At 44.8% G+C, this 60,948-nt stretch overlaps 1 protein-coding gene across 4 annotated transcripts; it reads right to left on the bottom strand.

Annotated features, from left to right (window-relative positions):
- Positions 1–3,222: 3,222 nt before the first annotated feature.
- ZYX (zyxin) lies at positions 3,223–26,459 on the bottom strand. Of its 4 annotated transcripts, none has more exons than XM_069979828.1 (9): positions 21,412–21,755; positions 20,734–20,988; positions 15,553–15,785; positions 13,579–14,388; positions 11,024–11,135; positions 6,799–6,968; positions 4,854–5,032; positions 4,546–4,666; positions 3,223–4,396 (listed from the first exon to the last, which is right to left on the bottom strand). In XM_069979828.1, the coding sequence occupies exons 1-9, from the start codon at positions 21,563–21,565 to the stop codon at positions 4,286–4,288; spliced, it is 2,145 nt and encodes a 714-aa protein (XP_069835929.1). In that variant the 5' UTR covers positions 21,566–21,755; the 3' UTR covers positions 3,223–4,285. The 4 variants fall into 4 exon arrangements, with proteins under 4 accessions (XP_069835929.1, XP_069835930.1, XP_069835932.1 ...); XM_069979829.1 differs by lacking the exon at positions 21,412–21,755 and adding an exon at positions 23,966–24,129 and having other exon boundaries at positions 3,224–4,396; XM_069979830.1 differs by lacking the exon at positions 21,412–21,755 and adding an exon at positions 26,365–26,459 and having other exon boundaries at positions 3,225–4,396.
- Positions 26,460–60,948: the final 34,489 nt, after the last annotated feature.

Here is a 60,948-nt window from a genome sequence, read left to right as displayed (position 1 = left end):
TATACTCCACATGCTGCTATACTGTACAGTAACTTATATATCACATATCCAGCTGCTGCTGTGTTATCAGGGTTATACAGTTACTATACATTATACACCACATGCTGCTATACTGTACAGTAACTTATATATCACATATCCAGCTGCTATGTTATCAGGGTTATACAGTTACTATACATTATACACCACATGCTGCTATACTGTACAGTAACATATATATCACATATCCAGCTGCTGCCGTGTTATCAGGGTTATACAGTTACTATACATTATACACCACATGCTGATTGCTATACTGTACAGTAACTTATAATATCACAGATTCAGCTGCTTATAAATGTTTGTTTCACATGTTGTTCAGAATATGAAATTATTATTTTTGGAGTGTGGAACCAATTGTCTGCATATCAGTAATTCCTTATGGGAAAATTTGCTTTGGTTTAAGAGTGATTTAAGAGTGGTTTGAGTGGATTACAAGCACCGTCCCGGAACGGATTATGCTCGTAATCCAAGGCACCACTATACATGTTTTAGGAGCTATGGCTGGAGGTTTTTCTTTTAGGGGGTCTGGTCTAGGGTCTGTATTTGTTTAGGGCAGGGAGGAGGAATAGCGATGAGTGAGTTGGGCCAAGGTTCAAACCTTCGACATTCGAGTCCCGCTGTCTTTTTCATGGGGAATTGGAGACAGTCCGAGTCCCACCTGGAAAGCATGGATACAGCCTAGGTCATAGGCCGTACCCCTGATTCCTAGGCAGGACTCGGGCTGTCTCCACCTTCCCTATAGACTGGGAAGAAAGTCGGATTCAAATGACGATTGTTCGGGTACGTACTAACCTGAACCTCGGCCCGGGTCGCTCATTTCTAGTAAAGAACCTGTTTCTCCAGGTGCTGAAAAACTAGAACTGTAGTCCTGTAACTGCTGTGGGGCTGCAGGTTCCCCATCCCTGGTTTAGTGTCCAGTCTAGGGTCAGTTTAGTGTCCAGTCTAGGGTCCGTTTAGTGTCCAGTCTAGGGTCCGTTTAGTGTCCAGTCTAGGGTCCGTTTAGTGTCCAGTCTAGGGTCCGTTTAGTGTCCAGTCTAGGGTCCGTTTAGTGTCCAGTCTAGGGTCCGTTTAGTGTCCAGTCTAGGGTCCGTTTAGTGTCCAGTCTAGGGTCCGTTTAGTGTCCAGTCCAGGGTTGCTATCACTTTGTGTTGTAATGAATGAGGCCATATGCACCAAGGGTTAGAAGCATGCCCTATACATTAGGGTTCTGGACCGATAAGTATAGTGCTACCCCTATACTCCTCTACCACACTGCTACATATTTTTTGGGTCTCCCTAAATAGGGGCATCTCCAGTTTTCTCAGCATAGCGGGGATATCTTACAGATACGGCTACTAGTAGCCACCACTAGGGGACGCTATCTACATGTGTATTACTATTGCTGTATAAATATCTGTGTTACTACTTATGTTAGCAATGTTTATTGGTGGGCACTCAGCTGGCGGTCATGGCAAGGGGCATCGTAGCTCATTTTCTGCAAGTACAGATACATCCTTTGCTTACACAAAACAAATCATTTAATTTAGCCTTTTTGCCACTTTATGGGCTTATAAGGTGGATGCAAAAACCTCCAAACTCGCCAGAAGTTTGGAGTCGGCAACATTCATCCAAACCCGAATGCCTGGCATCTGACTCTTAGCATCTGGAGAAGTTGGATGTCACCATAGGGCAGCCAGGAAGACATAGATACAGCCTGTGGCCTATGGCTGCATCCATGTTTTCCTCGACTCCCTAGGGCTGCATCAAACTTCTCCAGCCGCCAGGAGTCAAATTTCGGATGTTCAGATGAATCTAAACTTTCGGCAAGTTCGCTCAACGCTATTGATTATCGTTAGGACATGACATAATGTGATCTATTCTTATATAGTGACCAAAGAACAGTCACTAAGGCTGGATTCATATTGTGCATTTTTCTGTTTTGCATAAATGATCAGTGTGAACACAGCTGTAAGGAGTATTCCCATACACATTACAAAAGTCAACTGTTTTACATAATGTATTCGACTTCCATAGAGGTTAATGGGTATTTTGTATACAGCCACTTCAGCAATTGCGGAGATAGTGAGACTGCGGAGCTTGAGGTGTTACTCTCATGAGCAACTCACATTAACCTCTAGGGAAGTCAAGTAAATTCTATATAACAGCTGACTCTTGTTTTCGACCACCTATGCACCTCCGACAGTCCCAAGCAGGCTGGAGGGGGTTAGGGTGCCCAAGATCTTGATATAGGTGGGGGTCCCAGATGGGAAATGTGGAGATGCCAGGCATGACCCAGGTGAGAATAGCCCTTTAAAAGAGTTATCCAATATGAGAAGAAACACGGCTGCCTTTAGCCACCCCCATGGTCTCTGCTATTCCCATGCTTGCTGGGTACCCTGCAGGTTTCTATTTCCGACTCGCTCTTAGGTACGTAACTACTCGCATGAACAGAATCAGCAGCCACAAACAAGTGCCGAATAGCAAGATCAGCACATGTTTGCAGTGTCTTTACATGGTACAACAAATCAAGCAGCCAGGCTCCACAAATGATCAATGTATCATTAGTGCAGCCAAGCAAATGACAGCACAGATATACATATATCTAAGCTATCAGTTCCCAGATCACAGAGCAGTGCATACTTACCTAGTGCACTTCTGCTGTGATCCAGCATTCTGTACCTCCCACTCGCCTGTCCAGCTCCTCTATCATTCTGTATCTTTCCTTAGGTGAGGCCTAAAGACAGTGGCTGGATAAGAGAGCTGAAGAATAGGGTGCTGGATCACAGCAGCAGCACAGTAGGTAAGTATGTACTGCTGTGTGATCTGGAAACTGACAGCTCAGATATATGTATATCCATGCTGCCAGTTAGGCCTTATCGTTTTTAGGCCTCACATCCTCTGTTTACACAGGAAGATGTTCAGTCGATGAAAATAAAATTTAGAGGCATTTTCTAAATAAATGATCAGCTGAGGACCAGGCGTTTTCCAGCTCCTCAGCTGATCGCTGTCACTTTTACACAGCCCAATAATGGGCACATGTAAAAGGTCCTTTACTGCTGGGGCTTCTGTGGCCAGTCATTGGTTCCAGTAGCCACTTGTCCCATGTTGAGATTGAGTAGGAAGTGGGGAAAGACAGCAGCGGGAGACTGGTAAGGAGAGTGGGACTTTATTTAATTTTTTTTTTTTTTAAAGGTCTTGACTTTTACTTATTCTGCCCGAAAGGAAAATAAAAAAAGAATTGCAAATTTTTTTTTTCCATTTCATTTTAATGAGTAATTTTATCGTTAACAAAAACAATGTCACTTAAAAAAATATGGTCCTATATATGGTCCTCTCTATGAACAGGGGTTCACGGGACACTACAGCCTGTAAGTTCCTGTAAACTCTGTGCCGTTATTCTCAGGTTACCTGATAATTGTTCTATAAAATGGCTTTTTTTTTTCTGCGTTTTTTTCTTCTTTTTTTTAAGCCTCATTAAATCTATTTTTGGTAAGAAATGTGCAAAAAAGGAAAGAAAGAAACTCAGCGACAATCAGCAGAGATAGCCTATGGGGCTAGCGGAGGCAAGACATGAGCTTAAGACCCTCGTGACTGAAGAAGCATTTCCCCCTAAAAATGTAAAAATTTCCAAAAACATTGAGTTGTCCTCTTCCACCATATCTGGAGGGGCAGAAGCCAATAAAACAGCATGTACGACCTCCGCAGGGGGCTAAGCAGACTGGCAGTTCTATCATTCAAGGCTATAGGAAACTTTTTGGAATTTTTTTAAAAAATTTCCTTTTGCTCACAGGGGGGAATGCTCTTTGGGGTAACCTTATACCAATGTCAAAATTTCAGATTTCTGGCTGAATCAACCGTTGCTGACCAGGGTCTCATTTTAGAAAAAAAAAAAGTTCAGTCCATAGAGATTTCCACTCCAGTCACAAGATGAAAAAAGTAAAAAATAAAAATAATGAAGAAAATATGAAAAATATAATAACAAAAATTGCAACTCGGCACTAACACGTAAAAAGACGTTTTTGTGGCAGGCGGGCGATCGGGCAGACAAGCGAGAACTACTAACTAGTGGTTAGCAGCGAAGTGACGGCCGACCGGAAGTTATCTAGACGTCTCCGCGGCAGAAGCTGTAAACCGGTTAATAAACCGTAACACTGAACTACGTCGGAAGCAGCAGCAGAGAGGAGGACGGAGTGGTCAGTCGGTCCAAGAGTCTTTGGTGGACAAAGCTGGAGCTTGTATCTAGAAGTGACCTACATAGGCGATGTTACATAGCAGCCCGTGCCCTCACCGTGTGGCATTTTTTGCACAGAACATGGCCGTCCAATGGGAAGCAACCGGAGTCGTCAGCTTCGATGGAGAGGGGGCAACCGCAATCCTGGAGGGGAAGAAAAGGCATCAGTTCTAAGAGTGCTCAATGCCAAGAGGCAGCCACAAAAGCAAGTAAAGGCTCAACGTAAAAACTTTTTACCACTTTGTTGGTGGATTCTACCCAAATGGAACATTATAAAGTAGAACAGGCCTCACCTCACACTTGTAACACATCATATGGAAATTCTTCTCCAGTGCCACCACCCTGACTGTCTCGTCCCGTCCAGGTTCTGGGGCAATCGGTTCTCCGCAGACTGAGCAGCGAGGAGCATACTTCCTAAACACAGCCAAATCCGGCAATGTCAGCAAACACCACTTCTGGCATAGCAATGCGTAACAATGACAACAACATAATAATATATTACATAGCTATAAACGGTATGAGCGACGCCATAATGTCACGTAACATGGAAAGATGAGCAATGTGGTCAAAGGGATTCCAGCCATAAATAATAGTACGTCACCTGTGGTAATCGGCGACACAGTGGGGCAGGTTATTCTGATCCACGATGAAGGGCTCTCCCTGAAGAGGGCGACTGCAGACAGCACAGGTGAAACATTCCGGGTGATAGGCTTTGCCCATGGCTTTCAGCAAACGTTCTGTTATCTTCTTCTCACACACCGCACAGCACTCTAATGTGTCCTGGAAGAGAGGCACTATATATTACACACACAGCACTCTAATGTGTCCTGGAAGAGAGGCACTATATATTACACACAGCACTCTAATGTGTCCTGAAAGAGAGGCACTATATATTACACACAGCACTCTAATGTGTCCTAGAAGAGAGGCACTATATATTACACACAGCACTCTAATACGTCCTGGAAGAGAGACACTATACATTACACACAGCACTATAATGTGTCATAGAAGAGAGGCACTATACATTACACACACAGCACTCTAATGTGGCCCGGAAGAGAGGCACTATATATTACACACAGCACTCTAATGTGTCCTGGAAGAGAGGCACTATATATTACACACAGCATTCTAATGTGTCCCGGAAGAGAGGCACTATACATTACACACAGCACTCTAATGTGTCCTGGAAGAGAGGCACTATATATTACACACAGCATTCTAATGTGTCCTGGAAGAGAGGCACTATATATTACACACAGCACTCTAATACGTCCTGGAAGAGAGGTACTGTACATTACATACACAGCACTCTAATGTGTCCTGGAAGAGAGGCACTATATATTGCACACAGCATTCTAATGTGTCCCGGAAGAGAGGTATTATATATTACACACAGCACTCTAATGTGTCCTGAAGGGGAAGCACTATATATTATAAACAGCACACTATTGTAAGGGTCCTATTTCACGGGCCAATGGGGGCCCGATCAACGATGTAAACGAGCGGCGATCTGCTAGATCGGCGCTCGTTTACTGGGCCTATTCCACGGCCCAATGATCGTTGAGCGAGGGCTGCAGGGACATCGTTACCGATGTCCTTGCAGCCCTAGCACCATACATTACCTGGCAGGGCTTCTCCTCCGCTCCGTCTTCCTCCCCGGGTCCTGCTGCGCAGCATCAGCAGCTCCGGAGCGGCCTGACTGAGCTGTCAAACTGCTCAGGCAATCACTGGCCTCGGCGGTCCTGGCCTGTGAATGGCTGAGCGGTCTGACTGCTCAGTCAGGCCGCTCCGGAGCTGCTGATGCTGCGCAGCAGGACCCGGGGAGGAAGACGGAGCGGAGGAGAAGCCCTGCCAGGTAATGTATGGTGCTTCTCAAATTGTCGGTCGCCCGCCGCGCACTGCTATTCCACCGTAGAGTGGAATCCAGGGGAACTTATCCGGAGGAAGAGAAGAGATGAGCAGCTCACCCTCTCCTCCCTCCCACCTCTTCCCGCTCTCAGGTTAATATGTGACCAGTTTCACAGAAGCAAAAATCAGAAACACAACACCTGAATCCATACGTTATTTATTAACTCCTAACTTCCCCTTAAATGTGTCAAACAATACATCACCAGCCACGAAAACTACAAAGTCCATGTAATTGATGTTCCTAACTATCCACAGGTCTATTGTGCACATACGTGTAAATTACTACAGACGGGTTTCCCTGATTTGTCTCGTTACCAAGATAAGTTATGTAACTGGTATACAGATAGCCCAACAAGGTGACCGCATCCGTCATACCACCGGTAAAAAAGTTAATTCTGACAATAATTAATGATTGATTGTACTCACAACCCTTTAGTTAACGGCCCAACGTGTTTCCTGTACCTTTAAGTACTATCATCAGGGGCAGTTATGAATATCCATACGGTGATGGTGCTTCATGTCACAAAACATGTCAGGCTAATCACGAGTCTTGTACAGAAGAGGTGGCAAATTTTTTTGGACACCATGACTACGTCACACTCAGCCAGTCAGACACCATTCTGTAGACTCACCTGGTAACAATCTTCGCAGAGGGGCCGCCCCTCACACTCATAGTACTGCTGTCCTTGTAGCTGCTGGTCACACTTGGAACAGGTGAAGCAGTGGACATGGTACAAGTGCTCTCCAGCCCTGACCACCGTCTCCGTCCTGGACAATCCATGGCCACATAACTTACAGCGATCTACAAAAAGGAGCGAAAGCCGTAACACAATGAGTCCATGCACAGGGGGTCCTCTGGCTGGCTGGGCTGATGTTAGGAAGTCAGAGACCCGGAAAGTGCCCAAAAACTTTGATTCCAAGGAAATCCCCAATTCTGGCAAATAAGAGTGTATTCATAAAAATAAAAGGGTCATTTTTGTAACTTTGATTTTTTTTTCTTGCCATTTAGCAGCTAAGGCGGGTCACTGATGTGGCCAATGATTGGCTGAGCAGTCTCTACCTTGTGTCATATGTCACCAGGGATTGGTAAGCAGCAGGGAGCAGGCACTGAGGGAATGACAGACAGGGAACCATGGCAAGTGAGAATTTTTTTTAACCCATTTTTACAAAGCCTGGTGAAAATTTTTTTTTTTTTTTTTCTAAGGAGAAGTCCGGTGACATTTTTTTATTAAAGCATTGTATTGCCCCCCAAAAGTTATACAAATCACCAATGTACACTTACTACGGGAAATGCTTATAAAGTGCTTTTTTTCCTGCACTTACTGCTGCATCAAGGCTTCACTTCCTGGATAACATGGGGATGTCACTTCCTGGATAACATAGTGATGTCACTTCCTGGATAACATAGTGATGTCACTTCCTGGATAACATAGTGATGTCACTTCCTGGATAACATAGTGATGTCACTTCCTGGATAACATAGTGATGTCACTTCCTGGATAACATAGTGATGTCACTTCCTGGATAACATGGTGATGCAACTTCCTGGATAACATGGTGATGTCATGTCCCAACTCCCAGAGCTGTGTGGGCTGTGGCTGCTGGAGAGGATGATGGCAGAGGGACACTGAGGGACACTGAGCATCCCCCTGCCATCATCCTCTCCAGCAGCTACAGCCCGCACAGCTCTGGGAGTCGGGTCGTGACTTTACCATGTTATCCAGGAAGTGACATCACCATGTTATCCAGGAAGTGAAGCCTTGATGCAGTAGTAAGTGCAGGGAAAAAAGCACTTTATGTACATTTCCCGTAATAAGTGTATGTTGGTGATTTGTATAACTTTTGGGGGACAATACAATATCGTTATAAAAATGTTAGCCGGACTTCTCCTTTAATCTTTTTTAGTCATCAGGCAACCCCTTTACTTTCACAGTATTAACAAGCTGTTTTTAAATTGACTGCAATGAAATTTCATATTTCAAAAATATTTTTTAGAATGTTTTGGGGCCTTGAAAAATGACCATTTGATGCCTCAAAAAATTGCCCAAAGTTGTATGGCTGAACATAGCCAAGCGGTAATATATCCCGGTCTGGTTTACACTTGCTTTAATACAAGACAACGTCCTGCCGGCCTTAGAAGCCGATGATTAACGTTGAAGGCTCTTCCTATATTTTACGTGTGCCAATCTCATATTAATGAATTAAAATAATTTAGAAAATTTTATGCAATTTTTGGCAAAATGGTTTTTGGAACTTTGTTCTATTTTATATAGTATTTGTCTGCGGATGACTTGGGGGGGGGGGGGTGCATCCTGATCCTGCTGCACACCAGTTCTCCTACGGGTTTTGACCGGTTTGTATTAATATCATCATCGTCAGTCCAGGTAAGTGGCTCAGATTCTTTATACGACTAATTTGTTGCAAACATGTAAGAATTATTTCTACAGCAGCTAATCTGTGTGTGACCAGGAACAACTAAAATGATTAGAAGATTACGTCAGGACAACGCTAATCCCTGGGTTAATTAACCCTATCAACAAAATTTATAATATAGCTACATCACCACTGTACATATATCAGCAGCAGTTCTAAAATCTGATACCATTGTATAGCTCCAGATCAGCAGATTTTACGTTAAAAAAAAAAAAAAAAAAAAAAAAAAAAAAAAAGGAGTGAGATTTTACATTTAAGGGGTATAAGGCCAATATATGTCCAAGCTGAACTCTACAGGAATTTGCTGCTGCTCTGGACAGTTCCTGACATGGACAGGGGTGGCAGCAGAGAGCACTACGTCAGACTGGAGAGAATAAACCACTTCCTGTAGAACATACAGCAGCTAATAAGTACTGGAAGACTGAAGATTTTCTAATATAAGTAATTTAAAGTAAAGTAAATAACAAATCTATAACTTTCTGACAACAGTTGAAAAACATTTTAAAACATTTTTCTCAAGAATACCCCTTGCAAGAAAACTAAACAATTTACAGTGTTTGGGAAACGGATGAATATAAAAAAAAATAAAAAAAAAATAAAAAATCTAACTTGGATTAGGAAGAATTAGCAGGATCAGCACAAATATTAGTCTGAGAAGTAAAAATAAAAATTAAAAATCTAAATGAGAATAATTGAAATAATCTATAGGGGTAAAAAAAAAAAATTACATATAAATAATGTATATATTATATATTAACTCTCTCTCTCTATATATATATATATATATATATATATATATATATATATATATATATATATATATATATATTTATTTCTAACTTGGATTAGGAAGAATTAGCAGGATCAGCACAAATATTAGTCTGAGAAGTAAAAATAAAAATTAAAAATCTAAATGAGAATAATTGAAATAATCTATAGGGGTAAAAAAAAAAAATTACATATAAATAATGTATATATTATATATTAACTCTCTCTCTCTCTCTCTATATATATATATATATATATATATATATATATATATATATTTCTAACTTGGATTAGGAAAAATTAGCAGGATCAGCACAGAGTGGAAATATATTAGTCTGAGAGGTAAAAAGAAAAAAAAAAAAAAATATTCAGAGGGTTTGAGCCTATAGATTATATATAAAAGCTTGAAACACCATCCGATTATCAGCACAAACCCTTGTAGGAAGGTCCCTTCCCAAATAAAAGTACAAAGGTCATGTGATTAGTCATCGGTGCTTGTAACACAACAAGTAGGATGTCAAATCCAAACATTTAGTTTCTTGTGTCTGGCATGAAGCACTTCCACCTCCACTTCACTCTTCCACCTAATAGTTTACATCATGGAGATCGACTGCCATAAACCGTGAGTGGGAGAGAGCGAAGAATCCGGGTAAACAGCGTGTGGGTGATGTATCGAATGCAGAAAGAGTGATATATGAAAAGTGTCTCTACCTGTATAAACAGCTAGATGGAAACCAGTGTAGTAAATATGGAGTGGGTGCAATCTGCACAATATGGATGACTCCCCTCCCTGACATGCTAAAAGTCTTGTCTTAAAGGGAATATATCACCTACTTTTTTAAATTGCAGATATTGAAAACACGTTCATACAATCTAATCAGTTGCCATTTTCTATTTTTATTTAATTTTCTTATTTTGATTATCTTTGTATATTATAGGGGGCAGCCATATTGCCTGAGATTTTGTTCTGCTCCATTGACAGCATTTAGAGATATGCTTTACAGCAGCTGCAATGACATAGGAGACTATAGCCTGGAGAGGACTCATTGACATCTTTGGGAGAGTTTACTAGGCATTCTCTGTGTCCTGTGCAGGAAGGAAAGGAGAAGAGCTGTGATCATCAACTATAGAGAATGGCCAGATCTCATCTGTATTTCTGTGTTGCCCTGTGTTGTAATCATGTCTGTGATAAAGAGGAGACTGCTGGAAGGTTTTCTCTACAGAATAGGAAATGTCAGCTTATTATTATAAGGCTTAGTAGCCAGAATGAAAATTGCAAGACTTTAGGAGTATTTTATAAAATAGATAGATGGATGGATGGACTGACATATTCCCTTCAATTAGAAACCACACAATCTACAGTTGATTTGCCGCCATCTTGGTCTTCGAGGCCAAGTAATGATGGCAACAAAATACTCAACTATTCCAATCAGTAAGGCTTCATAAAACGTAAAAAGATCCAGTCAACTCCAAAAGTCGGAACCATTCATTGTGGTCTTAACTCAATTCTGCCTTACTCGTGTATAATAATACCTACAATAAGCCACTAATATGGTGAGTGAAAGTGGGCAAAATGGAGTTTGGCATAAGTGACGTCTGCAGTATCTTTATCGGCGCACATACAGAACATATACTATACTTAGGAAGTTAACTCACCCATGGTATGTGAATCTGCTGTGGGCTGTTTGTCCATCTCTCGCATCAGCTGCTGAGTCAACATTTCCAGCTCCTCCACTTCTTTCATGTTCAATCCATGAGTGGTCCTATCCTACAAGAAAGATGATAGATGTGGACACCTCCCATCAGTTTTGGGAGAACCATTTGGCATTGGTCAACCCATCTTACTACTCTTTGGGTTTCTACAGTCCAGTGTCCCCCAGGAGTACTTGGCCACCTTAATGTTGATGGTATAGGAATGTACCACAGTGAACGTGGTGCCCTTTGGACAAGATGAAAGCCATGAGTACTGAGGTCCCTCACAATCTACTAGCTTCAGCAACAACACTTTTGGCCAACCATCCATTTTCTGACCATTGATGGACTTTGTCAGATATAAACCACCCATACACATTAATGCTGGAATCTAACGTGTATGGGGGTAGCCCCATATAATTAATTTTAACCTTGTACCTCCAGGGCATAAGCTAGGGTAGGTATGGATTTCATCGTGACTGATCCATGTCCTAAGAGCTAAACTACATGTATCCCTTTGAAAATAGATATGCATGCATAGCCAGGCCATGTGTGCATGGGTATACGAAGGATTGGCCAACAGCTATCTTCTGTATATGGCTAGTAAGGCAATAGCAATGGATGGGTTGGCTCAGTTTACAAGCAATGGCTCACAAGCAAACTTTAGAACTGATGTGGCAACAAAACAATGGAGGGATGAGGGGGTGCAGGTAAGGGAGACATTTATGATGGGCTGATACACTCAGACATTGGTGACAAGAGTCCGACTCTGTACGAGTCTTAGGCTGTTGAGTGGACTTAGTCTTGAGTTGGGTTACGATGGGTCTTCGGAAGATGCCTCCATAGTTTTTGGATATATCCAAACCTCAGAGTCTTAGGCCATTCCAAAGTGGACATAGCTGACCATGATACCAGTCGTCGGGAAGGAGGAGTGTGAAAGTAAGGGGAAGTTTTCAAAAGGTTGGAGGAGGACACACAAACCCATGAGGGTGAAGACAAGGCTTCAGTAAGTAGATCATGTAGTAGAAGCAGCGCCCTCGCGCAACTTGTTCCTGAAGGTGCCAATGTTTAGAGACTCAATAAATCACATTTCTATTTTTGGTTCTATATCCATGGTAGCCACTATTAAACCCTTTCCTACATGCAGGGGATAGGCAGCAATATCGGAACAAGCAAGAGGAGTCCAGTGATGACCGCTAATCCCTCCACCATTTTGCAGACACATGGCTTCCTGCGAACAAGCAACAGTCACGCTGCAAAAGCATAACCGTGGCTGCATAAAATAAAAAAGAAAAAGCCTGCAGCAAGCCAGGGGGAAAGCTGTATAACGGAGGTTAGTGTTTTCTTTAAATGGCAAGGTCACAATAGCAAACTCTGCTCCATCAGCCTCGGCTTAGAAAAACAACGCCCACGCATCAAATACTCTTCATCCCTAAATTGTATCCAGCCATGCAACACAATCATTACATCATCGCGCCAGCCTCATTACCCATTCCACTCCCCGGGCCTCTGGCTGCGTCAAAGATTGACAGTCATTGCAGATCAAAAATTCCCAGTAAATATAAGTCCTTGAGTTGTCCTCCTCTGGGAAGTTGTGAAAAAATCCCTTGAAGTCCATTCTTAGCTATATCTGTTTCAAGCAAAGCTGGAAGACAACCAATATGGCCACCATTACAGTTCGTAAAGATACAGAAATCCTAGACTTGTATCATACCACATGACCCCTTACCCAATACTCTAAAATCAAAGATAGAACCGATTGCACCAAGACACGTTTTACCTTTTTTATACCGCTTTAACAATGCCAGATAATGGGTTACATGGTGCCAACATAACAGTACCAATCAGTGACCCCAAAAACAGCTCTTATAACCAAAAGAGGGTCCACAAAGCCCTTTAAGTTTTAGACACTAGCCATTTCAAGTTTAGGCTTTTTCATAAGTGTATTCATTTGCCAATACATGGTGCACTGATGTAATGGACTCTCTATAAGCCACATTGGTTGAATTAGATGGAACAGACCAAGGAACAATGACCGCCTGCTCAAATTTGCCAAATGACAATCCCTAGAGAAGTCATAATGGTGGCCCTATTGGTCATGCCAAGCTATAGGTATATAAATATAACATAAAAACCATGAAAAAGACTACAGACTTCATACACTAGGAAGACTCAAGGATTTACATGCACAAGTTTTTTTGTTTGTTTGTTTTTGGGGGTTTTTAGGGAAGGGTGCCCATTAACCTAAAGAATCCACAAGCCAATCAAATCCAACAACCATTACAACACTACACATGATTTACAGTATAGTCCTATATAAAAGTATACAACTAGCAGAGCTGAATTTGTCATTTGTTTTTCTGCATGGTATGTGGAACAGGGATCAGTCATAGCGTCACCTAAAGTCCTACAGAAGTTTACCAAATATTAAACTGACCTCTGCTGCATTTGTACACTGGTTAGTCCATTAGGAAAACCCAACACCAATAGGAATTTCACCAATACAAAATAACACTTACAGGCTCGGGAGGTCTTTGCAAGTTGGGTTGTGGAGATTTTCTCTGCATTGCGTCCAATTGTGGTTTCAAAGGCTGATAGCTTTCCGTTGGTGCTCCATTGGATTTTATTCCCTGGTGGTTCCTAAGGTTCTCCATCAGTGTCCCCGAATTCCTGTTGACCTCAGCCTGGGGCAAAAGAATTCTTCCATTCTCTTTCTGTAGCCCTTCAGGGTCAGGCCTAGCTTTTTCAAGCACTTGAGGCTTTTCACGTTGTTGTGCAAAGCTAAATCCTGAAGGTCGTGTAGATGAAGGTGCAGAAGGAGCAGGAGGTTCAACCCTGGTGTTGCTGGGCTGAGGTGTGGGAAACTTCTGCTGTGGACGTGAAGGTTCTGTCGCTGGTTCTATCTGTTTGGGGGTGAATGTGTGTGGGGCAGAAGGTTTTGGGGTGAATGTGTGAGATGGAGCAGGTTTGGGGGAGAAACTAGGTGCACTGACTGGCTTAGGAGAAAAAGAAGCAGCAGGTGGTGGGTTAGAAGGCGGCTGTGAAGGGGAAAATGTGTTGGGGGCAGAAACCTTTGGGGCAAATGTGCTAGGTGCAGAAGGTTTAGGTGACACAGTCACTGGGGCTGCAGGTTTTGGTGCAACTGGAATAGGGTTGTTAGGTTTAGGACTAACTGAGGGAGGGGCAACAGGCTTTGGGGTAAATGTGGTTGGTTGGGTTTTAGGGGTAAATGTTGCAGGCACATTTGGCTTAGGAGAAAAAGATGATGGGGCAGGAGGTTTTGGAGTAGACAAGGAAGGAACTGGAGGAGGTGGTGGTGGTGGTGTGACCTGTGAAGGCAAAAAGTTGAATAAGACCAACTATAAAAATAATAATGTACGGCAGATAGGCAAAGAAGAAAGAACTCGTATTGGCCCACATAATGCATGTGAATTTAATGTAAGGCCTTGACTCATTTTAAGGCTTCATGTTCCACATTGTCTTCTGTTTATTGTGGTCTAAAACATGACCTAGTTAGGAGGATCTCATTGGGGCTTCAACCCTGGACACTGGTTGTCAGGTAGAGGGGTTATTGGGGATTCTAGGGTATTAGTAAACCTAATTATTTTTTGGGCTATTATTTATTTATTTACTTTTTCTTTTTGTCTCCACAAAATTGCCAGAAAAGACATTTGTGGGGGAGACACCAATGTAAAAAGTGATCCCTCTCTAAGATGATCACTAAAAAGTGGAGTGAAAATGTTCTTCTTTGTCAAGACCAAGGATAGCCTTTTTGGAAAGATCTTAACGGTAAAAATAAAAATGTATGTTTATTTGGAGACAAGATGTTTGGATGTCCCATTTGGGTTGCATGCTCTTCATTTCTTTCATATCACATGAAGATTGAAGAAAGCAGTGGTGTTCCTCAATGAAGACCTTCACCAGCTAGACAATAGAAGCACCAAGAGAGAAGTATTGACTGATGCCATTAAACTTCATCGTTGGCCATTGCTGCTGAGTTTGGTGAAGGTCACGATAGATAGCAGGAAAAAATTTCTTCAGGACCTTCAATGTGACATCGATTGACCAGTGGAGTTTTTCTTCTTCTGGATATACAACTACAAGATCCAGCTCATTGTAAAAGATCAGTTTGATCAGAGGAAAAAGGGAAGAACGACCAGCAACAAGATGGATGGAGACAAGCAAGGAATTATGAACATGATATTAAGAAGTACAAAGACCTAAACACAAGATTCTGGAGAAAGTTATTCATATGGTCAACCCAGAGTCTACATTAGGTTAAAGACACGTCATAACAATAAAAATTGTTCCCCATATCACATTGTTGAAGAGTCACCATGTGAACAATAAAATTCTCAATTTCTATCTAATGTGACACAATAATATCAGAAGAAAATTCAAAAACAGAATAAAAGTCAAGACTACAAGAGTACAAGAACCAAAGAAGACATCATAATGGAACCCAAGTATATGTTTTTAGCGTGTCTTTTTACCTGGATGTCGCCAGTTCCTGTAAGGCTGGAATCCTCAAAGGGAGGTGGGGAAGGGAATGACTCTTCAATAGGAGGAGGAAACGGCTCAGCAAATTCAGGTGGTGGAGGTGGAGGGAAGCTGGAGGTGGGGGAACCAAGGTTGTCATCTCCGAAAGAAGGTGGAGGAGGTGGGAAAGACATGGTGGGGCTCATAACAGAGTCATCATTGGGTGGAGGAGGTGGCAGGATGAATTCTGAAGAGAGATACATGATATTTAAGGGATAACAATGAAAAATAATCACATGTCTTAGGAGGCTGAAGCTTTATTGGGCATTTCTAGTTGCAAGAAATCACCCATGATCAATAGTGTTTTCTGGTAACTTAATCATACTCAATAACTCACCAAAGATTTCTTGGATGTACAAGTAAGCTCCACAAAGTGCCATGCAGGAAAACAGATGACAACTCAAGTGGAAGCTGCTGTGGTGGCCATGTTGGTTGGTACTCAACCGATTAAAACTTCAAAAAACAGGCTTAAGCTGAGGTCACACGTATTTTGGTTGGTATTTTTAGCCAAAAACAGGAGTGGATTTGCCAAAAACACTAGACCACAATGACTCGCTTTTTTTTGTGTTTTGGGCCCACTCCTAGTTTTGGTCCAAAATAGTGTAGTATTCTTATCTCAGATATGTATGGCATATCCACAGAAAATGCCACAAAAGAAAAGATGTATGCCAGCTCTACTATGGGCGCACGCTGAGGTGCGGGGCGACACAAAGTAACACCGGAAATATAGGAACCCCCAGCGCATCCAATATAAAAGGCAACATCAGTACCGCAGGTTAAAAACACCGAGCCAAAGAGCCAATGAGTTTCAGGCTATATCATTGGTCATCTGACATATATATATATATTTTATTTATTTATTTTTTTTTTTATTTTTTTAAACCCATCTTCAAATTTGTATCCATCTCTGCAAGCACAGCTGCTGATTCTACATTTAAAAAAAAGCAAAAAAAAAAGCTGCAATCTCTTGGGGCCAGGAAGAACCTTTACCATAAAGAGAACAGGTTGCCGATTCATCTTTGTGCAAATAGAAAAAAATGGCCTAAATTCCCAGTTTAATGGTCCTTTAAATTCTCTCTCGAGCGTCTTGTGTGCGATAATGAATCTTAATTATGGGATTCTACGGCTCCCCGAGCCCCTGACTACAGTCACGCGGTCATAGTTCGCAAACACAGGGCCGAACCCATATTTACGTGGCCGGCCAGCTGTCAGCCAAGAGGAGCAGCTTAATTCAGAAGAGATATACATAGTAAATCCCATATAAAGTCAAAGCCTTAAACAAACAGCTGTCTAAAGTCCAAGGAAAGAAAGATATATAAGTACAATATACTGCAAAGGAAGTCCTACAAATGCATTATACCTAAAGCCACACACAGCTCCAGTGTGGCATGCGAGGATCCAAGAAAAATTGTGAAATTCTCCAAGGCTTGTAACTATTATTTGCTAGAAAGAACCATATGGTGATGAGAAGTCCCTATGGATCCATAATTAAGGTCTATCGAGATATCGCGTACTGCCAGGTACCATGTCCAGGATAACCAATACTAATAACAACTAATCTACAACATTTGATCATCTGGTTCTATGGTGATGTCTATGCCATATTTTAGAACTGTGTTTTTTTTATCAAGATGGCTACCGCTGAGACAAGAGGACAGTAGCAAATATACAGTAGACCTATATGGTAAACTATAGTTTAAAATTGGTTTGACACCAAGGTGATCTAATGGCCCCTATGCCTATTATCGCCCCTCTACAGATGGAAGATGCATTAGTGGTGAAAATGGGTACATCAGCACTCCCGTCACCTGTATGGACAAGGCAATGTGGTCTGGCAGTGGTTTTGTCACCCCATTGAAAACAAATGACGACCCGGCCAAGCATTCATGTATATGGAGGATCAGTGGGGATTAGAAATGAGCGAACCTCAATCATGCTCAGACTCACTCTAGAACCCAAGCATGCAGCATGATTACCGGCGGCTGAAGAAGTTGGATGCAGCCCTTGGGAAAACAGGGCTACAACCTATGGCTGTATCCATGTTTTCAAGGCAACCTTAGGGCTGCATCCAACGCCTTCAGCCGCTGGTAATAAAATGCTGCATGCTCGGATTCAGACGAGTGTGCTCGAAGTTCCCTGATCTCTAATGGGGATATATTAGCACACTGGAATTAAAAGGTGTATTCCGAGAAATATCTACTTTTCCCCTATCTACAGGATTGGAAAAAAGTAAGATGGCGGTGGGTTCGACCTATGTACCCACCGCGGATCTCCGTATCGGGCCCCGGCCTCTGCGTAATGAATAGAGCCACGGGTGCAGCATGTGACCCGCAGCTCTATTATATTCTAAGGAGCAATGGAAAGAGCTGAGTACGCCAGAAGAGCGCTGTGGGTCTATGCAATATACAGAAGGCATGGCCCAATATGGAGATCAACGGGGGGGGGGGGATGGAGTAGAGAGGTCGGACCCCCCCCCCCCCCCCCACAATCTCCTACTTTTGCCCTATTCTGTTAATTTTTCCTAGAATACCTCTATAAGACAAGACAAAATAATAATAATAATAATTTTTTTCAAAAAACATTGAGGTCAAAACCGGCGCCAAAACAGCAATCTCACTTCTGATAGATAAAAAGGTGGTGAACATTTTTGAGAAATTCAACATATCCCAAAAGTTTGGGGTTTCCTAAAATACTCATTTTATGGAAAATTTTTAATTAATTCAATTTGTTTCAAATTAGTCCGTCTATCCTACTGGCCAAACAAAAAGTTCAGCCAACAGTTATTGAAGATGTAAGACCCCGCTTAGCCAGATCGTATCCCCCCCCACCCCAACTAAAAATGTATCCATCGCCTTCTGTTGAATAGTTACAATTTTATTCTTTTTATGTTCAATTCCGTGAACATTAGGTGACCACTAGAGATGAGCGAACTGGGTTCGGGTTCGAGTCGATCCGAACCCGAACATTCGGTATTTGATTAGCGGGGGCTGCTGAACTTGGATAAAGCTCTAAGGTTGTCTGGAAAACATGGATACCGCCAATGACTATATCCATGTTTTCCACATAGCCTTAGGGCTTTATCCAACTTCAGCAGCCACCGCTTATCAAATGCCGAAAGTTCGGGTTCGGGCTCGAGGTTCGCTCATCTCTAGTGACCACCAGTATTTGCTATTATATGTGTAGCTATATAGGGGACTTATCACTGTATAGGTAACTGGGGAAGCTGAATGTGATGTTCGTCAGATTCTCAGTCACAGAGAGAAATATCACTGACACTGGGTGAATGGAAACGTCACTGGATTTTCTTGTTCTTTGCCTTCCTGTCGTTGTGAATAGTCCCAGGTGCCCGGCCCCACCCCGGGGTTGGTATGAGAAGAATTTATTTAGAAGGTGAGAAATTCTGGGGCTTTTTCTAACTCCAGGGACTCAAGCAAAAAGACCCACAATACAAAGAACACCTTGTGATGCAACTGGGTCAAATAATAGAACAAAGCAATGAGAACAAGTCATATTATAACCATTTAAAATGAGGACGTTACATAGACATCTAATAAAAAAGCATTTCCACCATATGGGTGACACATATATATACGACCGCCATTACAGCTCCCACACGGGTTGTCACCTTTCCAAAGAAATCCCTAGTTATACAGTGCAGGCAATGAAGGCATCAATGTCCGACACCTTCAACAGCTGTTGTTCACCCAATCCCTACACATTTGGAGAGAGGGGGTAGAAGCTGCTGCCAGACTCCTACTGCAGCAGCTCATCCCACCAAGAACAAACAGCATGGGGCAGTTAGAACCCCCCCCCCCCCCCCCCCCGAATTCATCTATCAGGGGAACCACTACACACACTAAACCGCCAGGATCAGCCAATTATTCTCTATAAGAACCTTAGGGATGACTAGTGGCCCCATATCAAAGATAAGGCTTGGTCCCCCATTATGGTGCCAACCAGAACAGAAGGGTCTGTTTTTTTTTTATGTTTCTACCATCCTTATGACTCTTGGCCCAAAAGAGTTAAAGGGGGTATCCAGAGAGTAGAAAAGTCACTACTAGAGATGAGCGGAACTCGAGCGGGCTTGAGTCCGATTGGTTGGCATTTGAAGCCTTAGGGAGTCCATTGGCTGTATCCATGTTTTCCAGGACTCCTTAGGGCTGCATCCAACTTCTTCAGCTGCCATTCATCAAATCGTTTGGACTTAGGCATGCTAGAATTACACTTATCTCTAGCCCTCTCCTGTTCTGCTCCCAGGTTCTTACTCCAGGTTCTTACTTGTTTTGGAAAAATACCTTCCAAGACGCGGAGGAGGGGACGTGTGCATGTCACAATGGATCGCGCGCAGACAAATACCGCTTTCTAAGATGCCTGTGGTCCCTAACCGAATGTATGAAGCGGCCTTGTTCCTCTTAAAGGGTATTTGCACACTGTGGAATACCCGCTGCAGATTCCACAGCTCACCCCTGCGTGCATCTCCGCTGGTCCCATGGGCTTTATTCTATGGTTTGCCAGATTCAGTCCTCTGCCAGAAGAATGAGCGGGTTCATTCTTCAGGCAGACGGCGGAATCTGGCAAACCATAGAATAAAGCCCATGGGACCAGCGGAGATGCATGTGGCCGCCAGCATGTGCGAGCGCGGGCAACCTGTGGAATCCACGGCAGGTGATCTGCCAGGATTTCATAGTGTGCACATACCCTAAAAGGGGTACTCTGGTGAAACTCTTTTTACTTTAAAACAACTTGTTTCAGAAAGTTGTATAGATTTGTAATTTACTTCTATTTAAAAATCTCCAGTCATCCAGTACTTATCAACTGCTGTATGTCCTGCAGGAAGTGGTCTGACACAGTGCTCTCTGCTGTCACCTCTGTCGTGTCAGGAATTGTCTAGAGAAAGAGAGGTTTTCTATGGGTATTTGGACAGTTCCTGACATGGACAGAGGTGGCAGCAGAGAGCACTGTGTCAGACTGGAAAAAATACACCACTTCCTGCAGGACATACATCAGCTGATAAGTACTGGAAGACTGGAGGTTTTAAAATATAATTAAATTACAAATCTATATAACTATATAACCCATTTAATGCAAAACACCAAAAATTCAACTGTACAAAAATGACAAAACATTCTCATTACCCTCTGGCTCTCCACCAGGTGGCGCTACAGGTGGGAATTCTCCAACTTTCCCCAAAAATGCCCGTATGCCGGGGGCTGTGGCATTATCGTACTTGGGGTCTCCTTCTTCAGACGATTTAAACGGGTTGACCTTCGGCTTAGGGGGCACCACCGGAGCAAACTTTTTGGGCTGGTTGTAAAAAGAAGGGGTAGAAATGTTGATGGTGAAAGAGGAGGTCATCCGGGTGGCGGGGGCGGCCGGGTCCATCTTGAAGTCTGTGATGAGAAAAAGAAAAAAAGAGGGGAGTGATGTAAACAATATATATGATGGGTCACCGATACACATAGATACAGGTACAGATGTAGCAGAGCAGAGTCCTCGCACTTCTGTGTAACGTTACAGACAACTCATTGTGACAAACTCATCTCTGCCGCATCTGTGCGGGATTTTTCCATAGAGGAGACTGTTTTGCATGGAACAAAATACGGTTTTACAGAACAGGCAGCTCTCCTGGTCCCCATAGACATTCATCATCTGCAGCTTACGCTTCACTTGTAATAACCCTTAAGCTGCCGGAGTGAAGGCCACAAAAGGAATTCCGCCCTATATGCACCACCACAGACAATATGGCCGCCGCTCGCACATAAAGCAAAGCAAAGGTTAAAAGAAATAGCAGTTAAGTGTAATCTAACTCTCACTATGATCAAATCCTGCAGAACAGATCCCTGCCAGCTCAAGGTTGAACGCCTTCCTCCGCCTGTCTCTCTCTCTGCGTCTGTCTCTCTTTGTTTCCATGGAAATATTCCCGGGGGTTCCCGCACGGCTCAGCATATAAAGTATGGCTCCTATCATGGAGGGACTACATGGGGCTGGCGAGAGGGAAGAAAGATTCGGGCCTGGAAGAGAAATGGCCTATGCCTGTAGTAGTGGGTGCAGGGGCAGTTGATATAGGGTGCTGGTTCATGAGTATGGGGTGAGGGAGGACAATGGCGCAATGGCGGCTGGCGATAGGGTGGGCACTATGAGGAGGCAATGCCTTAGCATGAGATAGAAGGAGAGTAAGAGGAGGGTGAAGTGAGGCGCACTGGCTGAGCAATGAGCACCGGGTGATGTGCACTGACTGACAGGATGCAGAATGAGCGTTCCCTGAGAAGAGGTCGAGTAAGGTGAAGGTTCATTGTACGGAGTCATATGAGGCGGCTGCAATGAGGGTGGTGCCAGGTCATGTATAATGTGGGTCCAGTGACCAGGAGTAGAGGGTAAGGGCCCTATTACACCAACAGATTATCAGACAGATTTGTTTGAGCCAAAGCCAGGAACAGACTATAAACAGGGAACAGGTCACAATGGAAAGACTGAGATTTCTCCTCATTTCAAATTCATTCCTGGCTTTGGCTTAAAAAAATCTGACAGATCATCTGTTGTAATAGGGACCTAAGGTGGGTGTAATGACCAGCAGAGGGTAAGGTGGGTGTAATGACCAGCAGAGGGTAAGGTGGCTGTAATGATCAGCAGAGGGTAAGGTGGCTGTAATGATCAGCAGAGGGTAAGGTGGGTGTAATGACCAGCAGAGGGTAAGGAGGGTGTAATGACCAGCAGAGGGTAAGGAGGGTGTAATAATCAGCAGAGGGTAAGGTGGGTGTAATGACCAGCAGAGGGTAATGTGGGTGTAATGACCAGCAGAGGGTAAGGTGGGTGTAATGACCAGCAGAGGGTAAGGTGGGTGTAATGACCAGCAGAGGGTAAGGTGGGTGTAATGATCAGCAGAGGGTAAGGTGGGTGTAATGATCAGCAGAGGGTAAGGTGGGTGTAATGATCAGCAGAGGGTAAGGTGGGTGTAATGACCAGCAGAGGGTAAGGTGGGTGTAATGACCAGCAGAGGGTAAGGTGGGTGTAATGACCAGCAGAGGGTAAGGTGGGTGTAATGACCAGCAGAGGGCAAGGGGAGGGGGTAATGACCAACAGAGGGTATGGGGGTAATGACCAGCAGAGGATAAGGGGGGGGGTACTAACCAGCAGAGGTAAGGGGGGTGTAATAATCAGCAGAGGGTAAGGTGTGGGGGGTGTAATGACCAGTGGGCCAGTGGGGGCATTGGTGTGACCAGTAGAGGGTAAGATTGGGGGGTGGGGGTAATTACCAGCAGAGGGTAAGGTGGGGGGCATTGTGAGTAGTAGAGGGTAAGGTTGGGGATGTGATAACCAGAAGAGTAGAGTTTTGAACAGAAGAGGTTAAGATGGTGTAATTACTATTTTTAGAGGGTAACATGGAACGTAAACTGACTTGAAATGTAGAGGAAGATGCAGATGCATTTACTATAAGTAGAGGATCATGTGGGTGCTATGTCTATTATTAGCGGGCACGATGTGGATGAATTTACTATGAGCAAAGAGGAAGCTGTGGATACATTGCCCATACATAGAAGATAAGAAACCAACGCACTGAGCATGAGCAGAAGGAAGATGTGGATGCAGAGGAAGAGATAAAAATGCAAGCACAAAAAGAATAGACATGAGGTCGCTCATGGATAAGATGAGATGGATAAGATAAGGTGGGATAAGATGTGAGCCCACTACGGGCAGAGGGTACGACGCAGGCCCACTACGGGCAAAGGGTACGAGGCGGGCACACTACGGGCAGAGGGTACGACGCGAGCCCCCTACGGGCAGAGAGTACGACACAGGCCCACTACGGGCAGAGGGTACAACGCAGGCCCACTACGGGCAAAGGGTACGACGCGAGCACACTACGGGCAGAGGGTACGACGCGAGCCCACTACGGGCAGAGGGGACGACGCGAGCCCACTACGGGCAGAGGGGACGACGCGAGCCCACTACGGGCAGAGGGGACAACGCGAGCCCACTACGGGCAGAGGGGACGACGCGAGCCCACTACGGGCAGAGGATACGATGTGAGTGTGCTATGGCAAGAGGGCACAACGTGAGCGCACTATGGGCAGAGGGGACGATGTGAGCGCACTACGGGCACAAGGTGGCATGGGAGTGCAGTATTACATCTGTTTCTTGTGGTTTATGGTAAAGAAATGGAATACAGACGCTTCCCTATGTTCTCTGTCCGTATGAGTATTTACTTCTTTTTAATATAATCTAATTCCCTGTCTTGGCCTTACCCCCTCAGTATTTTCTGTACAATATACAGATACAATACTGACAAATTACTGATGTCATCCATAATACATCCATATTCCACATCTGTAGTACAGACATATTCCCTCCAACACATGTGTGACCGACCTAAGAGTAGGGGGTACAATGCGAGCACCGACAGCTTTGGCTGTCCAGGCATGATGAGAATAGTAGTTCTGCCACGGCTGGAGGGATGAGGGTTCCCCATGTTAGTCTAGGAGTAGTGTTAAGCAGTTCTGTCACAATGTTCGGGTTCGGCAACATTATTCAAACCCGAACACTCAAGGGGGAGATTTAACAAACATGGTGTAAAGTGAAACTGTCTCAGTCGCCCCTAGCAACCAATCAGATTCCATCTTTCATTCCTCACAGACTCTTTGGAAAATGTAAGGTGGAATCTGATTGGTTGCTAGGGGCAACTGAGCCAGTTTCACTTTACACCATGTTTGATAAATCTCTCCCTCAGCGTTTGATTCCCCATGACTGCAGAGGTCGGAGGCTGCCCTAGGGCTGCTAGGAAAACATGGATACAGGCTATACCCTATGGATGATTCCATGTTTTCTAGGACTCTCTAGGGCGACATCCAACCTCTGCAGCCGCAGGGAATCAAAGACCGAGCGTTCAGGTTACGATAATGTTGCCAAACCCAAACATTTTGACAGATCCGCTCAACACTATCTGGGAGTAACCAGTGAGCTCAGACCGAAGATAAAGATTCCATTACACAACCCTGCAGCTAGGAACCAATCAGATTCCACCTTTCATTTTCCAAAGAGTCTGTGAGGAATGAAAGGTGGAATCTGATTGGTTGCTAGGCAAGACTGAGCCAGTTTCACTTTACACCATGTATAATTCTCCCCCATTGTCCCCTAGGATGCTCAGCCATCACTGACAATGGGGACTATTAGTTTATTGGCGCCATACACAACTTCACCAGTCTGTGGCGCTCTCTATGACCTCCTGCTCTACCATTAGGGGGCTCCACTTAAAAAAAATAATTACATAGGCTGGTATATAGTATGGGCAATAGCGGGTGACAACTAAGTGACATGCCACGTACATTGTGATACACCCTGCAGAAAGGGGCGACACTTGGATTTCGGTATAGTGATATAGAAACTGGGGTGACTGGGGGGGGGGGGGGCAGGGACTGATAGTAGAGATTAGGGGTCAAGTGATGACCTCTCAAACAAGAGTGGTATCCGATATGGATACAGAACATGGGGATGGGTAAAGAAGCCCTACCCGGACTATGGGGTGTTAGAAGCTGAGTGTAATGAGGTACCCTGGAAAGCAGGGGGAGCTATAGGAGGATGGTAACTGCAGGAGAACAATAGGCCAGAAAGTGTCTAAACATTTGGGAGCGATTACTGTAGCGGCACAATAGCTGAGGTTTTATAACAGGAATGAGGCCATAAAGTGGAGCAGGAATGTCCCGGACACGTCCCTGGGCCCCAGCAATGCTGGATGGAGCAGGGCACAGGCAGCTGGGCTGGAGGAGGAGGAGAAGGTTACACAGATTGTGGCCCTCAGGTCAGGAATGAGGTAACCAGCAGAGCTGATGTCTGCAGGGCAGGAATGAGGTAACTGTGAGGGGGAGGCCTTGTCCTCTCAGGATATGGAAGGATGAGAGGTGAGTGAGCAATGTCTCAGGATTGCAAGGAGGGGGGGAGGTTAGGGGGGAGTGGAGCTACCCCCTGCACCCCCCATCCCCCTTCCCCAGCTGGGAGTCATTAACTTACATTATACTGCTGAGCAGGGGGTAAGAGACAGCCCAAAACACAGCATGAACTCTGATAAGCCTAAAAAGAGACAGCTGACACTAAATTGCAAGACAGTCCAATGCATGCGAATACTCTGAAGAGACTGCCATGCACACAGAAGGAGAGACATATGTTGACACTGTACATAATGATCAACAGAAAAAAAAGAGACAGTCCATGACAATATCCAAGAGAAAAGAGACCTCTACAATAGAGCATCAGAGTGGGGAGAGTCCATTATAGGGTGGGGATCCATAGGGGACAGGACAGGAGGTCCACTCTGATTGTATGATTGCAGAGGTGAGAAGAGACATGGAAAGAGACAGCTCTCACTGAGACAACTTCCTTCCATAGGATCCAGGAGACAATACAGCAACATCGAGGGAAACAATGTATCAATATTTATCAAAGTAACAATAACAGCTGCGGAGACTGTAACAATGGAGCTGGAGAGACAGGCAGGGGAAGAAGAGACAGGCAGGGGAGGAAGAGACAGGGACAGCAGCAGCACAAAGGCTGGGAGAGAACAGACTGCAGAGAGACATCCCCGGGAGGAGGCAGCTGTGACAAGACTGCAGCAGAGTCCTCCTCTCCAGCCTGGGGCCCCAGCTGTGGCCCCCACACACCCAGCAGCCCCCTACATATCCCAGGAGCCCAGAGACAGTCACACACAGGAGACAGCTGGCAGCACACAGAGACAGACTGGGGGTCCATAGCCACAACACACACTGAATGCCTCTTACCTCTGAATAGCAGAGACTGACTGCCAGCACAGAGTGAGAGACAGCCAGAGACCGCCTGAGACTGCCCAGGGGGAGTGGAGAGGGCGAGGCCAGCAGATGACTGAGAGTGTGTCACACTATCGGTATGTGCAATGTGCTCACTCTCTAGGTGTCTGTGCTCTCTGATCAGAGAGTGCCTGGCTGTCTACCTGACGCATGACTGTCTCTTGGTGCATGCATGTTTGGGGGATGTCACTGGATGCATGTTTATGGCTGCAGAGCCTACCGAAATGTGACTGTCCCTTCATATAAGCCTCTTTATACCTGAGTGAGGATGTCTCTTGGTGCATATATGTTCGACTGCATACCTGAGTGTGACTGTCTCTTAATGCATGCATGTTTATGACTGCCTACCTGAGTTTGATTGTCTCTTAGTGCATGCATGTTTATGACTGCCTACCTGAGTGTGACTGTCTCTTACTGCATGCATTTTTATGACTGCCTACCTGAGTGTGACTCTCTTAGTGCATGCATGTTTGTGACTGCCTACCTGAGTGTGACTGTCTCTTAGTGCATGCATGTTTATGACTGCCTACCTGAGTGTGACTGTCTCTTACTGCATGCATTTTTATGACTGCCTACCTGAGTGTGACTCTCTTAGTGCATGCATGTTTATGACTGCCTACATGAGTGTGACTGTCTCTTAGTGCATGCATGTTTGTGACTGCCTACCTGAGTGTGACTGTCTCTTAGTGCATGCATGTTTATGACTGCCTACCTGAGTGTGACTGTCTCTTACTGCATGCATGTTTTTGACTGCCTACCTGAGTGTGACTGTCTCTTACTGCATGCATGTTTTTGACTGCCTACCTGAGTGTGACTGTCTCTTACTGCATGAATGTTTGACTGCCTACCTGAGTGTGACTGTCTCTTACTGCATGAATGTTTATGACTGCCTTCCTGAGTGTGACTGTCTCTTACTGCATGAATGGTTATGACTGCCTACCTGAGTGTGACTGTCTCTTACTGCATGCATGTTTATGACTGCCTACCTGAGTGTGACTCTCTTACTGCATGCATGTTTTTGACTGCCTGAGTATGACTGTCTCTTGGTGCATGCATGTTTGTGACTGTCTCTTGGTGGTGCATGTTTATGGCTGACCATCATTTGGTGCATATATGTACGTCTGTCTGTCTTGATGTCTCTTGCATGCATATTTATAATTGCCTACCTGACTGTGACTGTCTCTTGGTGTTAAATATTCAGAGCTGTCTATCCGAGTGTGACCATACTAGAGAGGAGTGCAGCCTGAGTTTTGATTCATCAGCATTTGATTACCATTGGCTGGAGAAGTTGGATGCAGCCCCTGGGAGTCCTGGGCACCATGTATACAGCCATAGGCATGCTTGAGTTGCGCTCATCTCTAGTGCATGCTCTAGTGTCTACCCTAGTGTAGCTGTCTTGTGGGGCATGCATGTTTATGTGTGACTGTCTCCTGGTGCACATATATGTATAGTTATTATTGTGTCGCTGTCTCTTGGTGCATGCTTGTCTACAGCAAGACTGTCTCTTTTTGTATGCATGTATATGGCTGCCTACCTGAGTGTGACTGTCTCTTACTGCATGCATGGCAATGCTGTGTGTTTATGGCTGTCTACCTGAGTGAATGTTTCCTCGCGCATGTGTTTTATAGCAGTCTTCCTAAGTATAGCTGTCTCTTGGTGCAACCTTGCTTATTACAGTCTTTCTGGGCTGTTTTCCTTTATGCATGTGTATGAGTAGGACTGTCTCCTGTAACATGCATGTCTACTAACTGAATGTAACTGTCTCTCAATGCATGACCTCTCTTTGGACAGTCTGTCTACTTACACTGTACACGTGATGCTGTGACTATCTCTCTTAGTGCCACATGGGCCCATCCACTGTGTGACTTCTAGTATGTCATGGACGTGGGGGGAGACTCTGCCCACCAGCTCCAGCCTGCCCACCCACCATCAATGGCTTCATCACAGTGATCCATACCAGCCCCATGGTAGAACACTAACACCAGAGGGCAAAACCTGTGTGTAAATGAATCCCATAAATATAACAGAAGTCTATGGTAAAACTCAAAGAAGTAACACGTTTCTGGAACTATCCCCCTGAAATGTAAAGTAGGGGTCAAGTAAGCCCCAAAAGAAATACCTTATTACAGGAGGTTATAAAGGGGTTGTTCACCAAAAAAATGTTTCTTTCAAATCAACTGGTGCCAGAGATTTGTAATTGACTTCTATTAAAAAATCTCCAGTCTTCCAGTACTTATCAGCTGCTGTATGTCCTGCAGGAAGTGGTGTATTCACCCCAGTGCTCTCTGCTGCCACCTCTGTCAGGAACTGTGCAGAGCAGGAGAGTTTTTTTTTTTAAAGATATTTTTTTTTGTCATAACTGTTTTTATGGGGATTTACTGCTGCTCTGGACAGTTCCTGACATGGACAGAGGTGGCAGCAGAGAGAACTCTGCAGACTGGGGAGAATACACCACTTCCTGCAGGACATACAGCAGCTCATAAGTACTGGAAGAGTTGATATTTTTACGTAGAAGCAATTTACAAATTAGTGGCACTTTCTTGTACCAGTTGATTTGAAAGAAAAACATTTTTGGTGAACATCCCCGATCTTTCAATTTTATTACATTGTAATCTTAAGAAAAAAACTATTCTGGCCCCAAAACGCGTCATTATTTAACATAAGACTAATTTTACCATCTCTTAATCTAATGCAATATAAGCTTTTTTCTGACATTATATTCTCTCTTCATGAGGCCCAAAAAGCCTCATTCCACCTCCTAATGTGAAGGGACCAGTCCCGTCCTGAAACGCATTGCCCTTTCCTTTCCTTTTTGCTTCCTTAGATTCTATAGCCGGGAGCCAGTCTAGTCCCAAAACGCGCCGCAACTCCAGATATTAAACCTTTTTCTGTCAATTTTACTTTTTTTTTCTATCTGAAAAGGATTTGTTCAGTCCCAAAACGCGTCATTGGAGATAAACTGTCTCTTGTGGTTGTACTTTCCATTTATCTAAAGAAAGAGCCAGTCGTAGCCCAAAACTTGTTATTAACCGCAATATAAACTTTTTCTCTCAATTTTATTCCGTAGAAGGTGCCGATCCTGAAATGCGTTAAATAATGAACCATTCACTTACATTTTATCAGTCGGATAATCCCAGTTCCTGAAATGCGAGATAATATCCACAGTTTTCTCCCAGTCTTATGGTGCTTTTACACAGAGAGATTTAGCTGACAGATTTTTGAAGCCAAAGCCAGGAACAGACTATAAATTACCAATCTATATAACTTTCTGATATCAGTTGATTTAAAAGAAAAAGATTTTCGCTGGACAATCCCTATAATGTTTAATGGTCAACCACGTATATGTGTACACCAAAAAAAAAAGCATTTGATCCTTATAATGGAAGAGATCCAAAGGGATTGCACACAATTGCATCCATTTTTTTTCCCATATAAAGTATACGTTAAACAGATTGCAAGAACGCAGTGTGAACGCAGCCTTCTATTCCTTCTCGTTGGATTCTGCCTTCTTCTTCCTATATGATATTACTGTATAAATTCCCCCCTACATTGTGTATGCACTTGTTTTAGTTATTATTCCTTTTGCCTTTTCTTCCTTCCTTCCTAGTAGATGACTCCCTTCCCCCTACAGACTCGGCTAGAATTCTCTATATAAGTTCAGAAGTAGGAACTTCTAGAACTCTAGAATGTTGAGCATTCCGCCATAGAACATTGAGTAGATACAATGTAACCCGCTCGCCTTGTTTATTTGCTTATTCACCCAAAATATTTGGAGTTTGCCACTTTTACAGTGACGAGTCGCTGAGCGCGACACTTTGTGACTGTCTCTTTGTGCTTTCCTTGCAGTCCCCTGGACGTCTCGCGGTGACCTCACTCCGACAGTTCTCTTTGCCCATAAAAGGAACAAACCCAAAACCAGGAAATAAGGAGCGGACCTGCCAGGAGGAGCCCCCCCCCCCCCTCCTCTGACACATGTAAGTGTAGTGCTACATCACCAGCCTCCCCTGATGATCACACATTCCTATGTCATACCCCCCCCCCCCCCTCCTCCATTACTGGAATCAGTACAACCTCCTATGTACACATTGCATTGTATTTCGCACACTCCTGCTGAACATGCACATTGCAACCAGGCAACCTGTGACGTTACTTTACTGTACGCTGCAGTCATTGCTGGGAAAGCTGGGTGACGGCCTACATGCCACTATTATAAAGTTACGTGAACTATGCTTCACCCGTGTTGTGAGCCAAAATTCTTTGCTTTGTCTTATCTATCTGCCTGGCAGCCAATGTGGCCACTATACTGTCATGCAGTTGCCTAGGAAAGCTGAGTGAGCTCTATTGCCAGCTATGGGGTGATAAGTACTAATAGAGACATCATTGGTAACCAGATGTGCCCCTTCTCAGACCCCTGACCCCTGAGGCATGGCGGGGATGGTGCCTCACACAATGGGTCGGATATTCTCCTTGTGGGATATCAATCACGTCTATATCCACAGGCCACAAGGTCGCGTCAGGGTCATGTGTGTCGTCATATCAGCTTCCCTATAACTTCTCACACCCTGATAATAAAGACTGGGCCCAGTATGTGCTGGTATATGCTGGTGCCCGGCCTGGTATTACTTTATAGACACAATACTGAGTAAGCCTCCACGCCCGCCGCTCTCTGTACACTTCCTATCTGCCTAGAATTCCATGGCATGAATAACACCAGTCTGTACAGGGTAAAGCACACGAGATAACCGCTGATAACGTCGCTGCGGGGGTGACCGATGTGACGTCTGGGAGAGATGCAGGGAGGGGAATGCAGCAGATTTACTAAGGGCAACTGGAGTGTGTTATACCCCTGGAGCGTGTTATATATATCCCTGGAGCGTGCAGTATATATACCCCTGGAGTGTGTTATATATATCCCTGGAGCGTGCAGTATATATACCCCTGGAGTGTGTTATATATACCCCTGGAGCACGTTATACCCCTGGAGCGTGTTATATATATCCCTGGAGCGTGCAGTATATATACCCCTGGTGTGTGTTATATATACCCCTGGAGCACGTTATACCCCTGGAGCGTGTTATATATATCCCTGGAGCGTGCAGTATATATACCCCTGGTGTGTGTTATATATACCCCTGGAGCACGTTATACCCCTGGAGCGTGTTATATATATCCTTGGAGCGTGCAGTATATATACCCCTGGAGTGTGTTATATATATCCCTGGAGCGTGTTATATATATCCCTGGAGCGTATTATATATATACCCCTGGAGCGTATTATATATATACCCCTGGAGCGTATTATATATATACCCCTGGAGCGTATTATATATATACCCCTGGAGCGTATTATATATATACCCCTGGAGCGTGTTATATATATACCCCTGGAGCGTGTTATATATATACCCCTGGAGCGTGTTATATATATACCCCTGGAGCGTGTTATATATATACCCCTGGAGCGTGTTATATATACCCCTGGAGTATATTATACCTCTGGAGTGCGTTATATATATCCCTGGAGCGCAGTATATATACCCCTGGAGCGCGATATATACCCCTGGAGCGAGATATATATATCCCTGGAGTGTGTTATATATACCCATGGAGCACGTTATACCCCTGGAGTGCGTTATATATATCCATGGAGTGTGTTATATATACCCCTAGACTGCGTTATACCCCTGGAGCATGTTATACCACTGGAGTGCGTTATATATACCCCTGGGGCGTGTTATACCCCTGGGGCGTGTTATACCCCTGCAGCGTGTTATACCCCTGTAGCTTGTTTATACCGCTGGAGTGCGTTGTATATACCCTTGCAGCGCCTTATATATACCCCTGGAACGTGTTATACCCCTGGAGCGTGTTATAACCCTACAGCGTGTTATACCCCTGGAGCGTGTTATATATACCCCTGGAGCGTGTTATATATACCCCTGGAGCGTGTTATACCCCTGGAGCGTGTTATACCCCTGGAGCGTGTTATATATACCCCTGGAGCGTGTTATATATACCCCTGGATCGTGTTATACCCCTGGATCGTGTTATACCCCTGGAGCGTGTTATACCCCTGGAGCGCGTTATATATACCCCTGGAGCGCGTTATATATACCCCTGGAGCGCGTTATACCCCTGGAGTGTGTTATACCCCTGGAGCGCGTTATATATACTCCTGCCTCATGATACAGTATGTTGTCACTGTGTAATATCACTTATCATCCCTGCGCCATTACTGAGCCATGTAATAGGCTCTACACAATGCGGCTAGGGCAGTGTAATACAGCCCGAATCCATACATACCATATATATATGATAATTGCCCCTCCAGCACTGATATATCACACTTTCAATTCATACGCAAATTAGCTTTAAAAGCTCAGGGGATGTTCCCCCTGCCTCAAAAGCTCAGCAAAGTTCATCCTCTTCACTTGTTAGGGACGCCTCTCCTGGGATGCTTATAACCTCCTCCACCATAGCCATTAGCCTGTATTGTCACCCCCCCCCCCACACACACACACACACCCGCACATGTACACATGGTATGGAGCAGCCGGGTGGCATATCCGCAGCACTATTATGGCACCTGCGTGGAATTGCATGTGAGAGGCGGAGGTAATAATGGAGCTTGTGGCTGTCAGTCATAGTGGTGGAGCAGCTTTGCTAAGTGGCCCGAGCGGCTTTGCTAACAAGAGAATGGGATGAGCTGGACGTTTGCAGCCTGAGGGAACGTTCTGGTGCTGGGGGGTCAATTATCGACACAAAGGTATGCACAGATTCCGGGTGTGAAACCTTATACAGCCATGGCCTTAAGGGCCTTTTACATGGACCAATTATCGAACCAAGGAGCGATCCCTGGGACATGCATTCCCAATAACCAACCCGTCTATAAGGGACAGCAGATAGTTGTCCGACAGCTGATCGCATCTTTTGTGCAGCCATACAATCACTGGTGCCCTGTTTAAAGGGGTAGTTCACACACACACACTAAAAAATTCTTTAAAGCACCTGGTGCCAGAGAGTTATTAATTTACTTCTAATAAAAAATCTATTAAAAAATATCCAGTCTTCCAGTACTTATCAGCTGCTGTATGTCCTGCAGAAAGGGGTGTATTTTCCTCAGTCTGGAGAGCAGGAGAGGTTTCCTATGGGGATTTCCTACTACTCTGGACAGTTCCTGCCATGGACAGAGGTGGCAGCAGAGAGCACTGTGTTAGACTGGAGAGAATACACCACTTCCTGCAGGACATACAGCAGCTGATAAGTAAATTTCAAATCTCTGGCACTTTCTAGCAGCAGTTGATTTGAAAGAAAAATTTTGGGTGCGAACAACCCCTTTAAATAGAGGACTGCAGTAATGATTGAGCCTCGTAAGGCTGTGATCACACATGCAGAACCGCAGTGTGCATGCAGCATTGCAGTAATGCATCATTTTATTGCCGTACAGCAGCCCTTCATTGCGTTAACGCAATAAAACTCCAACGTGTGAGAACGTACCCTAGATAAGTGGCAATCTATGGGATCAACTACTGGTGTTGGCACTTGTAAAACGGCCCTTAGTTGATACACCAAAACCGGGTCAGGGTCATATCTGCCCGATCAGGCTGATTCCACAAATTATCAGCCAAAGAGCTGATTATCGGCTGTTCGCTGTCACTTAAACCTGCTAAAGACTTATCAGTTGCTGGCTGTGCATCGCTACGTGTGGTGGTGCACGGCCAACAGTTGATGCTGTAAAAATAATAATGTTCATACTTACCTATTCTCCCCCGGTGTCCTGTAGCCTTTCCCTGCTCACCGCTGATGCTTCTGACTCGGTCTGTTTAGCGACAGACTGCTCAGCCAATCACTGGCCGCTGCGCTGTCCTGTCTCGACCAGTGATTGGCTGAGCAGCCTGTCACTGAAGACACCGGGCCAGAAGGGTCAGCGATGAGTGGGGAAAGGCTGCAGGACACCAGAGGAGAATAGGTAAGTATGAACTTTATCATTATGAAAAAAAGCAAGAGCTGCATCACTAACAATGTGTGTGTGTGTGTATATATGCCGCTAGTTTTTCTACGTGTGAACGGGGCCTAACATTTGAATGCTGAGCTATGATTGGTTGCTCTGGGCAACAAAGGGACAGTCAGGTTATGTTCACATTGTGTACAGGGCAGCATAGGCCATACATCAGTCATATGGCAGTAGTATTATACCGTACACTATATCTACATGGATCACAGTGAAATTTGAAAATCACAGACTGATGTTTTGTATCACAATTCACACTCTTTGTTTTATGGGGATAGCCTGGTACTGGTAGTTCAGCTGCTATTATATGGGGCTGGGGGCAGCAGGATAGTAAGGGGTCATCCCTCTGTCTGGTACTTGTAGTTCAGCTCTTATATGGGGGCAGCAGTACAGTCAGTGCCATCAGGGCTTAGCCCTCCTTCTGGTACTTGTAGTTCAGCTGCTATTTGGGGCTGGGGGCAGCTGTATAGTCAGTCCTCTGCCTGGTACTTGTAGTTCAGCTGCTGTTACATGGGGCTGTGGGCATCAGTACAGTAAGGGGTCAGCCCTCCATCTGGTATTTGTGGTTCAGCTGCTGTTATATGGGGCTGGGGGCTGCAGTACAGTAAGGGGTCAGCCCTCTGCCTGGTACTTGTAGTTCAGCTGCTGTTATATGCGGCTGGGGGCAGCAGTACAGTCGGTGTTGTCAGGGGTCAGCCCTTCTCCTGGTACTTGTAGTTCAGCTGCTGTTATATGGGGCTGGGGGCAGCAGTACAGTCAGTGTTGTCAGGGGTCATCCATCTGGCTGGTACTTGTAGTTCTGCTGTTATATGGGGGCTGCAGAACAGTAAGGGGTCAGCCCTCTGCCTGGTACTTGTAGTTCAGCTGCTGTTATATGGGGCTGGGGGCAGCAGTACAGTCAGTGTTGTCAGGGGTCAGCCCTCTGCATGGTACTTGTAGTTCAGCCGTGTCAGGGTGAATGGCAGCATCTTACATAGTAGTATCACCCAGTTTCTAATCTCAGTGAGAGACATGCTTGTATTTGTAGTCCCTCTGATGCTGGCAGCTTGCTGCAATCCTCTCCCTCCTGCATATCATACCCCAAGTTTTACATCTGTCCACCCACTCCCCGTTTTTTTTCTCCTTTTCTCTGCTCGTTCCATGTGGGACCCACCTCCCACCCACACACAGCTGTGCTTTTTCTGACAGACCCCCTGCTTTTCTCATGCTGACAACCCCCCGTGTCTTCACAGAGGACAGATATGCTGATTATTAGCAGTGCCGCAGTGCCAGGCCATGCCCCCCCTGCCCAGCTCCGCTCCTCTGCACGGACGCTCCCTAAAAGAACATTTCTTCCTAAAATCTTCAGCGAATCTTCAGTCTTCTTCTGTCACACTGCTAAAAATACAACCTGTTCCTGGAAAAGCTGGCTGGCAGCCAATATGGCTGACGATAGAGCTTCTATAGGCTTCAGTACCCAGCTTTCCTGGGGGCCTGAATGTCAGATCTGCCAGTTAGCTGCCTGGTTTCTTATTGCTGAACAGATCTGACATTCAGGATCCCAGCAGAGCTGTGTGTTTGCCCCTGTGAGCATCATTACCAGCTACATTGGTTATCACCCAGCTTTCCCAGGAACCTGAACATCATGTCTGACTGCTTTTTCAGGGATATGTTTCTTTCTCACTTATTGCTGCATAACAAGGCAGATTTGACAGTCAGGGTCCCAAGAAAGCTGTGTATCCATCCATACCTTGTAGCCATATTGGTTGACACCCAGCTTTCCCAGAAACCTGAACCCTATATCTGCTCACATATGTAGTGCTTTGTCTCCTATTTATTCAGTGCTGCAAATCTAAGCAGATTTGACATTCTGGATCCTTGGAAAGCTGAGTTCCTCCACCTTTGATGGGCAATCATATTGGATTTCTTGCAGCTTTCCTATAAACCTGAACAATATATCTACAATTTTACATATCTTACTCCCTTACAGTTGCATAACTAGGCATATTTGACATTCAGGAGCCTTGGAAAGCTTGGTGTCATCCCTAGTGACTGGCATTCATATTGGTTTTCACTCAGCTTTTCCAGAAGCCTGAACATCAGATCCACCTAGTTATTCACTGATATGTCTCCTGCTAACAAATCACTGCACAACTGGGCAGATTTGACATTCAGAATCCTAGGAAAGCTGTGTATCTTCTATTGTTGCAGCCATGTTGTCTTTCACCCAGCTTTCCTAGAAACCTCACCACCACATCTATCTAGTTATTCAGTGATATATCTCCTGCTCACTTATTGCTGCACATATAGGCAGATTTGACTTTCAGGATCCTAGGAAAGCTGAGTGTCCTTACCTGGGAGAGCTGTATTGCCAGCCGTTTAAGATTTCACCCAGCTTTCCGAGAAACCCAAAATCTCTCTGCTCCCTTATTGCATAAATGGACATTCAGGTGCCTGGGAAAGCTGGATTTCCACCATTTATTAGCCATATTTGTCGCCCACCGTCTTTCCTATTAAACCAATAGACAGGATGACACTAGGTCTTACATTGAGGCCTCATTCACACTAGTGCGGGGCACAGATGCATTGGTGTTACACTAGTGTGAAGCCAGCCTTAGGGCCCTATTCCACGGGACGATTGTCGTTCGCATAATTGTTAACGATAAACGATCCAAACGACCGCTATTGCGAAAGACCTGAAATCGTTCGCCCATTTACATGGAAAGATAATCGTTACTTATGATCGTTCTTGCGGTCGTCTTGTCGTCGCTATTGCGTTTGCCACTACTGCGAACGACCTAAGGACGTCTTATTCAATGCAAATGATTTACGAACGAGCAACGATAAAAATAGGTCCAGGTCTTATTAAACGATCAATGATTTCTCGTTCGTTCGTTAGTCGTTAACTGCTTTTCAACCGAACGATTATCGTTTAGATTCGAACGATTTAACAATAATCGTCCCGTGGAGTAGGGCCCTTACAGCAGTCTCTTATTCAGGCCTGAGCCGGTCTGAAGCAGTCATGCTATCTTCCCTATAATGTCACTTAAGATGAATTTCTGCAAAAAGTCTCGGCAATGGGAGTGCCAGGGAAGCGGGAAGTTCCTGTTTCAGATCTATTATTAAAAGGGAAGATAATATTAGGCGGCCTGCTTCTCTGTTACATAAATCAGGGATATTTTATATCTGGGAAAGCTGGGTGACAGCCGTAACAGCCGCCTATCATCCTGTACAGGCCCTTAATGGAGGAACTACCTATGGATGGGGAGCAACAGGAGCGAGGAGGGGGCCTCCCTATACCAGGGCAGGGGTGGGTGACTACTTTGACTACTAGCTTTGTCACTCAGATTTTCCAGACTACTGAGCGGCAGGTAGTACTAGATCAGGATCCTGGGACCTCAATCATTTCCTTTCAACATTTCTCAACCACTGTGCCATCTATGCTGCTCATCCTGAGCTCCCTGCTTCATGAACAGAACACTAGAATTACTGACGGCCAGTCATACTTGCCATCCAGCCTGCCATCCTTGGATGAGAGATGACTAGATATACTCATTTCACCCTGAGGCAACAATATATATGGTTTTGGTCACTGTCAATTAAAAAAAAAAAACCTTACATATCAATGAGACGTGGTCGGGGTCTGGGTGTTCAGACCCTCACTGATCACTAAAAGGTGGGAGAAGGGCACATAAACACAACACTAGAAGAGAAGCACTTACCTGAGCTCTTCTCCCATGTTATTTTTTTGAAAGTGACATTTTAAGTTGTATGTATACTGTCCATTGCATATCAATACTTTATTCAACGTTCTGATGTATTTTGTGTTTCAGAATTCCACCATTTTGAAGATCTCCGCTTGCTGGCAGTACTTGCATCCAGAATTATTTGTTGTTCACGGAAAAAAAAAAATCGACTTCTATTAAAAAATCTAGTCTTCCAGTACTTATCAGCTGCTGTATATCTTGCAATAAATAGTGCATTCTTTCCTGTCTCACACAGTGTTCTCTGCTGCCACCTCTGTCCATACCAGGAACTGTGCAGAGCAACAGCAAATCCCCATAGAAAACCTATTCTTCTCTCCAGACCGAAAAGAATACACAACTTCCTGCAGGACACACAGCAGCTGATAAGTACTGGAAGACTGGAGATTTTTTTTAATAAAAGTAAATTACAAATCTCTGGCACTTTGTAAGACCTGTTGATTTGAAAGAACATTTTTTTTGTGTGTACTACCCCTTTAAGTTCTGCTGTCACATACCTAGGGATGCATGTGTTCACCAATAGCAGCACAATGTTGCAGCGTTTTGTAGGCAACAATGCATGGCTGGTGATCACACAGTGTGGTGCTTTGGGCTGCATGCGCTCCTAAGTATAATGCAGCCTTAGGTCTGTATGGGTTTTCAGCCTCTGGATGTAGTCAAGAATGTTTCCATTCACTGACAGCAAGCAGAATTTTGAACGTTGTGTCCAATTGAAATGATCTCAGGAAGGTGCAGACCATTACACAATGATGAAGCACTACACAATGTTGGGGGTGTTATGTCATCCTCTAGCCGTGGGGGGAAGCACCCAGTCCTGACCTGCTGAGCGCTCTCCTCCCATAGTCTCTGGGCTTTGTCTGCAGCACCTTGTCCTGAACACTCAGCGCTCTGTCATAGGATCTCGTCATTGTTCTGCCTCCGGGAGCAGCCGCCAAACATCCTCTCCTGCTGACTTGTGCAAATATCCGGAGACGTCGCAATCCAGGAATTCTTCATTGACTGAAGTTTAGTCATATTCACAGAGAGGATCCACTGTCCATGACAATGCCCATTGTTCCAGTTCTTATATCCAAGGGGGTCGTCCATTCATATCTATAGAAAGAGATGAGTGGTCTCCAGCTTCTTCCTTACTGATCTCCTTGGAAAGCTGAGTATGCGCTGTACGGACTCTATGAGACTTATAGTCTTTCATTGCTTTGTCCTACTGATCGGTGGACAATTCGGTACCCAGACCCCCACAAGTCCATGCTTCTGATAGGTGTCATATTGGAGGTCTGTCTAAAAGTTTAAATAAGTGATTTATTTCTTCTTTTTTGTGTATTTAGAAGGTTCTGCCGTTTCTTTCAGTTTTGTTTCTCTGGGTCTCTAGAGCCTTGCTGTTTCTGCTGGGAGGGTAAGCTCAGGGATTCCATAGGTATATTGCAGGGACAGTAAGGGTCCTATTCCACGGGCCGAGCAGGGCCCGATCAACTATGTAAACGAGCGCCGATCTGCTAGTTCGCCGCTCATTTACTGGGCCTATTCCACGGCCCGACAATCGTTAGCGAGGGCTGAAGGGACATCGTTACCGATGTCCTTGCAGCCTTTGTCTCATACATTACCTGTCCAGGCGCAGGTCTTCTCCTTCTCTCCCGGTCCCGCACGGCAGCATCAGCTTCGGAGGGGCCTGACTAAACTGACAGAACGCTCAGCCAACCACTGGCCGCAGCGATCCTGGCCAGTGATTGGCTGAGCGCCCTGTCAGTTCAGTCAGGCCGCTCCGAAGCTGATGCTGCCGCGCAGGACCGGTAGAAGGAGAAGACCTGCGCCTGGACAGGTAATGTATGATGTTTGTGTAATCGTCGGTGGCCCGCCGCGCCTGCTATTCCACGTAGCGATGCACGGGTGGCAACCAGCGATTTTAGGTATGAACCTAAATGAACTGATCATCGGCTGATCGTTCTCTCTATTCCACAGAGTGATAATCGGCCGAATCGGGACGATTTGGCCAATTATCGCTCCGTGGAATAGGCCCCTAAGATTAGTTTAGGGAAAGTCCTTATATTTGTTTCTTGTTTTTGCTTCTTCTGCTTCATCCTTGAATCCTATCATCATCATTCACTTCATGTGATTCCATCAGTTTCAATCAACTGTTCTGGTAAAGTGTCCAAGGCGGGACTCCGCTATGACCGCTGAATGGCTGAGCTGCCCTGAGACGTTACGTCTCAAGCCGCAGCTTAGACCATGAAGCGGCAGCGGGACAGGAGAACACAGTGGCCCAATCCGGGACCCGGCGCTGGAACCGGGGAGGTAAGTGACTGGCGGCCTCTATATCCACCCCTTCCCGGGCCAAAAATTAGAATAAAAATAACCCCAGCCCGGAGTACCCCTTTAAGGAGTCTGGTCTGCAGTCACCATTTATAGGATCTAGTCTGGGTTCTGAGTTTAGGGGATCTGGTCTGAGGTCTATTTTTATGATATTTGGTTTAGGGTCTATTAGTTTAGGGGTCTGGTCTGTGGTCTGCACATATATAGGATCTAATCTGGGATTTGCAGTAGTTTAGGGGATCTGATCTGTCTGTATTGATGAGATCTAATCTGCATATTTAAAATTTTTGGATGTAATGAATCAGGTCCTATGCCCTAAAGAAATACAAACCCCCAAACCAGAACCTCTAGGGGGTCTTCTATTCATATCAATCTATAGAATTTATTTATGGAATTTGGTCTGGTGCCTAAATTTGTTTTGGCGTCCGGTCTGGGGTCTGTATTCATCTAAGGGTAAGGTTGCTGTATTAGGTTAGGGGTCTAATCTGAGGTCCGTATTCGTATAAGGGTCTGGTTTCCTATATTAGTTTAGGGATCTAATCTGGGGTCTGTATTTACAGGATCTTGTTTGGTTTCTGCACTAGTTTAGTGGGATTGGTCAGGGCTCTTTTGGGCATCTTCTTTCATTTAGAGAGATGGTAACAAGGATTTGGTTTCATCTCCTAATGCAACACAGACCCCAGACCAGACGCTCAAGAGAGTCACCCATTCATATCTTTAGAGATGAGGAGTCTCTGACCTCTGGCTCTTGTTTTTGCTCCTCAGGGGTCTGTATTTATAGTGTACGGTCTGGTGGCCGCATTCGTCTAGGGGGTCTGTATTTATGGGGTATGGTCTGGTGGCCACATTCATCTAGAGGGGTCTGTATTATTAGGGTGTGGTCTGGTGGCTGTATTCATCTAGAGGGGTCTGTATTTATAGTGTACGGTCTGGTGGCCGCATTCGTCTAGGGAGGGGTCTGTATTTATGGGGTATGGTCTGGTGGCCACATTCATCTAGAGGGGTCTGGTTTTATGGGGTATGGACTGGTGGCCGTATTCGTCTAAGGGGGTCTGTATTTATGGGTATGGTCTGGTGACTGTATTCGTCTAGAGGGGTCTGTATTATTAGGGTGTGGTCTGGTGGCTGTATTCATCTAGAGGGGTCTGTATTTATAGTGTACGGTCTGGTGGCCGCATTCGTCTAGGGGGTCTGTATTTATGGGGTATGGTCTGGTGGCCACATTCATCTAGAGGGGTCTGTATTATTAGGGTGTGGTCTGGTGGCTGTATTCATCTAGAGGGGTCTGTATTTATAGTGTACGGTCTGGTGGCCGCATTCGTCTAGGGAGGGGTCTGTATTTATGGGGTATGGTCTGGTGGCCACATTCATCTAGAGGGGTCTGGTTTTATGGGGTATGGACTGGTGGCCGCATTCGTCTAGGGGGTCTGTATTTATGGGGTATGGTCTGGTGGCCACATTCATCTAGAGGGGTCTGTATTATTAGGGTGTGGTCTGGTGGCTGTATTCATCTAGAGGGGTCTGTATTTATAGTGTACGGTCTGGTGGCCGCATTCGTCTAGGGAGGGGTCTGTATTTATGGGGTATGGTCTGGTGGCCACATTCATCTAGAGGGGTCTGGTTTTATGGGGTATGGACTGGTGGCCGTATTCGTCTAAGGGGGTCTGTATTTATGGGTATGGTCTGGTGACTGTATTCGTCTAGAGGGGTCTGTATTATTAGGGTGTGGTCTGGTGGCCACATTCGTCTAGAGGGGTCTGTATTTATGGGGTGTGGTATGGTGGCTGCATTCATCTAGAGGGGTCTGTATTTATTTGGTATGGTCTGAGAGCCGCATTTGTCTAGAGGGGTCTGTATTTATGGGGTGTGGTCTGGTGGCCGCATTTGTCTAGAGGGGTCTGTATTTATGGGGTATGGTCTGGTGGCTGTATTCATCTAGAGGGGTCTGTATTTATGGGGTGTGGTCTGGTGGCCGCATTCATCTAGAGGGGTCTGTATTTATGGAGTATGGTCTGGTGGCCGCATTTGTCTAGAGGGGTCTGTATTTATGGGGTATGGTCTGGTGGCCGCATTTGTCTAGAGGGGTCTGTATTTATGGGGTGTAGTCTGGTGGCTGTATTCATCTAGAGGGGTCTGTATTTATGGGGTGTGGTCTGGTGGCCACATTCGTCTAGAGGGGTCTGTATTTATGGGGTGTGGTCTGGTGGCCACATTCGTCTAGAGGGGTCTGTATTTATGGGGTGTGGTCTGGTGGCTGTATTCATGTAGAGGGGTCTGTATTTATTTGGTATGGTCTGGTGGCCGCATTCGTCTAGAGGGGTCTGTATTTATGGGGTATGGTCTGTTGGCTGCATTCATCTAGAGGGTCTGTATTTATGGGGTGTGGTCTGGTGGCCGCATTCATCTAGAGGGGTCTGTATTTATGGGGTGTTGTCTGGTGGCCGCATTCGTCTAGAGGGGTCTGTATTTATGGGGTGTAGTCTGGTGGCCGCATTTGTCTAGAGGGGTCTGTATTTATGGGGTGTGGTCTGGTGGCTGAATTCGTCTAGGGGGGTCTGTATTTATGGGGTGTGGTCTGGTGGCCGCATTCGTCTAGAGGAGTCTATATTTATGGGGTGTGGTCTGCTGGCCGCATTTGTCTAGAGGGGTCTGTATTTATGGGGTGTGGTCTGGTGGCTGAATTCGTCTAGGGGGGTCTGTATTTATGGGGTGTGGTCTGGTGGCTGAATTCGTCTAGGGGGGTCTGTATTTATGGGGTGTAGTCTGGTGGCCTCATTCGTCTAGAGGGGTCTGTATTTATGGGGTATGGTCTGGTGGCTGAATTCGTCTAGGGGGGTCTGTATTTATGGGGTGTAGTCTGGTGGCCTCATTCGTCTAGGGGGGTCTGTATTCATGGGGTGTGGTCTGGTGGCCTCATTCGTCTAGAGGGGTCTGTATTCATGGGGTATGGTCTGGTGGCTTCATTAGTTAAGGGGATCTGGTATGGGCCCTGTATGCGTTTAGCACATCTTGCTTCATTTTCATCTTGCATACCCTAAAGAAATACAGACCCCAGACCACCAAAGAGCTCATCTATTCATGTCTATAGAAAGACATCAGTGCTTTCCATCCTTTTGATTTCTCTCTTTTTATATAAATTCTTCATTATGTTGGAAGTAAATCAGAACCAACTGACTTGTTATATTATTGATGGGCAGGCAGCAGGGACCAGGTCAGTAAAAGGTAAGTAACGTCTTGTACGGGTTCATCCTGTAAATTCCCGCTGCTGACCATGCGTCCGGTAAGAGCCTCGGCTGAACTCTGAGTTGACTTCTGGAGACAAGTAGACGCCATCAGTTTGTGTAATTCTATTTTATGGGAATAACAAAGTTTTGGGAGAATGATGTCACTAATGTTCCATCCAAGGGTCCATAAAACCCAGGCTAATGCAGTATCAGTGACCCAATGCATTTAATAGCCGTCCCGCTGCGACATGGGAGAGGCGCTCACACAATGCGTGCAGACCCTCCATCCGCGGCTCAGGTTTCCTGCCATGTGTTGGACGGGACAGGCCTTGCAGGAAAGCGATCCTTCATCCCTCCTGTCGGCAGGGCCCACACATATATATTTGTGGATGTTAGAAATTCTTCCAATATCTCTCACATGAGGAGGGGGCCGCGGCTGAGATGCTGAGGACGGCTGCTTCTTGTAAGGAGCGAGGACACAAACTTGCATCTGTTTAAGGGAACATATGGAAAATGGCTTTACGTATAAAATATATTTTTAGCACACCTTGTGATCATCTGCGCCGCGCTGATCCTCGCACACCGGAAGCTTCACATCATTGACAAATAGGGAATAAATATTATTTTAGAATTCCATATCAAATACACATTGTCAATCGTCTTGTTTTTAACTCTACCATTTGTATATAATGATCTAATGCAGACCTATGTGTCGTCATGGTTACAGACTACAGATTGTGTAGTCTGATCCTAAAGTCCTGCGTGACCTCCCTTTGCCCCCTCTTCTTCATATCCTAAAAGGGGAAGACGTCAAACTACATGTGTGCAGTCTGTAACCATGGAGACACATAACAGCATAGGAGCCGTAGACAGCGTTACATTTGGGGCACTGGGACAATAAAACATGGATGCACAAGTACTTATCCCACTGGCCTGCAATGATGTAGCCGATTGATCGCCATGGTCAGGTGGTGCACCATAGGTATGGATGATGCCGAAACACTTGTGAGTGCGTAAGGAGAAGACATAGGAGGAAATCCATACTGTAAGTATATTGTATATATAGTGTACTTTATGTATCTTTTACCACTCCTATAGACAGGAGTGCGGCAGTGTGCATGCTTGACTATGGTTCCATTCAGACAGGAGCAAGTTTAATTTTGTTCCACCCCTGCTGAGATTCATGTGACTTAAAGGGGTTATCTAAGGTTAGAAACAGAGCTACTTAGCAACTTGACTTCAAATTAACCCTCCCAGCATTACAAAGAAGCTACAATGTTGCAGATATAGCCTGCAAGGAACTTGTTTACATCAGCTGTCTCAGAAGGGAGGGGGGAGGAGGGGGAGACAGAGAGAAAAGCTCACACACAGATTTTTGTTTCTTCAGCAGAAAGCAGCAGCTGAGAACTGGTGGAAGGAGACAGAATAGATAATAACAAGTAAGGGAGGAATTGTTAGTCTCACCATGGGCAGCTACATATCAAAAATTATGTTTGAGTGGAATACCCCTTTAAGGGGTCCAGACTGGGGGACCCAATTCTCTAATAGAGGATCCTGGGCTTCGGGAACCCCATCTAGTAACTCTGATAGGGTTTTAGAAAATGGAAACCAGTCTCTTTGATATTGTTATTTCCCGTTGCCACCCTTACACCACAGTTATGTAATGATATATATATATATATATATATATATAGAGAGAGAGAGCTGGGTGACCTATTAGCTGCCATCACACCTTTACCACAACGCTTATACAATGGTGCATAACGCCTTATGTTATCCTGCCATATCCTTTCTCTGATCCGGTAATTTCAGCTGCCTCCTACTTGTTCTAGACAGGTTTGCCTTTCTGAAGCCTGGAAAAGTTGGATGATAACTAATAGTACATAACAGAAAAGTATTGCTCCAGACGCTGGACTGTAGACTTGTGATTCTCTGCTCTCACACAACCTTTGATTCCATATCAGTACATACTGGCGAGCAGTCTGTGAAAGCTACTACAACTCCCAGCATTGCTGTGACCTATTTGCTACTACTAGGTCACTACAAGTACAAGCATGCCCAGGTGGCCTGTGACTTTTAGCAGTTACAGAACTGCACCTACCCTCCTATTATGTCATACTCATCATCACTGCTGCAATACTACAACTCCCAGCATAATTCAGCTAAGCGGCTGTTACACCAGGTTAGTGGCTGAGATTATTGCAGGATTACGCAGGTTATATTATTGCAGCCAGAGATCCTTATACAAAGATATAAAAAGCAGAAACAACAGAAACCACAAGAGCGCAGAAGAAACAACCATCTCAGGAAGTAGAACTCTGCAGAAAGGGCGGGGTCCCTGGGGCGGAAAACTCCTATTTATAAACAAGCGGTTGTTGCGGTGACAAGTGAGAAGCATGGGTCCATTCAGGAGAGCCGGCCACAAAGGGGAAATACGATCCGGGAGCCTGAATGTGGCCCATACCACTACAATAGGGGGGCGTGAGCGGGTGGTAAGGGAACGGCCCTGGCTGTGCAGGTGCACCTGCAGATCCACACGCATGGACGGACACAGACAGGCACTAACCAGTCAGAAATAGGAAAGCCGTAATGTACAATCACGGGTCACACGTAGTATTATTAGCCAAAACCAGGAGTAAAATTAAGACCAAAATACTGTGTTATCCGAGCCTAAAAGTGGTGCCGTACAAGTAACACTACAATACTGTACAAGTAATACTGCTATATTGTAAATATATATAATAATGCTGCCATAGTGTACACTAAAACAACACTGCCATACCGGGCATGAATACTGCCTATGGTGTACCTGTACAGTATCACCATCCATTAGGCCTTATCTATGCCATCATACAGTACACCAAAAAATACTGCCCTACTCTGTTACCTAAGGGTGGTATTACACGGAACGATTATCGTTCGAAAAATCGTTAAATTGTTCGGATTTGAACGATAATCATTTAGTGTAATAGCAGGCAACAATTAAACGACCAACGAGAAATCGTTGATCGTTTAATAGGATCCGGACCTATTTTTATCGTTTGATCGTTCGCTCATCGTTAGGTGAGAATAAGAATTCACAGCTGAAACGTACGCAATAGCGACGACTAAACGACCGCCAGAACGATCATAAATAAGGATCATCGTTTCGTGTACTTGGGCGAACGATTTCGGGTCGTTTGCCTTAGCGGTCGTTTAAGATCGTTAATCGTTAGTTGTCGGAAAATTGCTTGGTGTAATCGTACCCTGAGACTACTACCGTACTGTGCACCTAACTCATTCTGTCCTATTTTAACCAAAGCAGTGTTACCATACTGCCCACCAAATCATACTGCCATACTGCCCACCAAATCATACTGCCATACTGCACAGCAAATCATACTACCATACTGCACAGCAAATCATACTGCCATACTGCACAGCAAATCATACTACCATACTGCACACCAAATCATACTGCCATACTGCACACCAAATCATACTGCCATACTGCACACCAAATCATACTGCCATACTGTACACCAAATCATACTGCCATACTGCACACCAAATCATACTGCCATACTGCACACCAAATCATACTGCCATACTGCACACCAAATCATACTGCCATACTGCACACCAAATCATACTGCCATACTGCACACCAAATCATACTGCCATACTGTACACCAAATCATACTGCCATACTGCACACCAAATCATACTGCCATACTGCACACCAAATCATACTGCCATACTGCACACCAAATCATACTGCACACCAAATCATACTGCCATACTGCACACTCTTGGAATGTTACTCTGTCATAGAGGGACAATCCTAGGATGTGCAGTATGGCAGTATGATTTTGGTGCACAGAATGGGGACATTGCTTAGGTTACAATAGGGCAGAATGGCTGGGTGTACAGTATGCTGGTATTACATAAGTAAGTAAACAACAGAGTAACATTTTTAGGACGTACAGTATGGCAGCAACATTTTAAGGCCGTGTTCCCATGCTGATTGACACTGGCCGTTCTTTGACATGACCGTTATGCTGAATCTGTGTGTGCCTGCATCCCAATTGACCATAGCACACAATAGAAAGTGCATCAGGAGCCGCACTTTACATTGTCTACACTGTCAGTCTTGTGCGGCCGCACACTATGGCAGTAACATTCTTAGGATGTACAGTATAGCAGTAACATTCTTAGGATGTACAGTATTACAGTAACATTCTTAGGATGTACACTATGGCAGTAACATTCTTAGGATGTACACTATGGCAGTAACATTCTTAGGATGTACAGTATGGCAGTAACATTCTTAGGATGTACAGTATTACAGTAACATTCTTAGGATGTACACTATGGCAGAAGCATTCTTGGATGTACAGTATGGCAGTAGCATTCTTGGATATACAGTATGGCAGTAACATTCTTAGGATGTACACTATGGCAGTAACATTCTTAGGATGTACAGTATGGCAGTAACATTCTTAGGATGTACAGTATGGCAGTAACATTCTTAGGATGTACACTATGGCAGTAACATTCTTAGGATGTACACTATGGCAGTAGCATTCTTGGATGTACAGTATGGCAGTAACATTCTTAGGTTGTACACTATGGCAGTAGCATTCTTGGATGTACAGTATGGCAGTAACATTCTTAGGATGTACACTATGGCAGTAACATTCTTAGGATGTACACTATGGCAGTAGCATTCTTGGATGTACAGTATGGCAGTAACATTCTTAGGTTGTACACTATGGCAGTAGCATTCTTGGATGTACAGTATGGCAGTAACATTCTTAGGATGTACACTATGGCAGTAACATTCTTAGGATGTACACTATGGCAGTAGCATTCTTGTTTACAGTATGGTGTTTAGATACCTATACAATGCGCCATACTTTACCCTAAACAGTACTGCCATACTATATACCCCAAGAATGTCACTGAGATTTCCTAATACTACCATACTGTACACCAAAGCAATGCCACCACACTGTAAACAAGAATGCTACTGCCATACTGTACATCCTATGAATGTTACTATACTAGCATACTGTACACTTAAACCATTCTGCCCTATTATACACTAAAACAATACTGCGGTACTGAATGTCCTGCAAATACTGCCCTGCTCTACACATAAGCAGTGCCGCTATCCTGTACACCCTAAGAATGCTGTACACCATAAATATACCGCCATATGGTGCACCTAAGTAATATGACCATACTGTACACCCTAAGAATGCTGCCATATCATGTACCAAAGCAATATCATCATACTGTATATGTAGGCCATTTGGCCATACTATAACCTAAGCAATACTGTAAACTGAAACAATACCGCCATATGATACATCTTAAGAATACTTTCATACAGTGTACAGCACCTCAGCTATATGGTCATACTGTTCACTTTAAGGGGTTGTTCACCAAAAATAGTTCCTTTCAAATCAACTGGTACCAGCAAGTGCCAGAAATTTGTAATTTACTTCTATTAAAAAACCTCCAGTCTTCCAGTACTTAGCAGCTGCTGTATGCCCTGCAGGAAGTGGTGTATTCTTTCCAGTCTGACACAGCGCTCTCTGCTGCCACCTTTGTCCATGTCAGGAACTGCCAAGAGCAGCAAATCCCCATAGAAAACCTCTCCTGCTTTCTAGACTGGAAATAATACAACTTCCTGTGGGGCATACAGCAGCTGATAAGTACTGGAAGACTTGAGATTGTTTTATTAGAAGTAAATTAAAAATCTCTGGTACTGTCTGGCACCCGTTGATTTGGAAGAAAATAAAATAAGTGAACAGCCCCTTTAAGCCTTACTATACAGCTAACTGTAATACTGTACACATAAGTAATGTTATTTCCTGAAATGCTATGTGCTGCTGTGAATCCTATTCCAGCAAAGTATTCCTACTAGCACTATGTCAGTGACTCTGTGACATGCAGTTGTGTCGCTGCCTCCCACAAGATTAGCCTACCCCTGCCCTGAAATGCTCTGTGCTGCTGTGACATATATTATTATTTCTCACTCACATGCTTTGGGGTCTTTCTGTCGTCCTGTGATGCTTATGCCTTGTGGCTCGGGGGGTAGAGTCCAGGTCCTGGCTGTTATGTGTTTGGCAGATGCCGGTGCAGTGATAGGCCGCGCTCATTGACGTGAACGATTCCAACGGCCACAGGCTCTCGGACGCGGCAGCACCATCTTCCGCCGCGCTGGTAATTTTATCTGACAGCTCGCACAGATGTTTGTCATTGAAGAATCCTTGTTTGTGATGGTTTGTTATCCGTCCGCGTAAATATTATCTCAGGAAATTCAGCTTTCCATGGATGATGACTTGATGAATCTATTTCCATCTCCCATAGAAAACATTCACTTATTTACCAGGAAAAACCCGAGGAAACCATCAGCAAGCAGGTTAACTGCTGCTGACGGATCTTGTGATGACATTTGTAATCTTAGCAGGTGCTTGGGCAAATATCCCAGAGAGCTCAGCTGTCATCTCATGGAAATACTTGGCGCTAGGTTATATTGCGGTGTAGCCGCTACAGTCATTACCATGCCAGCTACTGGAGTAGTAAGGATTGAAAAAAGAGAAATTATTGGGCAAACCTTAGTAAAAGACACACTGGCTTCTAGTACTCAGATGCCCCCAGGACTTATAGTAGGGCAGAACAGTGAGCAGTCACAGGTATCGGAAGTAAAACCAAATGACAGATAATCATGAAGGATCTGTCAACAGCAGCTTGATGATGGTTTCCAGTTAGGAAATTGTGGCTTCTTTCCCTTGTAACAGCACCGCCCTTGGCGGTGTATGCAGCATCAGAGACAGACCATGGACGAGGGTTGGGGAGCAGCCATGCTTCTCTAGTATACAGCAGGTTCTGCTACTTTCCAATATTCTTTGCATTTTGTTTCCCAACCACCTCCAGAATCTCTGTTACTGAACCTGTATACCTCTACAGACCTCTTTCTTTTCACAGGTGAAGGTTTGTTACAATTGCATCCAGACTTTTAGCAGCACCACTGCTCTGATACCCTGTTACACCTGAAAACAAGACCTAGTAGAGGTTTTGCTCAATTGCTAAATATAAGGCCTCCCCCGTAAGTAAGACCTAGCAAAGTTTTCAGTGCTCTGTGCTGCGGTGAGCTCTCCCTGGTGGCCGGAAACTGCCATATCGTACGTTGTGGTAAGCTCCTACTGGTGGCCAGAAGCCGCCATACCGTACAATGTCCCTGCTGTGCTGTACGAGTGTACTGTGGTGAGCTCCTACCGGTGGCCAGAAGCCGCCATACCATACACTCTGTCCCTGCTGTGCTGTACAAGTGTACTGTGGTGAGTTCCTACTGGTGGCCAGAAGCCGCCATACCATACGCTCTGTCCCTGCTGTGCTGTACGAGTGTGCTGTGGTGAGCTTCTACTGGTGGCCAGAAGCCGCCATACCGTACGCTCTGTCCCTGCTGTGCTGTACGAGTGTGCTGTGGTGAGCTTCTACTGGTGGCCAGAAGCCGCCATACCGTACGCTCTGTCCCTGCTGTGCTGTACGAGTGTGCTGTGGTGAGCTTCTACTGGTGGCCAGAAGCCGCCATACCGTACGCTCTGTCCCTGCTGTGCTGTACGAGTGTGCTGTGGTGAGCTTCTACTGGTGGCCAGAAGCCGCCATACCGTACGCTCTGTCCCTGCTGTCCATGTGATGTGAATTCTTTATGGAAAAATAAAACATTCAGTGAAAATAAGACCTAGCGCCTCTTTGGGAGCAAAAATTAATATACTGTATACAATATACTGTCTTATATAGTTTGTTACAATGTATCTGTCTGGCGTTCAGCCTCTTTATAGTATTGTGTACAGACCATACAACTGTAACAGGGCCTCAGCTGTGAGAAGTATCCCCGCTCTCGCTCCTTCCTGCTGTTTTTGAAGGTTGAGATTTCAATGAATTTTGCTGAACTCAGATGAAACGTATCTGGAAGTTGCTGGGTTGGCAGATCCCGCCAGTCCGTCTCCTCCCGCAAGGAGAAGTCCTGCATACATTTGGTGGCGACAGTGATCGGCCGTAACCTTTCTTGTCGGTGATGACTATAGCAGTATTCTCGTATTCTGCTGCTTCTTAAAGGGGATATCCAGATATCCATTATTAGAAGAAAAAAAAAACACTTTCTTGCAAAAACAGCGTCGCCCCTGTCCCCAGGTTATGGGTGGAATTACAATTCACTTCCATTCACTGCAATGGATCTGAGCTGCAAAACCAAGTCTCAAACTAAGGACAAGGGTGTCACTGTTTTTGGAAGAAAGCGGACATTTTAAAATGTTTTTCTTTCAAATTAACTGGTTTCAGAAAGTTATTTAGATTTGTAATTTACTTATATTTATAAATCCAATACTTATCAGCTTCTGAATGTCCTGCAGGAAGCGGTGTATTATTTCCAACCTGACACAGTGCTCTCTGCTGCCACTTCTGTCCATGTCAGGAACTGTCCAGAGAAAAAAAAAAAAAAAAAAAACCTCTCCTGCTCTGGACAGTTCCAGCTTTCCCAGGGACAGATAAATTTATCCAGCACAACAAAAACATGGCCACTTTCTTCCAGAGACAGCACCGCTCTTGTCTCCAGTTTCCGTGCAGGTTTTGTATGTTAGTTCCATTGAAGTGAATGGAGCTGAATTGCAAATCACACCTGAACTGGAGACAAGAGCGGTGCTGTCTCTGGAAGAAAGCGGCCATGTTCTTGTAGCGCTGGATAACCCCTTTAACACAACAGACAGCATTTTTTTAGGTCGGGTGAGCCGAGGCTTTCCACTTGCTATAGTGGAGGTTCTGGTATTGGTGGTATCCGGCAGGAATGTGATGCAATGTATCTAATCCCTCCATCGTACATGGTCCTGTAGGGAATTCCACAAATGGTCATGTAGCGTACGGTATTGTGCGGAGAGGAATGCGGGCGTGCACCGGGCGGACATTTACACATCATTAAAAGCACGACAGGGGTCACATACTTTCCAATGTGCAGCAGGGGTGAGGCTTGCATAGACTTGTAGTCCTTGAAGATGAGTACTCCATCCATTCTGGGGCTTATGTAAACTGACCTTGGAGGTGGTGCTCCTGAAATTCACTTAGGGAACGGATCCCCCCTTTATTAGTAGGGAGCGCTCACCTGTGGCTATGCTGGATATCAGGAGTTGTTATACCGCCAGCCATTTGTTATGTCAGTGTTTGTTGGGATCCTGTGTGGTCATCAGGTTCCTTACTCCTCTGCAACCCAAGTGAAAAACCTATGGAGCCCATGAGTAGGATGGGTGCAGTAGTCCAGCTGAGGGTAGTAGTCCCTCGGGCAGTCTCTAGTGTGGTCACTGATGGCTTTGTTGCTGGCTAACCCCGTGGGCCTGTACAACCTGTACACTTGGATGAGATGTCTGGGAGTTGCACCTGGGATGGTTTCAGCAATATAGTCCAGACTCACAGGTAAGGCTGGGTTCACACTGCGTTTTCAGCATACGTTTAACGGATAGTGTCAGTAACGTTTTTGTGTCCGTTAAAAAAAAAAAACGGATCCGTTTTGATCCGTTTTTTTTTATAATGGAAGTCAATGGAAAAACGGATCAAAACGGATGCACACAAATACATCCGTTTTTTGCAATCCATTTTTCATCCTTTTTTTGCAAAAAAAACGGATGAAAAAAAACGGATTCCAAAAACGCAGTGTGAACCCAGCTTAAAACGTAAAATCCAGGGGTGAACTTGACTGTACAAAATACAGGGGAGATTTATCAAACTGGTGTAAAGTAGAATTGTCTTAGTTGCCCCTAGCAACCAATCAGATTCCACTTTTCTTTCCTCACAGAGTCATTGAAAAATGAAAAATCTCCCCCATACTGTCTTTAGGGCACAGGGCAGTGATGTTACACTCTTTAGATGGATGCAGTTCCCACTACTTCCAGAAAGAAAACAGAAAGTCTCCGAAAAGCTTCACACAATTTACTCTTGCAAGTAGAGGCCAAATGACATTGCATGTTTCCCCTCTGTACCCCTAAACAATACTGCACTCCAACAGTGCCGCCATACCATAACCCAAACCCTGGTTTCACTCTGTACGGTCATACTGTACAGATCAACTGTGCTATTATACTAATTGTCAAACTGTACAGCTTACCAATACCATCATACTGTACTGCTAAACAATGCTGCCATACTGTGCTGCTAAACAATACCATCATACTGTACTGCTAAACAATGCCGCCATACTGTACTGCTAAACAATGCTGCCATACTGTGCTGCTAAACAATGCTGCCATACTGTGCTGCTAAACAATACCATCATACTGTACTGCTAAACAATGCCACCATACTGTACTGCTAAACAATACCATCATACTGTACTGCTAAACAATGCCGCCATACTGTACTGCTAAACCATGATATCATAGTGTACTGCTAAACATTGTCATCATACTGTACTGCTAAACCATGATATCATAGTGTACTGCTAAACATTGTCATCATACTGTACTGCTAAACAATGCCGCCATACTGTACTGCTAAACAATGATATCATACTGTACTGCTAAACAATACCATCATACTGTGCTGCTAAACAATGCCGCCATACTGTACTGCTAAACAATACCATCATACTGTACTGCTAAACATTGTCATCATACTGTACTGCTAAACAATGCCGCCATACTGTACTGCTAAACAATGCCGCCATACTGTGCTGCTAAACAATACCATCATACTGTACTGCTAAACAATGCCGCCATACTGTACTGCTAAACAATGCCGCCATACTGTACTGCTAAACAATGCCGCCATACTGTACTGCTAAACAATGCCGCCATACTGTACTGCTAAACAATGCCGCCATACTGTGCTGCTAAACAATACCATCATACTGTACTGCTAAACAATGCCGCCATACTGTACTGCTAAACAATGCCGCCATACTGTACTGCTAAACAATGCCGCCATACAAGGTATAGGGTGCAGATTTCACCCTATACCTTGCAAAGTCCTCAGTGCACTATCTGCAGCCTGCCATTCATTCCTGGAGGATTTAGTCCACCATGTTTTTGTGGTGATGCCCAGCCGCCGGATGATGATGTGCTGGTGGTTGGATTACAGCTCAGCCAGTGACAGGAATGTCGTGACACCAGTGCTAACTCAGCGCACAGGTCGGGTGTTACACCTGATTTTATGTTATGGCTGGCTATATTGTCCCCCAATGGTCAGTGACCTGCCGGGTGTTGATAGGTCCCTTGGGCTCTTGTCACAGTGGTCCAGAGTGGAGAGATGACCCACCCGGACCCACCTCGCTACCGCCACTCACAGAAAGGGGAAAAGGAGTGTGTAGCCGGTATGTGTAGGTGCTGGTGCAATGATCACTGAGTCCCAGTAGAATAAACAAAATGGTTTTACTGATGATACAGGATAACTGATCTCTGATGATACAGGATAACTGATCTCTGATGATACAGGATAACTGATCTCTGATGATACAGGATAACTGATCTCTGATGATACAGGATAACTTGGCAATAGATACCTTCTGTGAAACAGACTTGCGTTCACTGAATCTGTGCTGGGAGATACTTGCTGAGGTAGAGTAGCAGTGTTGGTGTAGTTAACTGTTGAGGAGAGAAGAATAGTTTGTCGGGAGAGCCCCAACCCAAGGTAGTAGTGTGCTCTGCCCGAACTCGAGAGACGAATACTGAAGACTTAAGAAGAGAATACTAAGCCACCTTCTGCCCTGCAGTGTCGGCGTACCCGTCCTATGAGGGTGACACAAGCCCCAGACTAAGATACCTGGGCGAAGCTAAGTGTCCGAGGGTGTCCCAGTTTCACCTGCTCTGCGAGATAGAGTACGTAGAGCTTGGTTACGGTTGCTTTGCTCTATCCGGGTCAGTTACTCTGTCTAGGATACCGCCCTGTGCTTTTAAGAGAGGTTCACAGCATGGGCTGGGGTGATCTCTGACTTGTCCTTCTTTTGGGGCTTAACACTGCATAGTGTCTGTAGTTATAGCTTGGAAGTGAAGTCTCTGGGATCTCCATACAACTGGACTACTCAACTGGACTAGACTGCACTGACTACTGTCCACAGGGCTAACTAACTCTTTTCCCCAGGGGCTGTGTGTATGTGTGAAGAGCAAGGATAGGCAAGAGAAGAAAGAATATCTCCTATTGGTCAGCGCAGACCAGGTGGTCCAAAAACAGTAACCCTATAGTGATTACAGCTGTGTAACATGTAACAGGGTTTAAACAAAACACTGGCACCTTGTGGTGAAACTAAAAAATGCACCTTCATCACCACCGAAGGGAAAACTTTGTGACAGGTGCCATACAAGGAACACCCGTGGTGGGACACCACATTTTTATTACCATATCTGCAAATCTTTGGTACTGAAGATCCTCAGCAATTCAGCGTGTCAGTTCACCATCACGTTCTGGATGAGGGGTGGCCATCTGTCTCTGACCCTTCTGGGGCCTTCTTGAACGCGTTTTATGCCTGCCCACTTATACAGAGGGCAGGCAATACATCCCATCCCAGTAAGCAATGTTCAGAATGCATGATCCTGCAACATAGATGGAAAGCTACTCAAGTAGAGCTGTGATTCTAACGCTACATACATCTCGAGTCAGATTCCTTAAATCTTATTGTCCGATCCCCCCCAGTGTCTATATGAGCCCCAGTGTCTGCATTCCTGACAATCGCGGACAATCTGCTGTGATCACATTCATGATATGTAACACTCGGCTCTTCCGTGGCGTTAATCATATTACACAAAGAGCGCAGCAGCCTGCTGATTTCCAGGGACGCTGCCAGGAATATTCACTGAATTCCTGCCTGAATATTCCAGAGGTTGCTCGCTCTGTTTACAGTGTGATAAATAAAAAAAAAAAGCGAACCGCGTTAAACGGATGACTAAACTGCGCTCATCTATGTCGTATCGAGTGAGAAAAATAAACAGAAAAAGTGGAAGCAGCTTCAGGATTATATAGCGTCATCGTCAGATGGAAAAACAAAAAGAAATTCTCGAAAAAACTGCAACAAACTGAAAAAAAAAATTTATCGGGCGGCGGCGTCCCCCCCTCACAGCAAAAGGGAATAATCTGGGGCACCGTGTAAAATATTCCTGCCATATGGTGATTAGTCAGGATGTCATTGTTGTGTTACTTCTCTTACAGTTAACTTCTCAGGGGAACAATGCTAAAACGAGACTTTTTTATTTAATAATTTTTGGTTGTTGTTTTACTGTTCTTTTTCAAACTTAGAATAGAAAATATACAAATGACTGTTCTCTTCTTGGGAGTCATTGATGAGTCTGAAAATACAGGTAAATACTATTATTTCTCAGGGGAGATCATTTTATAAAAATTTTATCTCTATGGGAGAAATTTATTAAGGGTTTTGCGCCTATTTTCAGGGGAGTAATTCGATTTTTCACCAATTTCTGGTCTAAGTTCTATTTATGGATCAGTATCCGACGGGCGAATATTTTTTAGATCTGTTGGTTTTGAGTCCTCACCTAAAATTTGCATAATTCGGGATTTGCGTTCAATTTATCATTTGCTGCTTTTTAAAAAGTTGCACAAACTGGTGCAGGCCGACGTCTGCTTAGTGCCAGGTGAATATGTTTCCAACTTTACTTTTTACATTTACTATGAGACTTTTTCATAAATCACACACCATATATTACAAAATAAACACTGATTTACATTAGAATAGTGGCACACATTAGACTCCTTAGTGAATGTCCCTCTCTGCCTTTCAAAAGGAAATGCTCCAAACTTTCCATTTTCCTCCCTAAGGATGAGAATATAACAAAATTTGCTAAGTTTTTTCCAAAACTGTCATCCCTTAAAGGGGGTATCCGGTGATTAAAAATGTTTGATATTGTGTGCTGCATATATATGGTAAATAACAATGAGCCTATGCTTACCTCTCTGTGCTCCCCTGGCATTCTTCTGCGGTGTCTCCCACTGGTCGCAGCCATGAACTCATCTCAAGAGGGATGGCCCGCTCAGCCAATCAGTGACTGAGAGCAGACAGTGCCACGGCTGTGACCAGTGGGGGACACCGGAGACACTGCAGAAGAACGCTGGGGGAGCTGGAGAGGTAAGCATAGGATCTTTGTTATATATGTCTGCAGCACAATAAGCACCGGATTCCCCCTTTAAGAAGCTACTTTTTCTAAATGTCCCTCTTCATGCCTTTAGAAGCTATAACATAGAATGGGATGTGTATGTTCTCCCTGGGCATGCATAGTTTTCCTCCCTCAACCCAAAACATAAGTTAAGATAAGTTAACTTAGGGACAGACTTTGTACTACAGAGTATGTGGGCGTTATAATTATAGTAAACCAGCTTTGTCCATCTAGATCAATCTCTTACCCTGTGGTGCTGATGCAGAGGAAGGCAACAGGTTCATCTCCAGTCTCCAAAAATTAAAGGAGAAATCTGGGGTCAGGCTTTTTTTTTTCAAAGGAGCCGGGAAGGAGGTGGCTTCTCCTTTAAGTTTTACAAAATTTCCATGTTATCCCTTTAAAAAAAAATAAAATCCCCATAAACATCGGCTTAGAAGCACATTTAGAAATGTAATTATTAGAGATGAGCGCGCGCCAAAGTACTTGAATGCTTGTTACTCTACTTGAGTATTTTTCAATACTTGAGTGTGCGACTTGAGTATAGAAGTATAAGTATACCTTCCTCACTCCCCTCCATGTTGCTTACATTTTACCTGTCCCAATTGGACCTTATAGATCAGCGCTGAGATCCTCTGCTATTGCGGAAAGCAGGGCCTCCATGGATATGGAGTCGGATCAGATGTTAATGCATGATCATCTGATTGCCTCTCTGTATCCGTGGAGACCCGACCTTCCCGATTAGTACAGGATCTCTCCGCTGATACCTGGTGGTGTCAGGTGTACTTTATTAAGGCTGTGGAAATGCACTATGCATTTTCACACCCTTAGGCTATTTTCATATGTTCATATTAATAATGGCCGTTGTTGCCAATTTGAACAACGGCCATGATTTTTACGAACCTCACATTGTGCTGCCTTCTGAGGGATCCCGGCCGCAGTGTATACACACAGTATACGCTCTGGCCGGGATCCCTAGCGGCGCGAGAAACTGACATGTCAACTTCAATGAATAGCGGCCGCAGAAAACCCTGTCAGTGCACACTATGGAGCGAGCGGCAGGGAGAAGAGACATGAAGGTCAGATTTTTTATATAGTGTCTGGGCACCTAAAACGCTGGATTTAGGGGTCAGAAAGGTCAGTGCTTATCTAGGAACTTGCTGAGAGAAGATTTCAGGGTGTTGTCCTGTGCAGGACTGCTCCGTGCTCACTCACTCCTCTCAGCTCCTCCCCTATCCATAGAGCATAATGGACACAGAAATCCTGCTTCTTCTGAAGTAAGGACGGGTGGTAGGAAAACAGCTTTTTCAGTACAAAAGAAAACTCTTTTGCTAAATAAAACCTATTACGGAGTTTTATTAAAATCGCTTGTACTATTGATATTTATTGTTTTCAGAAAAATGATTGTTCCCCAGCGCTCTCTGGCTGATTCTCCGTTGGATCCATAAGATGGGGGTCTGTGGACTGGTACTTTTATAATCTGACCCTGATATTATTGTGAAAAAATTAACAGAGAAAAAAAGGCAGACATGGAGACATGGTTTTTGTGCATTTCACTATATTAAAAACTTAGAAAATTAAACACTACTGTATATAGCGCCAGAAATTATGCCTAAAAATATACATGTTGACCCACAAAAAAATAATGCGTCAAACAGCTACATAGCTTTACTATTACTGCAGATGAGAGAATACGAGGGGGGGGGGGGGGGGGGGGGTACCTGTCAGCAGATCCGTGCTGCTCTGACAGCTGGGAACATATAATGCTGACAGGCTCCTCATTACAATCAGATATGTCCCTGCGCTGTCGGGAATGGGGAGAAGTGTAAGAAGGAGAGAGCTGTCATCACATTGACCCGGAGAAGAGAAGGCGGAGAGGATCCGCTCACTGGGCACCTCTCCCCGCACCTTTATATTGTGTTCTCTGACAAGCTGCAGTGTTTGAGAGTAAAACACAATTCAGTGCAACAAAAGGAGACTGTCAGTATTCATGCTGTTCATGGTCTGCAAGAAACTGTGAGCAGTCTCCTCTTACGGCCAACATTTGGCTTGGCCATAAAGTAGTTAAAGGAGTATTCCAGCAACTGAACTCACTTGCTCTGATTCACCCCTCTGCTTCCATTCCAGGAGTTTCCAGTCCCTGCAGCTTCCTGTGTCGTCCCTAAGCTGCCTGCTCAGGCCGCAGCGGTGCCCTGCCTCAGGGCCAAATGGCCATGTCCTGCAAGGTCATAAGAGGGAGGCAGCTGTGAGCATGGGGGATGTAAGTGGTGGGGATCAGTATTAGCCGGTCATCTCATTCACTTAAGAGTCTTATTACTCCGATCAGTCAATAATATCCAGAGTAACCACCATGTGCAGCATGGACAGCAGCTAGATAGGCCGAGAGCAACTCAATAAGGTCCTGGTGTCACCGGTATCTGAAGCTATGCTGATGGCCTCCCGCAGCATTCATAGCCAACATCATCAAGGTACCACAGATGCTCAATCGGATTCACGTCTGGGGAATTACAGGGCCAGGGTTGCACTGGGATGTCTTGGTCATGCTTTTTTCTTCAAGCATTGTCTTGCTGGAAGATCCCATCTTGACTATTAGCATGTATGGGTGTATGCGATTTGCCGGATTCATTTATACCCAGACTGGGAGAGAGCGCCTCCAAATGGAGAAGTGGCTCAGAGAACATCCCACACGCTGCCCACCTGCTTGTGTTCTTCCAGCAATGGCTACAAGAGGTTCTTTTACTCAGATGTTTCTCATCTGACACATCAGCGTCCATACAGAAAACAAGACTGATCTGAGAAGGCAACCCTTTACCAATCAGAGCAAGAGACAGTCCTTTACTGATCAGAGGAGAAGACAACCCTTTACCAATCAGAGGAAGAGACAGTCCTTTACTGATTAGAGGAGAAGACAACCCTTTACCAATCAGAGGAAGAGACAGTCCTTTACTGATCAGTAAGAAGACAACTCTTTATTAGTTAGTGGAGAAGACAACCTTTTACAACTAGCAGAGTGTTACAAACGTGGCACATAGCCTTCTCTGCGGCCATGCAGTCAATCATGGCAGCGACTGCACTGACATCCCCGGACGTGGACGCACATGTTCTGCGGCTGCTCCCGGCTT

Source organism: Dendropsophus ebraccatus, chromosome 8 (genome assembly GCF_027789765.1).
Source record: "Dendropsophus ebraccatus isolate aDenEbr1 chromosome 8, aDenEbr1.pat, whole genome shotgun sequence".
NCBI classification, from domain to species: Eukaryota; Metazoa; Chordata; class Amphibia; order Anura; family Hylidae; genus Dendropsophus; species Dendropsophus ebraccatus.
This window is presented reverse-complemented; position numbering and strand designations above follow the sequence as displayed.

What these genes read in the sequence shown, in the direction of transcription:
- ZYX (XM_069979828.1), bottom strand. Translation starts at nt 21,565, where the DNA reads ATGATAGGAGCCATACTTTATATGCTGAGCCGTGCGGGAACCCCCGGG. An exon ending in ACCTGGTGGAGAGCCAGAGG is followed by an intron (nt 15,786 to 20,733) that starts GTAATGAGAATG and finishes ATCTCTCTTCAG; the next exon opens with AATTCATCCTGCCACCTCCT. An exon ending in TCTGCGAAGATTGTTACCAG is followed by an intron (nt 5,033 to 6,798) that starts GTGAGTCTACAG and finishes CCTCTCTTCCAG; the next exon opens with GACACATTAGAGTGCTGTGC.